At 39.7% G+C, this 72,089-nt stretch overlaps 1 long non-coding RNA gene across 2 annotated transcripts; it reads left to right on the top strand.

The window, feature by feature from the left end:
- The first annotated feature begins 31,645 nt into the window (after window positions 1–31,645).
- LOC125483549 lies at window positions 31,646–49,018 on the top strand. Of its 2 annotated transcripts, XR_007262493.1 has the most exons (5): window positions 31,646–31,979; window positions 32,261–32,430; window positions 47,462–47,544; window positions 47,903–48,220; window positions 48,329–49,018. It is a non-coding gene; the product is annotated as an uncharacterized LOC125483549 (long non-coding RNA). The 2 variants fall into 2 exon arrangements; XR_007262492.1 differs by lacking the exons at window positions 31,646–31,979; window positions 32,261–32,430 and adding an exon at window positions 32,714–33,016.
- The last annotated feature ends 23,071 nt before the right edge of the window (window positions 49,019–72,089 follow it).

The following is a 72,089-nucleotide window of genomic DNA, read 5'->3' as shown; positions in this document are numbered from 1 at the left end:
AGACAGAGACCGATAGATCTATGGATTTTCAAAATACCCAGGGAAATGCAGATAGTGTGGGGAAATAGCCTTGAAGTAGATCACCCATGATCCTATCGAATGGCAAAGCTGGTTTCAGAGACTGAACAGTCAACTCCTGTTCCCCATGTTATATCCAAGGTGTCTAAGAGAATGTGGACAAACAGCAAACTGGCCGAGAGCATCAAACTGAGAGTCTACCAATCCTACATCCTCAGCACATTTCTCCACAGTCATGACACCTGAATGTACGAGACAAGGCTGAACTCTTTTCACTTTCACTGTCTCAGATATATCCTCAATAGATCTTTCCAGGACCAATGTCAAAGATCCTAGAATGTGCTAATTCCATCAGCATACACCTCCTGCTAAGCCTAAGATGCCTGCACTGGCTCAGCCATATCCATTAGATGGATGACAACTGTTTACCTAAAGACCATTTATCTGGAGACTTGGCCACTAGGTCATGGCCTCCTGGACATCATATCTATGGCACAGGGACACCCAAAGATGACACAAGATGGCAGCTACAGATACTGAGAACTGCCAAACAAATTGCCAATAACCCTGATCTCTCATGGCTGATTGGCAAGGAACCAGAAAAAGCAAACAGAAACAAAAAGGTTGGCTAGATGAGTAGAAGGCCCAGAGAAAAAGCAGGCAAATACATTGTGCACTTTCTCAGACTACAGTATCCTCTACAGCATTTGTAGCAGAAATTGCTGTACTAGAGTGGAGTAACTGAGTGATGGATAGGCCCCACCCCAAACAGTAACCACATGCTAGGGTAAAACATAGAAAGGACGAAATAATGAGAGTTTGTCAGAAAGGCACAATGATAATCATGGAAAATTTTATTCAACTGGAAATGTGAGTTGGTCGAAAGGTAACCTAGATGAGTTGATGAAATGTTTTCATGATAGCTTCTTGGAACAACATGTTCTGGACCAGACAGCAAACTATACTTGACCTAGTATTGTACAAGTGATAAGATTAATTAGCGATTTCATGGTGAACGTGTCCTTAGGTTTAAGCAACCATAACATGATTGAATGTTACATCCAGTTTGAGGCAGAGAGGAGGATTTCTGAGACTCCTTTTTAGAGCTAAAAAGGGGAATTATGGAGGTATATGAAAACAGAGCTGGACAAAATGAATTGGAAAATTAAATTAAATACTAAATTAATAGAAATTCAATGACTGACATTTCAGGGGATATTTCAGAATACGTAGAATAGATACATTCCATCAAGCAAAAGAACTTCCAAGGGAAAGATTTACTTTCAATGGTTATCCACACACATTAAAGATGTATAAACAAAAAGAAAAGGCATTTAATTTTGTGCAGACTGGTGGAAGGTCAGAATATAACTAGCAAATAATGACCAAAAAAGTCAAGAGGGAAAAATTAGAGTAGAGAGAAATCTAGCCAGAAATATCAAAACAGATAAGAGCTTCTATAAATACTTTCTTTAAAAAAAGCTAATAAAGCCATTATTAGAGTCATACAGTACTGAAACAGACCCTTTGGTCCAACCTGTCCATGCTGAACAAGTTTCCCAAAGTAAACTAGTCCCATATCCCTCTGACCCTTTATTATTCACGTGTTTGTCCAGGTGTCTTTTAAATGTTGTAACCATACCTGCATCTATCACTTCGTCTAGCAGTTCATTCCACACACAAAATCACCCATGTGAAAAAGTTGGCCCTCGGGTCCTTTTAAAATCATTCTCCTCTCATCTTAAAAATATGTCGTCTAGTATTAAAATCTCCTACCCGAACAAAAAGACCTTTGCTATTCACCTTCTCTATGCCCCTCATGATTTTATGAGCCTCTATAAAGTCCCATCACAACCTCCTACACTCGAATGAAAAAAGTTCCAGCCTTACCAGCTTCTCCTTACAACTCAAACCCTTCAGCCCTGGTAACATCCTGAAATTTTTTCTGCACCCTCTCCAATTTAATAATATCCCTCCTATAGCAGGGTGACCAGAATTGTACACAGTGCTCCAAAAGTGGTCTCACCAACATCCTGTGTAACCTCAACATGACGTCCCAATCCCCTATGCTCAATAGTCTGAGCAATGAAGGAAAGTGTGTCAAATGCCTTATTTACCACCCTGTCTAGCTGTGACACAACTTTCAAAGAACTGTGTACCTGAACTCCTAGGTCTCTCTGTTCAACAACATTCCCCTGGACCCTACCATTAACTGTACAAGTCCTGCCTTGGTATGCCTTACCAAAATGCAACACCTCGCATTTATCCAAATTAAGTTCCATCTACCATTCTGCATCCTGGCAGGGAGATTTACTAATGCTACTCAGAAGCCTTTAAACTAGTATGGAGGGGGAAACGGGTGGATCCTAAGCAGTAGTTAGAATAGAAAGACAGATGAAGATAGCTCGTAAGTTAGAGAGCAAGTTAATTAGACAACGCAGGCAAAAGCATATCAGAGAATGCCGTAACTCTGAAGAATTAAACTGCATTTATTTCAATACAAGGGGTCTGAAAGGTAAGGCAGATGACCTCAGGGATTCTATGGGAACATGGGAATGGGATATCATAGCTACTACAGAAACATGGCTGAGGGAGGGACAGGACTAGCAGCTCAATGTTCCAGGCTTTCGATGCTTTAGGAAAGATAAAAAGGGAGGCAAGAGAAGAGGGGGAGTGCCGTTTATGATTAGGGAAAACATTATTGCTGTACTTCAGGAAGATATTCCTGAGGGATCATCCAATGAAGCTATGTGGGTAGAACTCAGAAATAAAAAGGGGATGATCACCTTGATGGAATTGCCTTAACAGCTCCCAACAGTCATAAGAAACTGAGGAGCAAATATGTAGAGAGATCTCAGATGTGTGTAAGAATAACAGGGTTTTATTAGTAGGGGATTTTAGTTTTCTAAACACAGACTGGGATTGTCATAGTTTTAAGGGCTTTGATGGGGAGGAATTTGTTAAAGAAAATTCATCTACATATTATTAATATGTAGATGTAACTACTAGTGAAGGAGCAAAACTTAACCTTCTCTTGGTGAAACAAGGCAGGGCAAGTGACTGAAAGTGTTTGCGGGGTGGGGTGGGGTGGGGTGAGGCGGGGGGGGCGCGGTGGTGGTGGTGGAGAAAGAGAGGTGGAGCACTACGGGACCAGTAATCATGATTCTACTTGTTTTAAAATAGCTGTGGAAAAGTATAGGCCTCATATAAAAGTTCAGTTCTAAACTGCAGCAAGGCCAACTTTGATGGTATGAGACAGGAACTTTCAAAAGTTGTTTGGGCTAGACTGTTTGCAGGTAAAGGGACGAATGGCAAGTGGGATGCTTTCAAAAGTGTGAAAACGAATTCAAAGGCAGTATATTTCTTTTACAGTAAAGCTAAGGCTGGTAGGAGTAGGGAACAATGGATGAATAAAGACTTTGAGGCTCTGACTGAGAATAAGGAGGAGCCATGTCAGTTATAGACAACTGGGATCAACTCAATCTCTTGAAGAGTTCAAGGGAGTTGGGGCATTCATAACAGGGAAATCAGGAGGACAAAGAGGTGGTCTGAGACAGCCTTGGCAGAGAAGGTTAATGGAAATCCAAAGAGATTCTACAGTAAATTAAGAGCAACAGAGCAACTAGGAAGAGAAGAGGGCCCTTTAAGATCAACGTGTGTGGAACCAAAGGAAATAGGAGGTAAAATAGACAAATATCTTGCATCAGTATTTACTGCAGAGAAAGACATGGAGGCTTGAGAACTCCGGGAATTAAATATTGATGTCTTTTAAACAGAGATTTGCTGGCCAACAAGTAGTAAAGAGTAGTCATAAGTGGATTTTAATCTGGACAGCAAGATGTAATAGTGTGCCACAGGAATCAGTGCTAGGTCCTCAATGGTTTACAATTATATAAATGACTTGGACGAATGGATAGAATATTTGGCAGCTAAACTTGCAGATGACAAAGATGGGTAGGAAACTAAGTTGTGAAGAGGACTCAAGAAGGCTACAAAAATAAAGAAAGGTTGGTTCAATGAATGGGCAATGATCTGACAAATGGGAGTAGAATGAGGCAAAACATGAAATTTTAGAAAGAAAGAAAAGCGTATTATCTAAGTGGTAAGAGATTACACAGAGAGATGATTGTCCCGTTGCAAAATATCAAAAGACTAGCATGCTGTTACAGCAAGTAATTAGGACAGCAAAAATAATACTATAATTTTTTTGTGAGGGGAATTGAATATAAAAGTAGGGAGGTTGTGCTTCACCTATGCTAGACACTGGTGAGTCCACATCCGGAGTACTGAACATAGCACTATTTAGTAAAGGTTGTACACACATTGCAAACAGTTCAGACGAGGTTTATTTTCAGTGGATTCTCAAGGAAACGTTGGACAGGTTGGTCTTATATCCATTGAAGTTTAGAAGGCCAAGAGGTGATTTAATTGAATCATACAAGATCCTGATCCATGTGGAGAGATGTTTCTTTGTGGAAGAATCTCGGGCTCACCAATCTAATGAGGCAAAAATTCTGTTTTTAGAACGCTTCCTGAAAAGTAGTGGCAGCAAAGTCCTTGAACTTTTTTGAAGGCAGAGGTAGATAGATTCTTACCAAGCAAAGGAGTGCAGGTTATCAAGGGTACATGGAAAATCAGATTTCAGGTTACAATTGCATCAGCTATGATCTTAATGGAATGGTGGAGCAAACTTGAAGGGTTGGACGGCTCACTCCTGCTCCAATTTCATATCTTTCTATATCCCAATTCACATCAGGGGGATGTTCGACACAGCTGATCACTTCCATGGAAACTGTCACCTTACAAGGTGGAAGGCTGTCACATTTCTGCATTGAAAGGAAGTCTAAAATAGCAAAGGAGAAAAAAAATGTACAGTATAAGTATTATACAGAGTGATGGGATAATCTTGGATACTCATAGCCAGCCTTCGACTTCCTTCAGTTGGTTACAGACAAATGGAGCAGAAGACTGCCCCAGTATGAAAGATTAATGCCAGGATAACATGCTTTGTATGATGCACTTCTTCTAGGTGCCCACAAGCTGCATATGGAGGGTATGGAATTGGCTTTAGTTGATGAACATTTTGAGGTTTGTAAGGCAATATGTGCTTGCATCAACAGTTGCACCATTGGAAAGTCTGCAATCTGCAGAAAATCTTACGTGCTTGCTCTGCCTGTTTGTCTTGAGCAAGAAACAGTGACACTTCTTCATACATCAGAACACTGTGTATATCTCTTGAAGTAGCCTGAAAAGTCAGACACACAGTTAAGGGTCGCAGTTATTTGACAATCACAGACAATGTGGTTATTGCCCTGCTTTGTGGCTGAAGTAATAACCAATTTTGCTCAAGTTCTCTAGTTGAGTAAAAACAGCTCATGCACTGATTAACACCATTTCAGTGACAAACTACTTACTCCCTGAACATGCAAAGATCCAATTGGCTGCACGGTGGGTTTGTGATGCAGAGTGATACCAATAGCGTGGGTTCAATTCATGCACTGGCTGAAGTTACTATGAAGGACTCTCCTTCTCAGCTTCTCCCCTCACCTGATGAATGTTGACTCCCCCAGGTTAAACCACCAGTCATCGTCTCTCAGTAATGAGACAGCAGCCCATGATTTGCTGGGACTATGGCGACTTAGTCACGCAGCACCTACAAAAGAAAGGAAACTCCACGTCCCAAAGTCAACACTCAACTTCTTTGCAGACTGAATACAGTTTATGATTCTCGGTCACAAACGTATTGAACTAGAGTGACCAATTCTCAGAGACATTTCTTGAAAGACAAGGATATAAACCAGACTGTTTACAACTTTGCCATCCTGTTAGATATCACACCAAATTTCCACCAACAGATCCTATCAAAAAGCTACTTAATTTCACTTCAGTAACATCAATTTCCTGCCTCAGCCCATCTGCTGTCAAACCCTTCATCCATGCACTTGTCAGCTCCGAGATTCACTGTTTCAATGGTCCTCTGCCTGGTTGCAAATCCTCTGAAAACTTCCACAACTCAATGCAGTTTAGATTACAAACAAAGTTACCCATATCCTTTTATCTCTATACACACTGATCTATATCCCTGGTATCTCAGTCTCAAATTTACATTATTCACCCTCATACAACAGAACTTTTTAATCTCCTCAGGATTTTTATAGTGCTTTTTTTTTTTACAATCCCAAAGCCATCCAAGAATTCTGTGTGTCTTTAATTCTGCCCTTTTGTTCACGATAGACGGCCTTCACTCTGCCAGTAGCCATAATTTCTGCCTTCAAGGCCAAAGCTTGGTATTTCGTCTCTAATCCCTTCTACTTATAAAACTAATGTTTTGTATCAAAATGACTTTATTAGCCTGAAACCAAAAACTGAACGGCACTTTATATATAATAAAAACTTAAGCAGCAGCTATGGTGGCTGAATATTTGCTTGATTGTATCCTATAAAATTCAAAAGCCAGTGGAAACATTGTCAAGTTTTCTCAAAGAACTCTAGAGACAGAGTCAGAGACAGAGACAATCATCTTAGGGGAATGTGCGTGACTCCATCTCCTGACCCATTCACAAAACATCCAGACAAGTGAATGGGGAGCAAGCCATAGACGTAATAAATTTGGACAACAGAATCTGGCTAAGAAGATCACTCTTCCAGTCATGCTTTAATCACGTCTCAACATTGACCTGGAACCTACTTGCTATAACCACTTTTAGATAATTCTTAATTGGTGAGACAGCATCACATAATGAACCAACTAACCCTCTGTGTTTAAGAAATTGTTTTTCTCCAGGCTAAAGGAGATGATGAAGAAATAATGGAGAAGGTGGGCCCACATCATGCCCTGTCAATCCACCCTGCAAGCTCGAGCACGGTTTGTTGTTTGACCATCAAAACACCACAGGCGATATCCATTAACCTACCCTGCAGCTGCTGGTCCCAGGAAACCAGGTAGAAATTTCCTGGCAACATTGTTAATTTGTCCTATTGCAGAAATCATAAGGACCCTCGAGTCTAGTATGAAATCATCCAAAGGCACCAAACTACTAAGTCAGTACCTAACTGACTTTGCTTGGATTTTGCAAACGCTTACATATTCTCTCACTTCTGTCATCACATAACGTGCACACCTGCACATGTACATGTGAGAGTTAGTTTTATTACTATTTAGATCAGTTGTTAAAGTCCAATGTATATTTTCTTTTAAGTTACAACAAAGCTTGTCTGCATGCCTGTCACAGTCACAGCACTAAAACATTCACTGAATCAGCAAGTGTATTTTAAAAGTCACTGTTGTGCTCAGTCAAGGCATTGAGAAAGAGGGGAGCAATTCTACCACTTCACAGCTGATCATAACATCACAAGCGTGCATTAATTTCACACTGTTCCCTTAAAACATAACTCTTGATCAAATTTTAAGCCCACCACCCAATTCTACTGCAACTCCTCCCCTGAATATCTCATTCTTTAGCTCAATGTCAATTTTCGCTTGAGCAGGTTTCTGAGAAACACCTTGTGGTATTTTAGTGTGTTAAAAGGATCTATATAAATCCAAGTCATTGTTGGTTGTTTAAAAATCAGTCCCTTCCACAAAAATATCAGGTTTTATGTACAATAAGAGGTGCAAACCAGCATTCTGATTCATAACATATGTCGAAGAATATCATTGAAATGGTAAAATTCTAACGATAGACAATGTTTAAAATATCATTGTAACACGGTCACTTTTGCTTTTAGGAGAAAAGCAAAGGCTGGATATTCTTTTGAACTATTTTATGCACCTTTACATCAAGTTCCCATCTATGCTATATTGCTTGCATCAAACAATGAGTTTGTTAAAATACCATACACAGGAGATTAGAACAATGCGTGAACTACAGCACTGAAACTAGCACTCACACAAATTAATTTCAAAATAATTTTCTTTCCAAATACAAAGAGAGTAAAATATCCATCTCAACACAGAATGAAAAGTATTAATTTTGAAATCATACTTTTAATATCTCAAACAATACACAGTACAAGAGCCTGAGTTTAGTTCAATCAGCTTACCTACTGAATCATTTTCATGCTAAGTTTCTCTCTGTTCTACCATGATGCAGTCATCTCCTGCTGGCCCAGGTCTGTTTTTGTAATGGAGCCAAACACAATCCAGTGATGGTGCCAATATGCCAGAAGGAAGGAATGTTCACTTGTCAATTATGTTTTGCATACTTCTGCTTTCAATCTTCTCTGATATGAATATTGTTTATTGCATAAAATTCATGTATTCATATTGTTCTAAAGAATATGCGCATATTCCCCAATATATTGTAGGCATGTAACATACCAGACAGACAAACTTTATATATTCTTTAGTAAGCAATCTACTTACTGGTAAGCTCTTCAGTGTTGCACCATATTTTTTATTCTGAGGCATTTCTGAGAAAGACACTTGAAAAAAAAAGTTCCTTTCCTTAATTCGTGGAAAATAAAACCTCATCTCCTGCATCTGTTCTCCCCCAAAAGTACAGTACAAAAATGTGCAGGCTTTTCCTCTACACCCAGAATGTGGCCTCCTACTGCTCAACAGTTTTATCTCCCAACCTCAAAACAAGGTACATAAAGTGGCAACCTAGATGAAGAATTTCACTAAAACGTTTTACAAACAAAATCAGTTATCTTCAATACATTTATACATGTACAGAGGCATATCTAAGCTAAAAAAAAAAATCAGATAGCAGCATTTCCTGTGTGATTCCAAACCAAGTAACTGAATTTCACTTGGAATAAATGATCCAGGTTAATTTTGTTTAATGCTGTATAATGCATTCAAAGAAAAAAATGAATTCAGGAACAAACTATTTACAGTAGACAATGGCCCCAACGTTACAGACACACACCAGGAAAGCGTCAATAGCTCTTCACCTGATCTCTAAACAGTCAGGTAGCTGAATCAGTCACACAGTAACGAGTGGAAGTATGGCTTCTATTCAGAAGTGACAGTTAATGGATCTCCAAGCCAATTTTCCATAACCACACAAGTAAATTAGCCTTTTTATTCAGACTCAAAGGACATCTTTCTCACTATGTGGCTTTTCAAATTCAGAAATGCTGTCCAGTACACCTCCATATCTAGCAGCAGTATGCCTGGCCAATTCCCCTTCTTACTTCTCCAGAGACTTCTACCTGCCACATTCACAGCCTGGTTTTTTTTTTAAATCATGCTACAGACAATTATTCCAGGGCTCTTGCTTCTCCTCCCTGCTGCTGTTCTTTCTCCTCCAGCAAATTCTCCATCCTAATTGCATTGGATGTGAGCAACTTAAATTCTAGCGTGCAGACAATTTGTGCTTGCAACGCCCAGCTACTTCTTCCACCAGCGGAACTCCATGCCAGGACCTCAGCCTTCAAGTCGATTCCTGTTCTTCCTGCACAGCCACCCCAGCCGTCCACCTCTACCCCAACACTAATCTTTGCGTGCGCACACACATACACCCCATGCCCCCCTTCCCCCTCCCCACCTTTTGGCTCCATCTCTACCCCCTAAACAGCAGGTTGGGGACAATGACTAATTCAGTTGGCTGGCATTCTCTTGGGCCAACAAGGTAAGCTGACAGGGACTCAGTGCCTCACAGGGAAGGTCTTATAGTGAATGGGGCCTGCTGGACCCTGCAATCGGGCCCCATACGGATGTCGGATATTGGGGTGCTGAGGTCCGCTACAATTCTTGAGTGTACCATTGTCATTCATTGGCTAAGAAGCTCCCAATCTGGATTTATTAAACATGTAAATATAAAATGTTTAAAAAATCCATATAACATTGGAGTTACATAATGCATTGGCAGAATACAGTGTTACCTTCCATAAAACTACAATATCCCTATAGCTTCCAGCTCATGTGAAACGTATTGCAAATTTTAAAGCATCTAGTGACACTGATGGGAAAGGTACAGGTATCCAGCATGAGGGGTATTCCATCACGTTGTCTGGATTGAAGTCCCAGAAACCATTCAAGGAAAAATGAATCAAAACTCCATGATCAGTTTTAAAGAATAATTGGTTTAACAGATGAAATCCAAATGACACTAGAGGCAAGGGAGGTTTGATTTTCAGGCATTTTGTGTCTACTTCTCTAGGCTGTAAAATTTTTAAAAAATTAAAATTTTCTATTAATTACTGCTTTTGGAGGGTACCTTTCAAGTAAACCAAAATGAAGGCTGCTTGAAGATTAACTCTCGTGACCTAAATCGCTTCATTTGGCCTCAAAGCGCTGCAACATCTCATCATTGGTTAACATTCAGAATCACCTTTTTGATCACTTTTCAGTTTCTACAATTGATACAAAGACACCAGGAAAGAGAAATTAATAGTGTCTCAGAATCATTACTTTGAGAGATCTACATCAACTAGAAATCTTGCAGAGACAATAAAAAAGAAAACTACAGATGCTGGAATCCAAGACAGACAAACAAGAGGCTGGAAGAACACAGCAGGCCAGGCAGCATTTGGAGAAAAGGAGCAGTCAACGTTTCAAGTATTACCCTTCTTCAGGACTTCAGTTCTTCCAGAAATCTTTCAGATTTGTCTCAAGAATGCATTTGGGAGAACCCGAATCTTGTGGACCTGTCTTTAGTTTGTTCACATTTTCTAAGTGTATGTGCTATCAGCTCCTTGTTTTCTTTTGTTGTAATGTAATTATGGGCTGAACCTTCCCACATTTTGGCTAAGTTTAATATTCATCAAGTTTCAGGAAAGGTTTCTCTCCACAAGGCCACGAGGGTTTTCTCATGTGTTGATTATCCCAAACTCTAATTATCCACCATACCTTTCCTGTCTAATGCTCACTCAATTCTTTTATTTGCAGAGGTTGCTTGGCCTTCTACCAGTATCCTGCCTGCACCCCCGCCCCTCCCCAAAGCCCTTGGACTTTTAGCAGGCAGACCACGGCCCAAACTGTTGAGCAATTTGGCTGGATAGCCCCGATCAAGGAGTGATCGGACCCCTGACTGATATCTATACAGCTCCCTGAACACGTACACACCACTCCCCACACACGTTGTGCTGGACCCATAGAGCTGTCCATAATACACTCCCCAGACTGCAGAGATACAGACCCTCTGACCTTGACCATCACAACCATACCCAAACCCCTGGTCTGATAACTGATGATGCCCTTGTCTTACTGTGCTGGGACTTGATAACTCAAGGGTGTCTCCCTGAACTTGATAGAGAACTACTCTCTTTAGACTTTGAGACACGGCCACTCGTGTGATGCATACCCGTGTTTGGCATGACACTAATGTAGCAGTGTGCTGTACTGCAAAGTTTCACTCCCTTGCCAGTGGACAAGCATGACAAGATGCTTAGTTTTGCGTCTACATTAAACAGCGAGGTAAGACAGAACAATTGTGAGCCTTTAAAAAAGGTGCAGCTGAGAGGGCAAAGCACTAAAACACAAAATAAAGCAGAGATGCCGAATGCATTCACATAGATGTGAAGTGAGTGATCATGAAGAATGAGCAGGCAGCTCAGTATGTAAGCTGGGTGCCTGTCCCTGCACACATCAGCATTCCAGTGAAAGATGCCAGTACGCTCCAAATTGCAACATTAAAGCACAGGAACATTTTAGGAATGGAGTCAGTTATTCCAGTTGGCTGAATGGCTGGTTTGTAATGTCGAGTGAGGCCAGCTGGCATGGTAGGTACTGCTTGCGCTCTTCAGAACCCATCCACTCCAGGCTGGTGGCATCCTTTTCTCAATGTACTTTTCATCGTTACTTGCTTTTGGCAGGGCAGCAGCTGCAGCTTCAGCAATGGATCGAGACTCCTGGCAGTAGTGGCGGTGCCTGAGCCTGGATGCTTTGCAGCAGTGGCAGTGGTGCCCGGAGCAGGGACTCCTGGACACTGTAGGCCTGCACATCTTTCAATGTGGGTTGGCAGCAGAGCCAGGGTCTCCTGGGGCACGGTTGCTGCTGTTCCTGGAGCAGGGACTCCTTGAGCCCGGAACAGTTTGCAGAAATCTTGCACAAGACCTGGAGCCATGGTGGAGACCCAATTTGAACAGAAGATGAACTCTTATTTAAGTAATTTGCTTTCTTTTTGTAGCTCAAAATGGCACCAGACTGTGGCAACAAAACACTTTTCACTGTATCTTCAAGATATATGTGACAATGAAATTTTTATTTCATTCAACAGCACGGGCTCAATTCCTGTACCAGATGTGGTTACCATGAAGGTCCCACCTTCCAACCTCTGCCATACCCGAGGCATGGTGACCCTCAGGTTAAACCTACCATGATCTCTCTCTAATCAGAGCACAATCCTATGGTCCTCAGAGATTATGGTGACTTTAGATTTATCCCTTCTAAAAAAAAAGAGTTGACTGAAGACCTGCCATGATGTGGCGATGTCAGATTTCCATGGAGTGGGAATTGATGCCATAGTTAAATTATATCCTGTAGAGGTGATAATGAAGGGAACCCTGTCTGGTGACAGTACTGTAAAGGGTGTTTCTGAGATTAACGTGATTGTATTTTTACTGTATGTTTCAAAATTTTGAAACATGCGTTTTGTAAATAGTTTATGTAGTGATTTTTAACGAGGTTGGCCAGATGGATCTCATTGAGTGCAAGATCCCTGATTGGGGTTGTGCATCTGGGCCAATCAGGGAATCTTGGCTGACAGATATAAACAGGAGTCTCAAGGATTCTCCTCACCTTAGGGACTGGTTATGAGCTACCTAGTCAGAGTCCATGTACTGTGCCAGTGTGAATCAAGGTGACTTGGTAACAGGATTACTGGCTTCCATGGAGTTGTTTCAGTTTGGTTTATTTTGTTCTTATTTCTTTTGCATTATAAACTTGTATTTTTTGTTAAACCTGAGCGTGCCATAGCGAATGCTTATGTTTCAGTGACAGACATCTCATAAATCTATGACGTATCAAGCCTGGTTTCAGTCTAGGATCTGACTTGCCCAGTAATAACATAAACTGGGATCAAAACAATGGCTTAAGACTTAAGTGAGACAGTTTAAAGCATGTAAAGTGAAAAACAGAAGAATGTCTTGGAATGGGGAATAGTGCAGCCCTAATAACCCAATCCAGAGAAAGGTCCACATGGTTTGATTGTCATGGGGAACGAGGTCCAGGCTGGAACCTATTCAAAATCATGCGCCAGTTTATTTTACACTTGATAAGAGAGGTGTGGTTTATCTTTCTGGAAATGGAATTAGAGCTTCCCCCTCCAGATCTCTCTAAAACAGATGTGTAAAGCAAAGAGAAAGACTGTTTTATGTAAGCCTCTGAAGTGGGATTGAGAAGAATTGATTTTTCTTTTCAAGGAAACGTGACTTGACAATTTACAGACGAAGGCGATGCTGGAGAGAGTTGTGTGACTGCAAAGGTACGGAGGAAGGACTTTCAGAAAGGACATTCCAAGTCTCATCCTAGGTGCTTGTGACAGTAGATGGGAGTACATTGGAAACCTAGGAGGAATGGGGAACTTAATCTACAAGAATTTATATTTGTGAAGAGTATGGCTATTTCTAAACAGATCATAATGCAATTGTGGTTGAGTTAATGAGTTATTTTCTAGAGTTGGTATAAGTTATTCATGAAATAATGTTTTGTCAACATTGATTTGTTTCTTAAAATTTAAATTCTGTCCATTAAATACGTCTTTTTAAAAATAGTTATTGGTTTCATTGGGCACGTCAAGCTCAGCAACTATTTCATAACAGAGTTTTTTGAAATGATAGGAAATACAAGATGGCTTGTGTACTTTATTACAAATAAGGAGTCAAAGGAAACAGGTTTGAAAATAGGTCAACATTCTCATGGTACATGCATTTTCTTTAAATACATCCTTCGTTTTAATCAAACAGGCTTTGCAATTAGAAATTCAGCGCAGATCTCCACATGTCTCAATGTTGGAATAATTGTTTGATACCTCTGCATTTCACTTCCTGTAAATTCAGACACTTGTTAAATGTTATGACATTATGACATCAAATTCACACCTACACAACTATCATGAATCACTGGCAACAAAGTATTAATTCCTTTAAATATTTGGGAGCAGTTAAAACCTGTTCAGTAACTATAATTTGTGAGACTGCTTATAAAGATAAATTACTGGCAAGATGCAGAATGCATTATTGAGTGTGGTTACGGAATCAAAAGGTGATGGCTCAAATTGATTTCAAACCATTGAATTCTTTTGCATGCTTATCTCTACGTGAGTCATTACATCTAATCTCAAATTCCTCTTCATCCCATTCCCTTACTTCTAATACAATTCTGTGTGCATTTATTTACCTCCTTGAATGTCCCAAAGCACTTCACAGAAGTGTTAAATCAAAAAAAAAATGTACAGGAGACACAGGAGATATTGAGAAGAGCAAACAAACATGGAGGATGCACATGAGGCCAGGTATGGAGGACCCTGCTTTTCAGAGGGGCTCAATTAGATACTGAGAAAGGAAAAGGTGAGACCATTCAGGAATTTGGCAATTCTATTTCTTATCCTTGGTGTTAAAGCATTGTTTACCAAAAGTAGATGAAGATCAGCAAACATAGCATTGATGGGTGAATGAGAATTATTCCAAATTAGGATGAAGGGAGTAGAGTTTTGGATAAACCCACAATTACGGAATTATTAAATGTGAAACTGATGCTCAGTTACTTACATTAGGTACATGCTAAAGATTCAAGACAGTATTCAAAGTAAAAATAACACTTGCCTCTACAGTGTCTTTCAGGACATCGCCAAAGCACTTTGTACTTAATAAAGTACTTCTAAAACACTGTCCCTGTCATAACATGTAAATGATTAGCAAGATCTCACCATCATACTGCTATTTATGATCAAATTGTCTGTTTTAGCAATACTGATTAAGGGATTATTAATGGTCCACTCAGCAGTAATAATTCCTCTCCTCTTTAAAGGGGTGTCCTGGGACCTTTTATGTTCACCTGAATCTATGGATGAGACCTAGGTTTAACACCTCATCTGAAAAAAAAAAGGAGCAACCGTGCAGCACTCAGTGTACTGCACTGGGGCGTCAGCATGGATATGTGGGCCCAGGTTTTGTCAGAGACATGAGTAGTACTAACATGGCATCAGCATGGTGTTCCTTCACCAGCACTGCCAACATTCACTCTACAACATTTTGGTCATTTAGTAATTTTGGTACTTGTGGGATATTGTTGCTTTTCTACAAAACAGCAACTACTGAACAACTTGAGAGGCATCATAAGGAAACAATATTATGTAAAAATGCAATTTCCTTTCTCTTACTTATTTCTTTTGATCACCATGTGATCTGAAGTATTTCTTATATGACTAGGTACAAGGATGTGCACATCACTATCACATCCCCTTAGTAAAATCAGGAAACATGTCGAGGCCTATCCAGAAAATCTCTCTCACCATAAAATACTCAGCTTTGTCTTTCAAGTATCAGGGGAAATTGTGGTCTGTATGATGGAATACAACCAATTTAACTGTGCATCATTGTGTTTTTTTTGTGCTATAAGGACATGTCTCCATAGCAATCTCTTCCATCCTAATATCAGTTTGTTCCTCGAGTCATAGATATTAGCCCTTGTGCAAAATTTAGATTTTCACGTTAGTACAACTTGCATTGGAATTCTTTCACCTCACCCAGCCACATGCAGGTTGACAAGTAAAATTAAGTTATCCCTTGCTAATAGGACAAAGTTTAAAAGGCTTTTTAAATGGTGAAGGATAAATAGAGATAGATCTAAGGAACAAAGAAAGAAAACCAACAGTTTTTTTTTGCAAAAATTGCATAATGCTTTCCACTTCTGGAATTGGAATGTTAAATTCAAATCTGAATAGAATTAAAACTCTCTTTCACCTTCTGCCCAGGACTTAGATATCTCGTGGTATTGAACTGGACTCAACAAGTACTTGTGCATGTATTATCACGTACAAAAACTTGGTGATTTAATTCAGATTATTTTTAAAATAAGACAGGAAATAGAAAAATCTGACTGGTTGCAAGTCACAAAATGCATTCTCTTTTTGCTCGTTCATAATTGTCTCTGGAGACCCCAAGGTTCTCACATTTACCTTCTCCTATTCTTTATTTACGTGACTGTGGCAGACATCACTTGGCATAAATACACTGAAGGCACTCAGTTCTATGCCACCACCACCTCTTTCAACTCTTCACACCCTGATTTGTCATTGAGCTTGTCCAGTAGCATATGTGGATTGAACTCCATTCATGTTTCAAACCTATCAGGAACTGCATTCCAGAATCATCAATGCTATCTCCTTCCTAGCCACTGTCTCAGGCTGGACTAGACTAATAACAATCTCAGTAGCCGATTTAACAGAGCTGAGCTTCTAATTACAATCAACTCCATGACCAAGACTGCCAATTACCACCCCCATAGAATATAGAACAGTACAGGCCCTTCGGCCCACGATGTTGTGCCGACCTATTATCCTACTCTAAGATCAAACTACCCTGCATACCCTACATTTTTCTATCACCCATCTGATCACCTACACCCATCTCAGCCCATCTGCTAGTGAAAGTCCCAGTGTTTTTGTTACCTCCAGGCTCCATTTTAGGCGGTAGCTTTCATTAATTTCAGCTCATCCAACTTCAGGTCCCCTGTATCATGAGGTGCACAAAGACCCACCAATCCAAACAACTCACTGGCCCACACTTAGCAATATCACAAATTTTAAGATCCTGTTTCTGAGTTCAAATCCCTCCCTGGCCTTAACCAAGCCTGCCTACTTTACCTCCACCACATCGCAAACCTCTCAAAAGCGTCAACGTCTTTAATTCTGGACTCCTGTAAGGTCCAAGGTTTTCTTTGCCCTTTCAAATGCGGCGATGTCTTCAACAGTTCTGGTCACCACCTCTGGAAGATACTCAAACTTCTCTATATTTCTTTAAAAAGGTATTGCTTATAACTCTATTCATTTTGACCTTTTTATCCACCCTGAAGTTTCCTGCTGTCCAGTTCTTGTAAAATATTGTCTACTAATGCTTCTACAAATGAAGTTGGAGCATTGTAATATGTTAAAAGGTGTTACTTAAATGCACAATGTTTGGCCATCTGTTAAAACACTTTTTTTTAAAAAAGTTGAATTACTACACTAGCTTCTTACATTATTTTACCAAGAAGAAATTTTAAAATCCATTAGCCAACAAAGCATATGGAAATACATAGAAAACTTTTATTCGAACGTTAGAAATTCCCTAAAACATTATTTTGACATATACTTCTAAGGTCAATGAACAGAGTACCCCGAGAGTTGAAGTTAATCACCAGTCTGCATAGTAAATCAAGAATAACCAAAAATAGATACAAGCACATAAACATACTACGGATGCTGGAGATCTAAAATAAAAACAGAAAATTCAAATTTTCTAGAGGCAACCAGGATTGTTGATGACAGTGATGCATTTGATGTGGTCTATGTGGACTTTAGTAATGGTATTGATGGGGTCCTTTATGGCAGACTGGTCATGACAGCAAGAGCTCATGGGATCCAAGGCGAAGTGGCACATTGGATTCAAAATTAGCTGAGAGGCAGGAAGCAGAGGGCAATTGGTGGAGGGATGTTTCAGTCACTGAAAGTCAACTTCCAGTGGGGTTCCGCAGGGCTTGGTGCTGATGCCCTTGCTGTTTTTTGTGTCCATTAAATGATTTGGATTTAAGTGTAGGGAATATGACCAAGAACTTCACAGGTGACACCAAAAATCGGTCAGGTGGTTATTAATGGGCAGCATAGCAATAATCTGCAGGAGGATATCAATGAACTGGTCAGCTGGACACAGCAGTGGCAAACAGAATTCAATCTGGAAAAGTGAGAGGCAATGAAGTTCAGAAGGGATAACAAGATAAGAGATTACACTATGAATTGTAGACTGCTAGACTACTGAAGATCAGAGGGACCTTGGTGTGCACAGACCATTGAAAGTAGCAGAACAGGTAGATAAAGTGGTTAAGGTGCCATATGGGATTATTGCCTTTGACTGCCAAATCATAAAATGCAAGAGAAGGGAGATTATACTGGAACTGCACAAAATGCTGGTTAGGCCACAAGTGGAGGTATGGTCACCACACTGTAGAAATGGAAGCGTGCAGAGATTTACCAGGATGCTGCCTGAGCTGGAGAGTTTTAGTTGTGAAGAGAGATTGGATATCCTGGGGTTGTTTTCCTTGAAAGAGTGAAGCTCAAGAGGGGGCCTCATAGAGGTGTACAAGATTATGAGGGACATTAATAAGCTGGAAAGGAAGGTGCTTTTTCCATTAGTACATTGTCAATAACCAAGGGGCATACACGGAGGGTAGGAGGTAGAAAGCTAAGAGAAGATTTGAGGGAATTTGTTTCATTCAAACGGTGGGGAGAATCTGGAACTCACTGCTTGAAGTTAGAAATTCTCATAACATCTAAGCAGCTTTGAGATTTTTTCTTGTATTTCCATAGGCTCCAGGGCTGTGGGCCAAAAGCTGGAAAATGGGATTAGCGCAGTCAGATCTTTGTTGACTGGTGTGGACATAATGGGCCGAACGGCCTCCTCTGTGCTGTAAACATCTATTAGTCTGAGTTTGTAAGAATGTGCCTGAAAATCTCAGTGGCTCTTGCAGCATCTGTGTAGAGAGAGAGTTAACATTTTGACAAATCAGATCAATTCTCCATACATAGATACAAGCAGTTTAGATTCTGCTCCTGGCTGATTACAGTGGGTTACTGGTAAAAAGGAGCATTGCTGAAGAACAGTCATATTCAACTAAAAAAAAGGTTAACTTTATTTCTCCCTCCCAAAAAAAAATGCCGAGCATTTCAAGCATTGCACCTCTTTTACTCTTCAAATTTCCAGTACCTGCAGCATTTTGCTCATATACTTCTGATGAAAGTAGATTCGGTTACCATCCATTGAGATCATTTTCCTCTTACAGTAACTGGAAGGTTAAAATATGCAAATAATCTTTCTGACAGTTTTGGCACTTTGTATTTTTATCTGCAACTGACATCTAAAGGTTCAAGAGACAATGGGGAGCCAAGTGGAAAGATGATAAAATACGGTCATTTTGCGTACCTGAACTCTTAAAAGCAGGTAGCATCTGCTTGATGATAGAGCTCAAATTGTGTCAGAGGAGAGATTTATTGGAAAAACAAACATTAAAATCTATATCCCATGAAGAATCAAAAGAGATCAGGCAATCCAGCCGTTCCAATGTAATTATCACAGTTGTCACTTCAGCAGCTAGCCAACGTAGCCAGCATTAGCAGCAAGGAGGTAGGAAGCAGGAAAACAGGGAACAGCAGCATTATGTGGCAATAATCAATAAAACTGCAGAATTCAAATGTCAAAGAAAAATCACTCAAATTGGCATCTAACAGTTGCTAGAAAGTGAGACTAACTGGTAAATTTGACAAAATTGTAACTTGGTTTACCAGTCTCAACCTAGGGAGTCACAGATCAATATATTTTTTAAAACATATTTCTTGTTGTTCTTATAAAGCCTGTGACAGTGCAAATCAAATTTCAAATTAAAAATAACAGGACATACGTTCAGCAAGAAAACATAATTTTCTGTATTCACTTCCTTCATTCCTACTATGCTGAATGCAAGACCTTAACAGCGTAATGCCCTCAAATTTTCTTTCCTGGCACCTCCATTCATTGTTCTTTCAGCTGTTCATTCAGCAAACTGTAGTTTTTAGTGGTTATTAACTAAACTTCAGGAGTTACATCACCAACTGTTTCCCAAATGGCCTAATCTTTTCTTTTTAACTGTGCAGATTTTTTCCTCAAATTTGAAACTAAAAGGGGACATTTAAACTATTTTGCTACGCGAGCAACAATTTACTTCTGAATGCACATTTTTGCAACAATGTGACAACGAGAAAACGTAAATATGAATGGCTTGCACGTTCTAACTGTTTAACATAGCATAATAGTGACAATGTAACTACAATAAAAACAAAAGCTTGACATTTAAATGGGTTTGAGATTTGGCATATTTTTAGGATTCACATCAGCTGAATTACAACTCCTCCCAAGTGACTGTGAGTTTAAAAAGTACTGTACTTATTAAACCTCAAACTCTTGGGCGATTCATAAAGTTGGCACTAATTCTTATATGAAAACCAGACTGCTTGATGCATAACATGAAAACAAAGTCTCAGGAAAACAAATTGCTGTAAATGTATACAGTCGATTCCTAGCAGGGAATCCAATGGTCCAATGAAGTTATATTATGCATTGCACAGTGACTAATTATAAACCAACGATATTATTGACGCAAGTTTCAGTTCAGCCAGAGATAAGTGATTCAAGCCCTAGTCCTGGAACATCAGCAGACTAATGAAGTACTAATGGAGTGCTGCCTAGTCAAAAGGTACATCTTTCAGATGAAATTGTATACAGACATTGAAAGCAAATTGGGAGAAGGATACAGAGAACTTACAAAGTGATATAGTTAAACGAGTGGCCAAATCATTTGGCAGATGGAGTATAAATGTCAGAAAACGAGAACTTGTCCACTTTGACAAAGAACAGAAAAACAGATTTAAATAGACAAAGACTGCAGAACGCCGTGGTATGGAGTGATCTGGGTGCCCCTTTACAAGAATCACAAGATCAGCATGAAGGTGTGAGTGGAAGGTGAATGAAATGCTGGTTTTTATTGCAAGAGGGTAGGGAATACAAAACCACAAAAACAGAAATTGCTGGAAAAACACAGCAGGGCTAGCAACATCTGTGGAGGGAGAGCAGGGACTCCGGGGTAATCCTCAAGGGTTGGCAATGCATTCCTAGATTTTAAAAACCTACAAAATTATCTAGAAACTTCAAATTGTTGAGTGGAATGTTTAAAAAACACATGTTTCAAACATTTGTCCTTTTTGTAGTCATCTTAAAGAAGTGTTGATTAAATATTACTTAAATTAACTACCTTTTGGTGGACATTAAAACGTGTTATAGAAAGTGACGAACTACACAAAAGTAAAGAGAATTTTAAAAAAGTGGATTTTTTTTTTTACATTTGCAAATTAAGTATACCCCAGATGGCAAACAGATCTGCTTTAGTCTTTATAGTATCAATATACTGACAATGTTCGTGATCACTAACAAGCATTACATCAAAAAGAAATTATGACAATTGCAGATCTAAATCAAATTGCAAAGACCTGCCAGGAAGATTGTCTAAGGTCAGAACAGTAAGATTACTTTCAAAATCACCCGATTCATTATGGAAAGATGCAGAGAATGGTGTTCAGGCCATTTCATTTCATGTTCCCAGAAGTGCCAGTTTCCTTGTGATTTTGGCATCAAATAAACCTTTTTGCCCCCCTCAAGTGAGATTCTAGTCCTTAGCTAGAAAACTGTGTTTATATTCTAGGCTAAATATATTAATTATGGGGGTTGATGACAAAAATGTGACAATCACCTATGGTTCAATAATAAATTAAAAATCTAACCGATAGAATAAGATTGCTAGGAATGCTTGTCAAAATTGGGAAAAGTTGAACATAGCCAAATGTTGAATTAATCTGGAGCTATATCAAATTGTTTTCTCTCAATGTTACCACACAAATATACTTAAAAATCCTTTGATCCATTTCACATAAAGCATTTCGTTTCCTCCTCAACCATACAATTAAATACATACAACATCTGTACAAGGAAAATATAAACATATTTAACGTTTTCTCTATCTAAGTTACATTGGATTTTAGAACATTTTGAGGTAAGCATTCACCAGTGCTTCTGTTTTGAGAACATCTGAAAGGTACACCAGTGTACATTTCACCTACTGGTGAAAGTAACTTGTCATAACATTTGCTCGATACTGCAAGAACCAACATTAGTTTCCTCATTCTCAATTCAAATAGTATCCAAGGCTATAAAGTTGCAGCAGGAATATTTATTTATTTGTTATTTGTTGCAAAATCATGAGTAAACAAAGAACAAATATATGATTTTGACTTTAAAATTATAAACTAGTTTTAATTATTTACAAGAATAGAGGAAATAGGATCAGGTGACAACCTTGTGGCCCCTCATGTCTGCTCACAAATTCAACATGATCGCGGCTGATGTCTCTTAACTATGCTTTCTTGTCTGCTTCCCATATTCCTGAATTCTACAGCGATCAAAAATCTCAGTCTTGAATACACTCAACAATGGAGCATCAAAATCCCTCAAACAGATCATTCTGAAGTTTCAAAACCAGCATTGCCAACTGTGGTTAAATCTATTTGCAGAAGCTTCATCACATGACTTGCCCCAGGCGCCAGCCATTAGTTGACCAAGACATTCATCCTTGTGATGCACTGCCTTCCTACGTCAACTGGAAAGCAAAAAGGACTCATTAACCAACTGGATGATGCTTGCTGTCAGCCAAACAACCCTTCCAATACTTTTGGATCAGGGAAAGACCAGTGTTTAAAGAAATGACAAAAAAACTATTTAAATTTCCTCACGATGGTTCTCCAGGTAACTACTATTGCACTTAACGGTAACCTGGAGATTGATCTTCAATCCCTTAACACTCCAGGGTAATCCTCAAGAGTTGGCAACAGAGTCATAAAGTGGGTCAATGGTTTAGGTCAAACTCCATAACTGGTTTCAGTTTCTCCAATGTGATGGGTTCACCCTATGCTCAAATAATATTTGGAAGTTCTCTCTGGCCAAAAAATGTAATTCCAAATTTGACAACATAGCCTTAATTATTCTGAAGCTAAACTTTTACCTTGACTGCTTTCTTGAACTAAGCATACACTGTAAACAATAGTACAACTCTCTTCAAAATTAAAAGGAACAAAATTATGTAACTTGCCTTGATCCCTTCTCTTCAATGGGCTTTCTTGTGACTAATTAAAAACTGAAGAGATGAATTCTCACAAGGAGACCTTTAATATACTGGACTCCAATTAAAAAAAAAAGATTAAAGAGCACTACATCATCTCAATCCTTCAATCAATTTGTATTTCACCGTACCATTCTTCTTTTAGATGGAAGGTTTGTAAAAAACACAAAATCCATATGACTGAAATAGAGACAGATTTTGTGAAAGCTTTTCATCCTGTATTCACCAAAGGCAATTCACAGGGAAAACCTCTAGCAATTAGAGCCCACTGTCAACCAGTCTCCTCTCAGGAAAAAAAAACAGGAAAACTGTCAAGTAAGACATACTAGTCCAACACATTTTGTTGACTTCAATGTGGAGGTCCAGTAGGACCATTATTACTTTGCAACCAAACCGACCAGCTCGGCAAGCACGTCTACCACCTCACTTTGTTAATGTTTCTCCCCCCTCTAGAAGTTCTCATGCCATATACATTTAGATTTTCCCTTGGAGTTAGTATTTGTGTCCTGATGAGTGCAAGGCAAAAAACTTCAACAATGTGTATCTGTTTTGCTAATACCCAAGTTCTGTACTACCAAATAAATATCGATAAAATCATATCACTAATTACTTCACACAGATCTGCAGCTTAACTTACATGTTATCTAATTGACAAAAGTATATCCAACAGTCACATCCACACTTTCATATCTCTATGTACCCCAGAAAAATGAACTCCTGCAGTAAATTGTGGCCTCAAAAGTGCAAAATGTATCTCCAGACTGAGCTACAGGCAGCATAAAAACTAAGTTTAAACTTTAATCCAGTTTTAAACCTCAACCATAATACAAATATTTTAGGTGATGTTTAGAAACCAAAAATAAATTTAAAATGACACGCAAGACTACACCTTAAAGGTTAACGTTTAGATCCGTGATTTACAGATACTCATGGAACAGAAAGATTTATACCCAACACAATACACCATCAAAACTCCTCAAACTCAATCAAGTTTCTCTATTTTGCCTTTAACACAGCATCTTAATCTTACTCTTTGCTTTCTGAATTATTTTCTTCCACAAAAAATATTTAAAACAAAGACACTGTGGAAACATTGCTTGGAATCTTAAATCTACTACAACATTCATGTCACACAGATGCCAAACAATTACCATCTCCAATAACAGACAATCTACCCGACCACTTGACATTCAATCGTGTTACCATCACTGAATGCTCCCCACCATCAACATTGTGGGGGTTACCACTGACCCAAAAAGCAACTGGACTCACCACTTAAATACAGTGGCTACAACAACAGATCAGAGGCTAGGGATACTGTGGCGAGTAACTCACCTCCTGACTCCCCAAAGCCAGTCCATCATTTCCAAGGCACAAGTCAGGAGTGTGATGGACTACTCTTCACATGCCTAATGAGTGCAGTCCCTACAACACTCAAGAAGCTTTACACCATCCATGACAAAGCAGCTCACTTGATTGGCATCACATCCACAAACATCGACTCCCACCACCACTGACAGTCAGTATACAGTGCTGCTATTATGTACAAGGTCATTAGACAGTACCTTCCTAACACATGACCACTTCCATCTCGAAGGACAAAGACAGCAGATACATGGAAACACCACCACCTGCAAGTTCTCCTCCAAAGCACCCACCATCTGGACTTGGGAAATATACTGCAGTTCCTCCACAATCGTCAAAATCCTGAAATTTCCTCACTAATAGTACCATGCATCAGCCTACAGCACATGGCATGCAGCAGTTCAAGGCGGCAGTTCACCACCACCTTCAAGGTCAATTAGGGACAGGCAATATATGCTGGCTAGCCAGCAACACCCGCATCCCACGTGAATAAAAAAAGATACACTCCAACCAGAACAACAACTGAAATATGCATGATATTTCCTACTTGCACTCAAAATTGTTTCCACAATCCCAATTAGATTTTTCAGTTGCATTCAATGCTTGAGAAAATCCTATATTAAAAGGAGTCATAAATGTCATTCAACCTTTGAATAAATTGACACATGCTGCAAGATTTAATCTTGAAGCACCTGATTCAAGATTTTGGTCACAAATCTAACTTGGCAAGTTCTCTGATCTAAGTCTCACAATTATTTCAAACACCTCAAGACTGTGATCAATATTGCAATTGTTTTATTTCTGACTGGAGACACAGTTAGACAAAAGGGAGAGGATCTCAATGGTAAAGTAACTCAAACAAAATTAAAACTTATTTCCTTGTGGCAAGAAAGTCAGTACTTCAAAAGATTCCCTGTGGCCATGACAGTTTATACCTTTTTAATTACCTCAAGACTCAATCCATACAATATTCTACAAAAACTCCAACCTAATTTGTTTCCTGCACTTTGCTGCTCACCCATCAGTACTATCCTTACTGACCTTCACCAGGCTCCTTGTTCTCCAATGCAATTAATTTAAAAATCCCATGTTTGGCAGGTGGAACTTGAACCAATATCTTCTGACCCAGAGATAGGGTTTGTACACTGCATCACCTGAGCCCTTCTTCTCACTTCAACTATATGCTAATTACCTTTCCCACTTTTACAGCCACAGTGACACTTCCAGAGCAGTTCAATTGATTTAGCACACACAAAGTGCAAAAGCAGACAAAATTAAAGCAAGCTAGAAAATAGGATTCAACTGAAATACAAAAACTTCCTAGTTCTTTGAAGCAGAATACCAAAATAGGAAAGTTTAAAAGGTTACCAAAAAAATGGACAACTTAAAATATTGAGTTGAAGTAAGTAATTAAAAATACAAATGCTTAAAGAATTACAACAGGCAGCTCTACAGAATAAGGAAACAATGCAAATAAAACCTGAAAATTAAAACTTATTTACAAAGGAAAGGACTTTTTAGTATATAATTTCATTATGCTCCAACATAAATTTCTTTGCATCTAGAAACTTTAATCTAGAATTTGTACCATCACGACTTTGCAATATTCCCAAACTCTTTTTTTTCCACAAAAGCATTACTGCAAAATAAAGAAGGCAATTGTTATTAATGAAGATGATCAAAATCATCAGAATGTACCTTACACATCAGAGGGATGTTGACTGTCAGAAGAGTGACAGCTGGAATCCTAAACTGTCAATTATAAAAAGGAGACAATTGAAGTCGCTTTTTGAGGATGAAGCTGAACCTGTGTCCTAGATAATATTAAATGATAACGCTATGCCAGTCATTTGGAATTTGATGTTTAAGCATTGAAAATAAATTTCAGTATGTTTAGTGCTTAAATGGTTCATATTTAAATTATTATAGCCCAAGTTCAGTTCACAATGAAAAATGCACTGTTAAAACTGCTCAAAAACCTAGTGCAAGTTTAATATTGTCATACGTAGCACATTAACCTACAATGGCATTTAGAGCTCGTACTTAACATAGACATACCGCCAAGTAGGAAATAAAGGGTAAAAAGCATTGATGAAAACAACTTTTCTTTTTTGCATTCCAGTTTTAGAACAGTTTCCTGATTACATGAAACAAGCTTCAAAATCTCCCCTCCCCCAACCGCATCCCAAAACCAGCCCAGCTTGTCCCCACCTCCCTAACCTGTCCTTCCTCCCACCTATCCCCTCCTCCCACCTCAAGCCCCACCCCCATCTCCTACCTACTAGCCTCATCCCGCCCCCTTGACCAGTCCGTCCTCCCTGGACTGACCTATCCCCTCCCTAACTCCCCACCTACACTCACCTTTACTGGCTCCACCCCCGCCTCTTTGACCTGTCTGTCTCCTCTCCACCTATCTTCTCCTTTATCCATCTTCTATCCGCCTCCCCCTCTCTCCCTATTTATTTCTGAACCCCCATTTCCCCATTTCTGAAGACAGGCCTAGGCCTGAAACGTCAGCTTTCCTGCCCTTCTGATGCATCTCATGGTGAGACCAGTTCTGCAACTTCCCTAAAAGTATGGCTGTGAGACGAGGTTTACAACTATGCAGAAGACATGCAATAGTGAGAACTGTATGCTTGAAACTGATAAAGAAAACAAAGATGTAGTACTTTGAACATTTTACACCGTAAACATAACTAAATACTGAGACTCACTGCATTGCCTTTTTGATTTAGAAACCTGAACAAAGAAGTGGCTGACAGTGCAGGTTGCTACCAAGACTGCAGCATATTGGAACAAGAGGAAGATGAATAAATGAAGAAGTAGATCACAAAAAGTTAAAAGAACTGAAAAATAAAATATAACTTCTACTCATCAGTTGGCTGGTAACCATAAATGTGACATATGACAGATCACAACACAAAAAAAAATAAAGAAAAGTATATCTGGAATTTTATGTTTCCTACTTAAAATATAAACAACATGTTTTAGCTTAATAAGGGCAGGGCTATATTTTCATAATCCTTCATTCATAAAATTTTAATCACAGCAGTGTTATAACGATAGGTCATAGGCATCACAGAACATTGCAGCAGAATGGTGCTTTATCACCGAGTACAAGGGCCTGCATTTATGCTCACTATATCCTCAATATGAGTTATCAATTTCAGTCGTATCATCATGATAATGCCCTAATTTGGGGATTAAGCAATTCCTCACAGGCAGAAATATCATTTGGGTCATTCACATATCCACTGGTGTTCTAATGTCAAATGAAACAAGAAGAAAACAGCAAGAAATTGCAACTCTTTTTGTATTAGTTCTGTTCACAAGAATATATTGCACACAATATTGGCTTCAATTTGCTGCTTATACCTAATCTATTTTCTGAAAATGTCATTGTGCCTTGTACAGTTACATATACATTCACAACATTCAAGCAAGTGTATAAAGCCAAGTTAGTGTAATAAAATGTTCCAAGGCACTTTACAGAAGCATTATTATATAAAATGAGAACCACATATTTGAATGTATTAACTTCTGTTTGTGGCATCTTGCTTTATTCTGACAAATAATTAAAATCTCAGTGTGGGATCTGAGCTTTCCAAGACTGAAAAAAACAAAATGTGCAGGTACAGATACGGTAGCCAAAGTACGTCAGCATCATTATCTCATGATGCTAAACTGAATCCACTTGAAAAGTACATGTTCCATTTTCTCTCCTCCGGAGTCTTGTGTTTAGTTTATAATCACAATGTTTAGACATTTGAAAAAGAAAAATGATACAAAAGCATACATGTTTCAGTAGGAGCTCTCAGCTGAATCTTTGATGTTATTCAAATCACTGAAGAGCTAGCAATGATACTAGTTTTGAATAGTTAATGCAGTACAACATTGAAGTTTTACATTATCCTGTTACACAGGTCTTGAAAGGCCTGCAATTATGCAACAAGAAACGTTTGTCAGGATTTTGGGTCATACTGACATGGGGAGCGTACTTTTTTTTTGAAAAAAAAGGACTACGCTTTGGTTGGATTTTTTCTTCATGCACAAAGTCAGATGGAACAGGATTCAAAATACTTTGCCTCTGAATAATTGGATGAGAAGAGGAGGCTGATTTTTATCACCACCCCCCGCCTCCACCACCCTCTTGACTGATCCAATATGGTTCCAAACACATTAGGAGCACCTGCCCAAATATCACGTCTAAGGCTACCCAACCAGTGAGCATCATAGCCAAACTTGCCTTGATTTCAACTCATGCCCAAGTGCATTTTCCAGTCAGGGCCACTGAATCCCATCATATTTTCATCATTTTTACGACAGTGGTTTTAAAATCCATGATCTTTGTCTTAACTGTTACCCTGACTAAGTTCAAATAACTCAGCACTGACAGAATAGAACAATATTAATCTTTATTGCTGATGTATTCCCTGTCTTATTCAGCTGAATATCAGGGAAAATCAATGTTAGTTTAAGAATTTTTTTATGCGTTGTTTGATAAAATAGACATGACTTTCTAATAACATTTTAAAGAACCAAAAAGTTAATTTTATCCAAGAATAGGGTTTTTTGGAAATGATGTAATACTCAAATTTTAAAAACATACTTATATAGTTTGACTGCAGGTGGATATTACCAAGTGACTACATTTTTCCTGTAAAAAAATCACAATACCTCTGCCTCAATCTTATTTCACAGATTATCCAGTCATTTCTTCCTCGTTTTATTTTTTAAATTGGAAAATGCAAAGTAAAATGAAGAATACTGGATCAAAGCAAGTCTCAGAATCTGAATTTGTTAATATTTCACTTCATGGGGCTTTCAATGCAAAACCTTAAATGATCTTTTCTTGTTTCATATTTTCCCTGCAAGTTTAATTTCAGTTCCATGGACAGGCCTGTTAATAATAAGTATGAATTACAGACAAGTGGTTTTTTGAATGGGTGCAATTAATATTGCGGCCTTTCATATATCTGTGCATGATCTTCAAGAACTGTACATTCACAATACTAAGACTGCAGTATTAACATCCCTTCATTTCTATATAGGCCAAAAAAATAAAAAGCCATGTCACAAAATATTAATGAAAGCCATGAGATCAAAACAATTCTCCAGTATATGAGCCTTCTAGCTACTGAGAACCACTCAGCCGACAATTTAAATGCCTGTGGCTAAAAAGCTATTAAACAAAAAAGATTACACTTCTCATAAATCAGACAAGTCTCTACTGCACTTCTTTTTTAAAATACAACATAAAAGAACATCTATTTCTTAATGTTCTAATTTGAGTGGTAGGATGGAAACAACCAAGTTTAGAAGTGAAATCGATTGCAAAACACCATTTTATAATGCAAAGTAGACAGATCATCTCAAGGACTGCTGATAAATTGAAAGGAACACTGAAAAGCAAGAGCTCCAGTACCTGTGATGAACTTTATGGATGGCAGGATTTTTGCATAGTAAATGAGATCTGAGCAATGCAAAACTCTGGACAACTGAGTGGCAAACTCAGTTTCATCTGACCAACATGAGATTTCTATTATGAATCTTAATTTAAAAAAAGATTATCAGCGCCACAAAATAAGAAAAACATGAATGTTCTGTCTAATCTGTAAACCAAATTGATGCAGACTCAGATTTTATGCTTCCAATCTCAACTTTTAAAACAGTTAAACAGCCTATCTTGACATAATGCTCATCATCTTGATAATTACTTATTGGATATTAAAAAGTTCCCATTAATCTGAAAGGCATTACAACATCAGAAATCCGTCTATGTTAGGCAGTAAGTTGATAAATTTCCATTTGTTTACGTTGGTGAGTCCCAATAGAACAGGTTTGAACACGTTCTGGGAGTTAATCTGGATTTCGCTTTTAAAACTGATGTTTAAGTTGTGAAACAGTGCAATCAAATGTATATATTGTACAAACACACACACTGGGATAAATATAGTAAATTCAGACGTTAATCATCATCTGGACGGGGTTGCCAAGGCACCTATAGTTCCGACTGCTCTAAACTGAATTGATTCAATACAGTTGAATTGGAAACAACGTAAGGTCTGTTTCCGTGCTGTATGACTCTATAACTGTTTGCAACATTGAAACGCAAACTTTAATCGCTTAGGACTGGAACAACTTACTAATATTTGCTGATTTACGCATTCCAGCTACAAATGATCAAATCCGGGAACCAAGGAATGGGGGTCAATGTCAAACTTATAAAGTCGAGACCTACGTGTGTATTGCTGCGATAGAAAAATCCAATTGTCTACAAAAGGTTCATAAACTATCTTCGCACCCAGTTGTCTATTTCACTGGTTTTCAAGACTTCAGCACTGGAGGAAAGCAAAATACCTAGGTTGGTTTTATAACTGTCGCTCCATCAGCTTCCTTTAAAGCTAAGGTAATACTGTTGCACAATGTGCAACTTTTCGGTCGCGTTCAGAAGAGCTCGCACAAGTTGTCACATATGTAACTGTGTACTTGCAAAAGGAGCACGTACGCTCGAGGTTTCCGCATCCCTGAACGCGTTGACTTAAACAACGAAATCGACACACTGAGAAGTAAAGATCCAAGAGGCTTATGTACGAATAGGAGGTTGTGGGGCCGGAGGGGACACTAAATAAGAAGGGGGGGGGGGGTGGTTGGAGGTTGGAGGAGAAAGAATGAGGGAGGAAATCCCATTGCAGACTTTGACAGGGGGAAGTGAATTTACCTCCCAGTGCAGCCAGCGCCAGCGCTATCCATCCATTCGTCCAGTTCCTTCAGCACAGTCCCCAGTGACAGGGGCGAGGTGCAGGCGATAGCTTTGCAAAGCACGCCAGCCTTTTCCCCTCGCCTCACCCCCCCTCACTCCCTCAGAAGCCCAAACATACAGCACTGCACCTTCCCAGGGCCAAGCGACTCACACCCAGCAAACAATAACAACAACAACAAAGTCTGCCTTTACAAAAACAAAACATTTCCACCAGCCGCGCTGTTCCATTCTCTTCCCCCCACCCTTCTAATTCTTATTCACTCACCTCAGAACCTCTTCCCTCTTTCTTCTCCTCCTCCCCTAGCTCCAGTGGCAGTTCTTCTCTCCGGAATAAACTGCGAGTTATTTTACTTTGTGTTTTTTTTGAAGAGCCGACAGTCAGAGCGTTGACCGGGTCAGTGCAAAAAAAAATTCTCAATCCTTTCCACTTTTATTTTTTAAGGAAAGAAAACGTGCCCTAAGAGTCTGTCTTTTGCTTGCAGGACAGGAGTTTCTGATGACTGTGTCGGGTGCGCGCCCAGTCCAAGCCGGTGCTGGTGCTGGTGCTGGCGCTCGCGCTTCCCCTCAGCGCGGGTTGGGGCGGCTCACGCGCGCGACCGAGCACGAGCCTAAAGCTCGCTCTTGCCGGAACCAGGGCACGCTGTGTATATGCAGGCAGGAGTCAGAAGCAATGAAGCCACTTCACTGAAACATGCAGGCTCTGTTCTGCAATGGAAATGCACGCTGGCAATGATAGTCCTGTAATCTTGAAGGGTTTTATTTTAAAAGAAAGGAATTCCTTCAACACTCCCCAAACACAGGACAAAATTTAAGACCTGCATTGACAGAGGGCCTTTTCAGAATCTCAGGACGTCCCAATTCACCTCAGCCAATGATACATGTAGTCATTCATTGTACTGGAGGCGACACGGTAGTAATATACAGAGAGTAAAATCGCACACATGAACCTGAGCAACAAGCAGTCATTAGGAAACCGACACCAGATTTGTTGTGAGTATACTGGCAAGTAACATGTTTTCAGGCAGACCAGGAGGTTTGGGTATCAGGCTGTAATTTAATGCGATGATCCGATAGGTTTTATACCAATGTTTGGTGGTGTTCACCCGCTCTCTTTTTCCACCGGGACATTGTTCCACGTGCCGTGAACTGCGGCTGATCACTTTCAGAATTTTTTTTATGTTCGTTGAAGAATCACTCATCGCGGGCAGTGGAAAGCATTGGTGAATTTATCGCAAGCAGGGCATATAATTGTATTGCGTTTCCCCTGTCAGAACCGAAATAAACAGGAGCACGCGTGGAGCGGGGACCTCTAAAGACTTGGACAATACAGAGAGAGCGAGACAATCTACATGTCGTGATGTTCCGAGCTTTCATGTAGAGAAGGGGGAGGGACTGCACAACCTTGCTAGTTTAGACCTAATGAATTAAATGCCAGAAACACGTGAGTTGTTCGAAATCCTCATCATTCTTCATCTTACAATGCAACGGTCACTCGCGAATCCCTAGCTTCGCTCCTGGTGAAATAGCATTGTCCAATGTTGCGATAGAACCGACTAAATCGCTTCCCATCACAGACATGCAAAGTAAACACCAGAATTGTCTTGGTTGCTATGACTTCATCCGAATGTAAACACGGTATATTTTGGGATATGACGCCAGTTGCCATGAGTACAATCCTTTATATTTTCCAGAGAGTAGTAATGTAGCTGCAGGGGCCAGGAAAGTTTAGAAATGCCGTAAGCATGAGTTTCATAAGCTGCTTTCTCTGCAAAATAAAAAAAAGAACGGCGCCCACACATAATCAATCACATTTCATTTGATTTCCGAGTTCGAGGGAAGCGATGCTGCATTCAAACACTCTCGAATTCCGATTAAAGTGACAGAACACATTCGGGCTGCAATCAAAAATAGGTTGCTGGGAACTTCACGAATTTGCGGACTGGTTGCATTCACCTATTGACCGAGAAAGCCTCAGCGCTGCAACCTCACGGATAAGGATAACAACCGATCGAGATATTAATTGTTAGGTAACTAATATTCGCGGTTGCGAAATATTTCAGACTAGATGTTTCAAAGTTATAGGTACTGGGCTGAAGCGTTTCAGATATGAATAGAAATTGGACTGGGATTGCTTTACTTAGAGTAGAGGGGACATGATTGACATGCATAAAATTACATTGATAGGGTAGACCAGAAGAGATTCTCCCCCCTGCTCGAGAGATCAATGACCGGGGGCGTAGATTTAAGGGGCAGAAGGTTTAGAGGGGATGTGAGGAAAAACCTTTTTATTCAGAGGGTATTAAGGATATGAAACTCACTGCCTGTAAGGATGATAGATGCAAAACCATCTCTGCACTTGCAATGTCAAGACACACAAGGCTGTGGGCCACGTGCGGAAAATGAGATTTGAATAGTTGGATGATTGCTATTGACTGGCATGTACGCAATGGGCCAAAGGGCCTTTTACTGTGCCATAGATCTCTATGACTATAAACACACATAGTCAGTTGAATCCTGCTAAACTCTGCCATTGTTTATCTGTTGTTTCTCTATAAAGTAAATTGTCTTTGAATGAATCTGTCACAAACCTATCTTAACACTGAAACTTGCAGGGCTCAGAAAATATTTACAATACCTGTAGTTGGTTTGAAGGCTTTTCTTTCTCCACAGGGAGGATTCTGAATGAGGTAATGTATAAAATGGCTGAAAATCACTTTCTTAATACTCTACATAACTATTTAGATTGTAGCCTCTCCACTGGTCAACAAAATAGCCATTTTGCTGTTATGAAGTTTTCTTCCTGTTGTTTTACATGCCATTCTATTATATAACTCTTAAATGTGGCTGTTGCATTTACCTCCCAGAGGAATACCAACAGCCTCCCTCACAATTCATTATTCAATAGTGTTTCTGTAAATCCCTAATCACACAGTAAACTTTATGAACTGCAGTTAGTTCCGAGGACATGTTCCTCTGTCTTGATCTCTTGGTGACCAAACCAATTCATGGATAATTCTAAAAAGACAATGTCTTGTTGCTCTAAAACTCATCGGCTTTGCAAATGCCTCAAAAATATAATTTAATTTAAACAGTACAAAAACATTCATTCCAGAGTTAGCTTTAACTCATTTGGTGCCACCAACACCTGACTAATTTCAAACTGAGAGCTAACAGAACTAAAGGAGTGCTGCATTATCTGAGGTGCAGCCTGTCAGAGATTCAGACAATGGTGGTATAATGAGAATGCACGTGTTGGTATTATAATAAAGTATAAAGTGACCTGATACTGACATCAACAGTCACATGCTATTGATCTGCTAAGTGAGGATAGAATAATCTGTTTTAAAGTCATATTAGTAAAATGAGGATTCAATACATTAAATAAAGAGTAGCTGGAGTTTGTGAGAGTCAAGGCAATAGTCACTTTTAAGTGAGGCAGAGCCCCAGTGCAACACATTAAGAATGGAAATGTACAGACAAGTGATTAGTGTCTCAGTAGTGCAACGTTAAACCCCAAGTCCTAAACCTCATGGGAGCCTAGCTCATGAGGGGTGATGAGCTATTAGTTGTTTCAGTGAAGAAAAAACAAACCAACTGCCCAGAAAGCATAACATTTTCCACTGTAATTTCCTGATGTCCCAGGTGAATAATCCCTCTCACAATTAAATCCAACAAACACAGATCATTCATCTCACTTGTGCAAATAGGTGTGAAACTGCAGGCTAAGCATTAACTGCATATCACAATGTAATTGATTGACTGTAAAATGTTATAGAACTTTTTATGAGATGGAAAAAAACATTTTAATTACTCATTTCCAACATATTCAAATGTTGATATTCAGTTCATGTAGCATGGATATAATGGTTTGAACTCTGCTGTGTTGCCAGGAAATTTAGGAATAGGTGGGAGTGGGGTAGCTCTGTTACATTAGTGTGAGTTCAGAAATCCCACGACACCAGGTTATAGTCCAACAGGTTTATTTGAACACACAAGCTTTCGGAGCATAGCCCCTTCACCTGATGAAGGGGGTATACTCCAAAAGCTTGTATTTTCAAATAAATCTGTTGGAATATAACCTGGTGTCGTGTGACTTCTGACCTTGTCCACCCCAGTCAACATGTTAGTATGAGAGAGTACCTTAATAAAGAAGATCAAGATATAGAATCAGTATTGGTAAAGAGAAGAAAGGGTAAGAAATTATCACAGAAAGAGAGGGAGTGAATTGAATTATTTTACTCTTCTCCTCTTCTGCTTATTATACAGGTGATTTTAAAATTTTCTTTTCCTTTTTCCCAAACCCTAGTTGTGAAGTCCAATTTTAACATGCCCTACAGCAAATTCTTTAGGGTTAAAATTAGGTAGGGTTTATTTACACATTCAAACCCCAGGAGAAGTGTTTATCACGGCATGCACTAGCACACACATAAGCATGCAAAGAAGAAAGAAAGCAAAAAAAAGGAAAATAAGATGTCACAATAATAAGTCGCTTAAATAAGATGTCACAATAATGAGTCGCTTAAATATCAAAGGTATTGGCTTTAATTCACATTGCCTTGCTGGACTTTAATCTATTCTATGTCCAGTCAGTTCTTTCAGATGGTCAGGCAGAATTCCTATTTTGAAGGAGCTCTGATGCAGCTGGAAGAGTGGCAACACAATTATTGAAGATAAGGAATTAGTTCACTTTTCCAGAAAAATGCAAAATTCTTCCTGAAAGCAGTGTTTTCAGGGAGGAACAGACACCAGACAGGCTTTTAGATTAACCTGGACCTGCTTTGCTGTTTTCTGTCCTAATGATAAAAGCAGGTTCATTTCAAAGTTTATGAGCTGTAGAGCATTAAGGCTTTTCAAAGACCATAAGTTTCAGTCATGTGGCTGTAGATTCTGGATGAGTCACTTTGTTACTGTGATGGCTTTGATGCATCTGGTCGTCACCATCATGTGTTGTAGGAGATAAATCATGGAGCTATAAGTGCCATCTCAGACTTAAGGTTTTGGTGTTTTCTTTCAACCAAACCTAAATGGAGAGATGCATGCTGTCTGTGGGTTTGGCTCAAAAGTCTACAAAATGCAAGGATATGACATTTCATGTGGCCTTTTTTCCATTGAACTTTTGAGACACATTCTGAGGTTGCTGGTACCTATGATAAATACAACATATGCCCACTTAAAGAAAAGCAAGGGCATTTAGATTCATTTATTTAATAAAAAGGATTTCTCTTCATGCTTTGTGGGCATGGCAGAGTCACTTAGGAAAGTAGTTTAAAAGCCTCCTGACAGCTTTACTGTGGGATGGAAAATACAGGAAGAAATAATAGGAGCTCGTAAGAAGAGTACTGCAAGAATGATGGGTGGTTTTTACCTTCATATAGATTAGACAAATCAGATTGATAAATACAGCCTGGAAGCTGAGTTCATAGAGAATATTTGGGAAAATTTCTTAGAGCATAGATTCGAGTGCCAACCAGAAAATAGACTACTTTAGACCTGGCAATGTTCAATGAAAGAGAATTAATTAATAACCTTATAATAAAGGAGCCTCTAGGCATTAGTGATTGTAACATGATAGAATTTCACATTCACTTTGCAGTTGAGAAGTGTGGGCTTAAGACTGTTATCATAAACACGATTGCAAGCAATTACCATGGTATTAACACAGAATTAGAGAAATGAAGTTGCAAAAAGGATTAAAATGTAGGACAGTAGAGAATCAATGGCAGACATGTACAGTGATCTCTCATAATTCTCAGCAAAGAAAAATTTCTTTGATTTAAAAAATGCTCGGGAGAATGTTGTATTACCTGGTAGGTCAGAAATTTGAACAAATTTCAGAAATCGGCAAAGAATGATGAAAACATAATAAAGATGAATAAATGAGAGTATGAGGGAAAGCTAGCTAAAAATATAACAAATAGATTTTATAAAGGAAAGAGTAATTGTAGTGAGTGTTAGCCCATTAAAGGGTGAGAATAGGAAATCATGGAAATGGTGGAAATGATAAACAGGTATTTTGTGCCTGTTTTCACTAAGACACACACAAAAAACAACTCTTGAAAATCATGTGGTAAAAGACAGGGAGAAACTTAAACCACAAGGATAATGATATTGGGAAAAGTAATAACTACAGGTTAGCAAGTCCTCTGGACCTGGTGGCTTTCATTTTAGACTCTTAAAATAAGCAGAGATAACATGCATTTGTTGTGATCTTTCAAAACTCCGTAGATTCTGAAATGGTCCCAGCAGATTGGAAAGTTGTTAATTTAACACTTCTGTTCAAGTACAGAGTGAGATAGAAAGCAGGAAGCTATAGTCTAATGCCTGTCATGGGAAAGTACAATTAATAAGGAGACTATAGCAGGACATTTAAAAATCATTTTACAATCAAGATTCAATATGGTTTTGAAAAAAACATTGTTTACTTTACTTCGTCAGAGAACTCTAATAATATTCAAGGAGAACCTACTGATGTGGTCGATTTGGGTTTCTAGCAAGCATTCAACTAGATACCATAGCAGTGGTTACTACACAAGATAAGAGCTATTGGTGTTGAATTAACATGTTACCGTGGACAGGACATTGCTTAGGTAACAGGAGTAGCATAAATGGATCCTTTTTGGGTTGGTAATCTGTAACTAGTGGAATGCAACAGGAGATCTCTGCTGGGGCCTTAATTATTTATAATCCATTTCAATTTCTTGGGGCCAAATGTATGATAGCTAAATTTGCTGATAACACAAAAACATGAAGGAAAATAGATTGTCAGCCGGACATAGAGTCTATAGAGGGATTTGGATAAATTGTGAGCGGACAAAAATAGGTAGATGGATTATGATATGGGAAAATCAGGAGCCTGTCATTTTGGGCAAGACAAATAGGAAAGCAGTATGTTATTTGAACTGAGAGCGATTACTGAAAACTCTACATTACAGTGACATCTAAATGTCCTAGGTCGTGAATCACAAAAGGTTAGCGTTGAGTTCCAGAAAGAATCAGGAGGATGAAGCTTTAAATATAAGACCTTTATTATGGAGATACTTACTCTCCATGCAGCAAGATTAGACTAAACTGTTTCTTGCCTAAAAGGGCTGATCAGTCTCTTAAAGTGACAATCTGCCATATTTACACAAACATACAACAGTTAGGGTGCAGGTGCAGCAAGTGATTAGGAAGGCAAATAGAATCTTGGCATTCATTGTGAGGGGAATTGAATATAAAAGTACGGCAAACTTTGTTTTAACTGGCACCTTATGAATTGGCACCCTCAATAAACCAGCAAAAGCTATATACCTCAAATATGGGAAGTTTACTCCATTATTGCAATCTCCAAGTAGTCAGTTTAGTGTGTGCATGAGTAAGCTCTCTGCCGTTTAAGTTTTACTTAAGGCAAAGTTGGATTATTACTTAAGTGATTTACGCTGTAAATAAAATATAACAGTGATGTGTACATCTCCAGCATTATGTCTCTATTACTTAGTGTGTGTTTTTACATTGATTATGTGGACCTTTTGATCAACTGGCACACTCCTGATCCCATTGGTGCAAGTTCATAAAACATTTCTTGTTGAGATGCTGCTGCAGCTGCAGTGGACTGTGGTTCAGCTGCATTTGGAATACTGTGTGTTAATTTTGGTGTCTTTGCCTAGGAAAGGATATAATTGCATTTGATGCAGTACAGATAATGTTCAGTCATCTGATTCCATGAAAGGTTTATCTAATCAGAGAAGATTGAGCAGATTGGGCATCTACCCATTGAGGTTCAGAAACATACCCATTGAGGTTCAGAAACTGTGATCTTATCGGAACACACAAGATCCTGAGAGGAAGTGACAAGGTGGATGCTAAGAGGATGTTATTCCTTGTTAAGAACACTAGGAAGTAACTTTAAAAGTTAGTGGTTTCCCGTTTAAGACTGTGAGGAGAATTTTCCGAAAGGGTTGTTAGTCTGTAGAAATCTCTTCCCCGCAGAGCAGTGGAAGCAAGAGAGTCAAGGGTTATAGGGGGCACACCTAAAAAGTGAAGTTGAGACCACAATCAAATCAGCCATTAGCTTATCGCAGAGCAGAGCAGACTCAAGGGGCTGAATGGCCTACTCCTGTTCCTTGTTCTTCTGTGTGTCACCGTTTGTTTCTTCAGGAAGGTGCACAGCAAGAGTCAGGAAATCTGCTCGAAGGGACATAACTCAGAGCTACTTATATACATGTGCAAGCTGTTCTGTCAAGCTGTAAAGAGCTTTTACAAATGTATGAAAAAGGAAGTGTGTAGCTAAAATAAACATTAGTCCCTTAGAATAGAGATCAGAGAAATTATGGGAAATGAGGAAATGACAGAGACTTTGAACAATTAGCTTGTGCCTATCTTCAAAACAGAAGAGACAAGTTACATACCAGAAATAGAGGATGAGCAAGGGGCTAAAAAGAATGACAAACTTAAAGTAATTAATTCTGGAAAAGAGAAAATAGTAGAAAATTTAATAAACAAAACTATGGGCAGAAGTTGGCCAAACTAGGCTTGTACCTGCTGGTGTTTAGAAGAGTAAGAGGTGACTTGATTGTAACATACAAGTTATTGAGGAGCCTTGAAAGGGTGGACGTAGGAAAGATGTTTCCTCTTGTTGGGGAATCTGGAACTAGGGAGTTACTGTTTAATTATAAGGGGTGGCCTATTTAAGACAGAAATGAGAATATTATCTTTGGATGTTTTTAAGGCAGATTGAGGTAGATTCTTGATAACCTTTCTCTCCCTTATTTATCAGGGTATGCTACTTCTACTCCTAAATTAAATGTATATTTCACCTGATAAAACCCTCAGATGTATGCTAAAAGAGGTAGTTGCAGATATAGCTGTACTGGTTATGCATTTCCTAGATTCTGGAGTGTTCCCAGTAGATAAGAAGTAAGCAGATGTGATGTTGCTGTTAGGAATTCTTAACAATGCACTGAGAAAATCATTATATAATCAAGCAGAGTCAATGTGATTTTATGGAAGGGAAATCATAAATGGCTAACATGCTGCGGGACTTTCAGGATTTAACTGTTAGGGTAGATAAAGAGGAGCCAATGGTCATGGTATACTTGAAAGTTCATTCAATAATGTGCCACATAAAATATTAATAAGCAAAATAAGGCCTTGTGGAGTTGGGGTTGCATATAAGCACAGGTAGAGGATTAATTCACGGACAGGAGGCATAAAAACAGTGGGCATAAAAGGGCATTTTCAAACTAGCAAGCTGTGACCAATGGGTTGCCACAAGGATCAGTGCAGGGACATCAGCTATTTACGATCCACATTGATAACTGAGACAAGGAGATTGAGTGTAATGTATCAAAGATCATTGATACAAAACTAGATGGGAATGAAAGCTGTGAGGAGGACAGTCCGCAAATAGAAATAGAGAAGTTATGTGACTGGGTAATAAAGGGATTAGGGATTGTTGGAGTATAATTTAGTAAATGTGAGGCTATTCACTTTGGAAATAATGATAGAAAAGAAGCCTTTGGGTGAAAATGCACCTTGATTACAGTGTTGACCTTGGAAGTGACTTAACACAGGCTTACGAGGTCGCTGGGATGCATGGGATGCCCTTTGATGTGAGGCTCAGTAAACTGGGCCTTTATTGTCTGAAATTTAGAATGAAGAGAGGGAACATAATTGAAACAAGCAAGATTACGAGGGAACTTCGTAGAATGGCTGTCTAGAAGTTGTTTCCTCCGGCTAGAAAATCTAGAACACAGGGACAAAATCTCAGCATAAGGAGTTGATCATTTAGGACGCAGTTGAGAAATTTCTTTAAACAAAGCGTTCTGAATCTTTGGAATTCTCTAGGCCAGAGAATTGCAGAAATTGAAGTACTTTTCCATTTTTGCACACGTGTGTCGTGTCATATATATACTTGCAGATGAGCAAAGCGTCTGAGTTTCAGAGGTGTCCACAGTAGGTACAGCCTATCTACAAATTGGACCATATCTTCTGATGAGGATCAGATCTTACCTTCTGCAAAAGCAGAAATTGCTGGACAAACTCAGGAGTTCTGGCAGCATCTGTGGAGAGAAAGCAGAGATAATGTTTCAGGTCCAGTGACCCTTTGCCAGAACCTTAAGAGGAGTTGTCTATGTGAACGTCCAAACCAGGAGCCTTCCAATCCAGGATTCCATACAGTCATCAGTGAAGTGGATCACTATTGAAACCCTGGTCCTTTTCTCATGAGAGTTTCTATTGTATTCCAGGATTTAAAGGGCTTCAATTTACTTTCACAGATACTAAAAGAGGAAAAATGAGTAAGGTCAATGAGGGTTTAGGATGCCAGATGGTTTGGGGTGAAGGGTGCCTGGCCGGTGAAAGCATTGGGTTGCCAGACAGGTGAAACGTTAAGGCGCCAGTAGGACGGAGGTAGGCTGACAGGAATGTGAGGGGCTGGGGTGGCAGGTGGGCAAGGGCATCTTTCCAGGTCAGTGAGGGGTATAATGCATGAGAGGGTCAGGCAATGTCTTTACTGGGGAGTGCCCAGTCTTGCTACTGGAGAATAACAGGTCTGTCGGCTAAGGTAGGGTGGGTCAGGAAGTTCAGGTTGGGTTCTGCCAGGTGAGAGAGGCGCGGTGTTGGATTCCTTTGGGAAATTGAGTTATGTAAATCAGCCCGATAGTTACCCAAGCCTCAGCAGGTTTTAATTCCTCTAATGTTTCCTGGGTAACTACTAAGCTGAGATCTTCTGGAGTCTCCAACTCTCTAACTTGGTGTTGGGGAATTTTTCAGAGGGTCTCACACACCAGACAATTACCCATTTGATATTGCAATTTCCTGGGCATTTCAAAGGGAGCCAATTGAATTGGAACCCTGCCAACGCTACAGGAATGAATATCTTCCTATGGGAAGATCTGAGCCATTAAGGCTTACTGTGCTGTTTATTAGCTCAGAGGTCAAACTAATCCTACGGGGTGGCTTCTAAGCACACCATGAAGATGGCATAATTCTACGCCTTATACAATGGCTTCTGATGAAGGTTAATTGCCTTGAAATGTCAAATCTGTTTGTCTCTTGACAGGTACTACCTGACCTGCTGAGTATTTCCACCATCTTCTGTTTTTATCTCAGATTATCATCGTCTCTGATAATTTGATTTTGAAATATTGAACACTGTTACAGTCTAGAGTCAAAATATCACCAGCAAACTACGTTGAGGCATCAGTGAATTTCTCAGATCACAGAATTATTTCAGTTTGGGGTTCACTACTGGCATTTACATGCAACATTGACATTTCATGGGAGCTAGAATTCAAATATAGCAAGAATATTATTCTGGAAAATGTACATCATAAATTAATGTCACTGATGATAGTTATTCAATGGCCACTTTTGGTTGCAACTTAATGAACAAAGTTCAGATTCTTACTCTCATAAATATATTTCTACTTGAGCAAGGCAATGAAAGTGGCTAGTATCTATGAAACAATGAAAACAAATAACTGGATACTGGAAAACTGAAACGAAAGCAGAGTGTGCTGGAGAAGCACAGCAGGTCAGCAACATCTGTTGAGAGAGAAACAGAGATAATGTTTCAAGTCCTGTCATCAGAACCATTCTGACGAAGGGTTACTGGACCCAAACAGTTAACTCTGTCTTTCTCTCAACAGATTTGCTGTGTTTCTCCAGCTCTCTCTGCTTTCGTCTCTGAAACTATGTCCGACTTTACATTATGCTTGGGGCTTTGAGGAATTGAGATGATATTACAAACAATAAAATATTTTAAAAATGTAAATGTAAGACTATTGCTATCTTATCTTAAAAAATAGGAAATATAGAGCTTGTATCTATGCTTTATATATGGAGGTTCATTCACAATGATATAAAATTCAAAGTGACTGTTGAAACCACTGTGTCAGACAATGATTTGCAAATGAGTTAGGACGTGCAACCAGCAGGCCTTAAAGGAAAATGAATTTTACAGTCGCTAACATCAAAACAAATAAAGTCGATTTAAAAAGAAATCTAGAAAGAACAGCAAACAGAAATTATCCATAACATCAATTACTGTCACTTACGGCAGGGGGTTTCTATGTGTGATTGATGAGGAAATTATCCAGTCTTCTCCATACAGGCTGCGAAAAGTCTGTGAAAAATGAGGTTGATTAAAAAAAACATCTTTTTCAGTTATCTACTTGCTTAATAAAACACCCTGATGTCTTATAAATTATATTGCATAAAGAAGAAAATAATACTTGTGCTACAAAGTATATGATAGGTTATGATATTTTTGTAAACTAGCATTTAGTCTGGTATTTTTAAAATGAATCGCAGGCTACATGTTAATTATTTATAGCATCATTATCACAGCTGCACACTTTTGATGGTTACTCAATGTCAAAACTTCTGAAACCTTGCATGCACAAATTATATAATTTCCTTAAAGGTTGCAACACATGCCAATGCTAATCCCTTTAATGTCCCAAATGTAATTGACAAATATAAGTGCATATTGTATACAATCATGCTTAGTTGCTTGAACTCAGTGTACTGAGATTCAAATAGATCACTGTGTAGTACACTGTAATTCAGAGAAAAGTCTGAAATGAACTTTACTTAGCAATGGCTGTATGATGGTTGCAAAATTGATGAGGTTCTTTCATATTCAATGTTCTTATGTAGCTGTGTCAAATCTTATGGTAAAAGATCAAAGCATAGTAACATAATACAGGAATAGAGTGGGGGAAAAATACAGTTTGTTTGTTTTAATAGTCTGCCCAATCCTCACTGCCTACTTCACTTCCTTAAAAATCCTTATGTTTTGATCATTCTAATTAAATGTGGTCAATTAAATCTGAAACATTAACTCTGTTTCTCTCCACAATGCTGCCTGGCATTGAGGTTTTCTCGTAATTTTGGTTCCCATTTCAGATTAACAGTCACTGTAGTATTTTGTTTTTGTGCTAGCCATTTAAGTTTTAATTTGTTCCCCTTTTTTTTGTAAATAAGTACAGATAAATCAGGGACATTGATTTTTGATAGCCAAGTTAACATTTGCTGTATTTACATCAGGGAAGTAATAAATATAATTTGAAAAAAAAGCACTAGAATGTAGTGTTGTAATACAGTATAGCAGTTGTCCATATAAGAATAGATTATGCTGCAGGCCATGGCAATGTGACATCAGAATGCCTTGAAATGTAAACAGAAACAATTTGCAACAAAGGAAATGGCTGCTCTGATGAGTTTCATTTAAAAAAATAACAACAGCAAGATAGGGGTAGTAAGAACTGTCGATGCTGGAGTCAGCGATAACAGTGTGGAGCTGGAGGAGCACAGCAGGGCAGGCAGCATCAGAGGAGCAGGATAGAACGGCGTCAAACCCACAGATAAGGGAGGCGCAGTAGTGGTATAGCGCACGGACCTTTACATAGCCAAGGCCAGGTGCCAACTTTCTGAGACCTCCTCCTACCGCCCCCTTGATCATGACCCCACCCTTGACCACCAGGCCATCATCTCCCAGCCCATCCATAACCTTATCACCTCAGGTGACCTGTTACCCGCAGCCTCCAACCTCATCGTTCCCCGACCCTGCACCGCCCGTTTCTATCTCCTTCCCAAAATCCACATACCTGACTGCCCCAGCCAACCCATTGTCTCTGCCTGCTCCTGCCCCACTGCATTTACCTCTGCTTGCCTTGAATCTGTTTTCACCCCACTGATCCAGGAACACCCCCATTTCTGAAGATGGGTCCTGACCCAAAACATCAATTTTCCTGCTCCTCTGATGCTGCCTGGCCTGCTGTGTTCCTCCAGCTCCACACTGTGTTATCTCTATTTATAATAGCAAGATAGGATTTTTTTTTTAAAATGATCATTTTAAAAAATAATTGAAACACTTCAATTCAAAAATATTTCCAGATTCAGAAAATAAAATAGTGTAGTATAATTAAACTTTTTGAATGATTAAACTCTTTGGAAAAAATCACAGCAATGTGGGTGTGCGTTATACGATGTGAAAGACAGCAGGGTATTTAACCAAAGGCTGCCCTACTCAGTTAGATATTATCTTAATTGTCTTCAAATGTAGTTAGAATCTGGTGAAATATTATGGAATATCATAGGTAAAATTCGAATCAGTAACAGATCTGAGCTTTACAATTTCACATCTGTGTAGTACATTCTTGTTTATTTCAAGTAACTGCAGTTTCTTATGTGATGTTGAGTTTTTCATATAGTAAGTAACATAAGTGACAAAAGTATAGTCACACCATTGTCTATATATAGCCTTTCTTTAAAGTTCCAAACCACTGGTATGACAATTGTGGAGATGTAGACTATACTGTTAGATGTCTGATCTCAAAAGCCTACTTTCTTAACCCATGATATGAGTGTGTCAAATATTATTAAAATAAGCAAGTGTAACATTAATATTTTGTGGCTTTACCCTCACCATTAGTCCTGGCTATAAAAAAATTTGGCCCTTTTAAGTTACATTGGTTATCATGCAAGGAGAAGCCACGATGGCTACATCAGATGACAATGCACAGTGCCAACATTAATTAAAAAAGGTGAAACTGGTGGGTGAATCTTCAGAGAACAGGGCTGTTACGCAATCTTATTGCCTTAGACCAAAGGCAAAACTGTAGCAATTCTCAGTGAAACCATTCTCCTTTACAGCACCACCTGCAGTAATCCTTCCAACTCTTTCAAATTGAAGAGAAACGTGGGCTACATATTGCTAACGTGCTGTTTAAGCATTCAAACAATTTAGCTTTTATAAAAAACTTCTCCTTTTCATGCTGAGCCATTGTTATTTTACTATGAGCTAAATCCTAGCACAATTCCTGTTGGTAAGATTTTCTTCATTAGTTTTTTCTTGGGCTGTGGGCATCATAGAGTCATAGAGTTGTAAAGCATAGAAACAGACCCTTTTGTCCAACTCGTCCATGCCAACCTTATAACCTAAATTAATCTAATACCATTTGCTAGCATTTGGCTGATATCCCTCTAAACACCTCCTATTCATATACCCATCCAGATGCCTTTTCAATGTTTCCACCACTTCCTCTGGCAGCTCATTCCATACACGCACCACCCTCTGTGTGAAAAAGTTGTCCTTAGGCCCCTTTTAAACTTTTCCCCTCTTACCTATGCCCTCTAATTTTGGACTCCCCTACCCCGGGGAAAAGACCCTGGCATAGCCAGCATTTGTCGACCATCCCTACTGTCCCTTGAGCTGAGTACCTTGCTAGGCCATTTTAGAGGGCAGTTAAGGGCACATTGCTGTGGGTCTGGAGTCACATATAGACCAGACCAAATAAGGATGGAAGAATTCCTTTCTTAATGGCACATCAGTGAACCTTTTGGTTTTTACAACTTTAGATGGTGGTTTAATAGTTACAATCACTGAGACAGGTTTTCAATTACATTCAAATTCCACCAGCTGCCTTGATGGGTTTTTAAACCATGTCCTCACAGCTTTAGCCTGGGCCTCTGGATTAATAGTCCAATAAAATTATCACTATATCTCCGTCTCCCATTATGACAATATTTATATCATGTAATTCATCCTCTTCCAAATCTGAGGCTGGACACGTATGTAAATTGCGCCAGAAATTACACGCTTAAAAGAATTGAGCTGAGCAGAGTAACAGAGACTTTTGGAGGGTTTTAAAACTGCATCTATTCAAGAAGTGCAAGTCAGGTTAAAAAACTTTTTCTTTAAAGGTGAAAGGGGTTCTCTGGATTGACTAGCAACAATTCAGCACTTTTATCTGGAAATAACTGCACACACCCTGATGCAAGGGGAGATTGTGTGGCACAGTGAGTAGCAGCCATACGTCCAAGCCAGAAGCTCCAGGTTCAAGTTGCACTTCAGAGCTTGATGACAAGGAAAGTTTTCCTCATAACATGGCCAAACAAGTTCAACATTAACTTGAAAATCCTCCAGCACATGCCAATGGTGGATGATGAGAGATTCTTGGACAACCATGTGGTGGAAAGAGCATTGGAGATTCTACCATCACGATCTGCAGCTCTAGACTACATTGTGCATGGAAAACTACATGTTGCGTCAGCAGCACAGACTCCCTTAGTAAACTGCAACACACCACTGGGCTATGTAATAGAAATGAGTTTTTATTTTAGTCAACATTTAGTTCTATCCAACCAGCTGTTTGCTCAGTTTCCTATGATTATTCAATGACTTTAAATAAGTGAACTAGTATGTTCACTGCAGATTGGTAATTGTATTGAGAAGATCTAATTGCATCACTGTTTAACACCAAACTGCAAACAATTTAGAAATATGACTCAAACTGGCAAAATTCGATGCTGCCTGCTAAGTTTCTTAACTTTACAAGCTTTTAGTCTTATATATTTCATTTTATAACATCAGCATTTGACTGTGTGGATATATTGTAAAGCAATGAATTGTATTGGCAATGATACTGAAAGGTTTACAACTGCTACATATTCATTTATTTAATATATTGTCACTTTGTACCTAGGTACAGTGAAAAGTGGATAATGTCACCATGTTCCGGTGCTATTTTTGATTACAGAATAAATTACTGAATAAACTGTATAAATGGTAAGATACTGAATAAATTAATATTAAGTTGGTATTACTGAAACTGAAACAGCTTCAAAAGTACATCTTTCCCTCTCCATAGACTTCATGCTCTTTGCTCCTCTAGTTGCTCCCATCCAATGTTATCCTCGGGGTCCTGCCAATGTGCTCCTTTCTTGCAACCACAGCCTTCTGTGGGGAAATGCCTGCAACATCTTCCGTCACTTACTGTCACTCACCACAAACCCAACATCATTAATCCCTGCATGCCTTCTCTGCCGCCTACTTACTGTTCAGGGCATCTCCCAGTCTGCGCCAATAAGAACAGTTACGCCACCCACTTTCATCTCCTTTAATACCTGCTTCTGTCTTCTTCCAGGAGGAAAAGAGCACGTAAGGGCAGGAAGAGTCAAAATGGATGATGGACTGCCTGATATTTGGCTCCTTACCACTTACGTGGAGAGCACCTTGACTTGGATCACCCTGACCAGCTGACTGATCATGTCCAAGCCTCTAGACTGGTATCGGAGGCTCCCTTAGCCTTACTGTGCCTGGAGCCTCTAACTGAAGGCTATCTTCCTAGACTTGACTGAAGACTGCCGAGAACCATAATAAGCAGCACTGTGATATCTTTGGCTGAAGGACAAGTTGTGAAAAGGCAAGGCAGTAATGCTGTAAGCAAACAACTAAGCTCAAAGTGAGTGAGTGAGTGAGTGCTAAGAATGCAAGTGTACAGGTTAGCCCCCTGTGAGGGCCCAAGAATTCTTTCAATAAAATTGACTTCTCTTTGTATCCTTCCTTACAGATTACCTGCTCGTGGATCTCACATGGAGATCCCATATGAAATCCTCATGGCCTTGGCACAACTCTGAAGGTAACTTGAAGAAGCCAACAATTACAACTTCAGCAGGAACAGCAATCTCCAATGATTGGCACACTAACCCCAAAGGGAGAAGGAGCAAGTGAGGACCCAGCAAGGAGGTGGAGGAGATTGATGAGACCCTGCTTAAAAGCTGGATGAACACTGTAAAGTGTCATATGTATTTCTTTCTTTTTATACACTGTTATCTTGTAAATAAAAATAGTAATTTAACAGTTTGAAAAAGAGATCCTGCAAATCACATGCTCTGGGTAGAATTTATTAAAATAAGTAAAACTGCCAGAAATCGGCAGAAATTCTCAGAACTGTGGAGGTGTTCCTTGCACAATACTGGCTACAGATGGTTTAATCTGTACAGAGACTATGTTTGCCTTTGCATGCCTCCTTCAGTCAGCTGCTGGTCTGTTTTACCGCTCTTGAACAGGATCGATTTTGCTTTGCATGTGAAATTAAACAAGGATTAGTTGGCTAAATTAAAGATGATTTATGATAACTTTAGATAAAGAAAACATTAATCTTTAGCGTAACTGGTTAAAAAGAAAAGTGAGTATCCAAGGCCATCCCATCTTCCCCCATGACTTTAGGGCAGAACCATATGCTTTACAGGGAAAACTGGTTGCGAATGCCACAAAACTGCATGTTTCTGAAGTTGCCAATCTTCAATGCTCAGCATGCTTAAATAACTTTTCTCTCTATCCCATTATACATATTTAAATAAATAATATTTGCTTTGGATCTGCTATTATTTGCAAAACAGCTGCTTTTTGGCAAGAAAAGTCTATAGTTCTTGAATTCCTGGAAAAAAGAACTTGTATATTTTAATAGAGTATTGGTGGAATAAAAAAACCAAGTTACCTATGGACTTGGTGATCAGTCACAGATCACAGATCTGCAAGCCATGTTTCAGTGACATATATCCAGCGCTTTCATTCCCTCTCACATGAGTGTGTAATCCTGGATTATTATGTAGATAAATGTTATGCTCAAGACATTTTCCTTGAGCATCTAAGGGGAGAGGGAGCTTCATTTTTACTCACAGGTAGTTTTTTTCTCGCCTATTCCAATTAGTTAGAAGTCATGACATGAATTAATTGGTTCGAAATACGGAATGGTTACAGTAATGCAAGAAATTTAGAATAATTGGATCAATTTTGTGCTTGCACTGAATCTCAGAAGTGACTTATATTTTCGTTAGTTATCTAAAGCACAGGACTTGTTCAATATAGAAGTGTCCAAAACAGACATTCTCATGAAGAGTGACACGTAATGCCAGAGGAAGTGTCTCTGACCAAGTTGCTGAGTACCACCCCAACTGCCAGAAAAGAAAGCATGTTGAATCTATTAACTAAATCTCCTGCTTTATTATAATCTCTAGGTGCAAATTTGTAGCTTTTCATTTTCTATTCATACTGCTAGAAAGTTTTCCAACCATGATGAAATGTGAAAATAATTTTAGCATAGCTTTCCTGTGCTCACTATGTTTAATGAAAGTTGTACAAGCATAATGGCAGTGCCATCAATTTATATTTCTGTTTTCTTTTAACTAAAAATAAGGGACACAGAATGGCTGTGATGTTTATAAACATTTATAGTCAGCTTTTGAAGATGGATTTTGTTTATTTTACAGTCAATTTTTCTTTGATAACATCCACGTCAACTTGGTGTATTTTGCATCTAAATTTCTCAAGCTGGGGGAACATTTGCACGGTGCATTAGTCAACAATTCACATGTTTCCAATTAACTTAATGTTGCATTAGGAAAGTTACTATGCCCAATTTCCCACCCCAACTCCCATTTATGTTGTCTTGTTCCACTAACCAGTTGGAACTGAACTCACTTAACCTGTAGCTCCCTGGTTCAGTGTGATGGAAGAATAGCAAGCAATAGGACACTTCACAGCGAACAGGGAGTAGATCCCAGGGACCGGTAAGGAAAGGCTGGCAGTGACCAGAAGATTCCTATGAGATTAAGAAGTGGCCTCCAGTCAGTCGTCTAAATATGGCTGGTTAAGCTTTGCAAGAAGAATGTTTCTGATCTCATTGGTTTCACCTATGAGTTGGTATTGCTACCTGAAGGAACTGGGATCCAAAATTCTGATCACACATTCTCTTCTCTGGGCAAGTACATCACTTCTACTTGGCAAATCTGTCAGCTGCCCAAGTTCATGCAGCAAACAAACTGTATATGGATTAATTCTGCATAATGGCATGTTAATCCAAGAACACTTAAACCTTCATGTGTTTCTGCAATTAAGCACTTCTTAGAGACAGGAACAAATATTCATATCTTGTGGTTGTTTGAACACATAGTTGTCCCACATTCATTAAGGGGCATGTTTTCATGTTCGCACAAAGGGAAAAAAAAATTGTTCTTTTGACGCCTCAGATAAAATACCATGAAATGTCAATGATTGCTGTGCTTTGCTGTGGCAGGAACAACCCAAAAGCATCTTGTGCAATCATAATTCTTAAACTCATCGTGTGTCGATTTCCATTTCATGCTGATATATCTGGTTAAGACCGAGGACACCCATATGCTGCCTGGTTCAATTTTTAGGCTTTTGCCAGGCTTTTAAATAGGGCACCAGCACTCTCACCAAAATGTGAAACTGTCTACATTTAAATGCTGGTCAGTCGTTGGAAACTGACTGCAACTTTCATTAAAAAAGTGATATAAACATACAAAATGTGTGCTGGCCCCAGGTCTTCCAGACAGCCTAACTGGTGATTCTAAAAGGTGGAGCTCATTTCTTAGCCTCACAACAATCTTCTGACCAATGTTCAACTTATATCACCCCTCCTGGGGCTTTACTCCCTTCTCCACCTATCTCCCCCATAGTATCATATAATCTATACAGTGCTGAAAGTGGCCGTTCGACCCATTGACTTCACACCAGCCCTCTGAAGAGCATCCGCCCAGACTCAGCCCCCTACACTATAACCCTACATTTACCATAGCTAGCCTACCTAGCCTGCACAACCCTGAATACTAAAGGGCAATTTAGCATGGCCAATCCACCTAACCTGCACATCTTCATTCTGTGGGAGGAAACCCACACAGACACGGGGAGAATATGCAAACTCCATGCAGACTGACACCTAAGGCTCGAATCGAACCTAGATCCCTGGCAGTATGAGGCAGCAGTGCTGACCACTGAGCCACCGTGCTGCTCAAATTGTGTTCACAATGTGTCAGTGCAATGTAAATGAGATCCAAATCTGTCGGGGGCCCTCAGATTGTTGTCATGGGTAGGCATGATGGCTGCTTACCAATATCATTCCCATTTTGGGTCTAACATGAAGATCTCCCCAAAATCTTATTGCTTTTCCATGCCTTTAAAAAAAAGTATTATATAACTGCTATGAGTACAAGACATTGGCTCAAATGGTTGGACATTCGGGTAGATTTCAAAGGATTACAAAGGTCATGTGATGAGAAGGCTATTCAACCCATCTTGAGCTCATCTATTTAAGAAAATACCTACATGCTATCATGGCATCCAACTGTTTCTTAGGTGATTCCAAGATATTGATGTCGGTGCCTTATCTGGAAGTCGGTTTAGGTGCTGAGGACTCTTTTGGGTGACTTGATTTAGTGCTGCAGTGTGAAATAGATGATAGTATATTGGCAGACCATTTACCTTGAGCATAATAAACAGGAGAAGGACTAGGACTTTGACCCCTTGGGCCTGCTCTGTCAATCAGTAAGATCAGGGTTGACCACATTGTGGCTTTTATCCAGCTTCTCCCCTATAACCTATGATTCCCTTGTCAATCAAATCCCTCTGTCGCAATTTTTTTTATCTCCACTGATTTCAATCTTTCAGACTCAATCCTGAAGATAAAGAAAAACATTCTGACGTAGATTGCAGCATCCACTTTAATAAAAGTCATGAAGCATAAATGATTGGATTTAACCTATAGGGTTTTATTTTCTAAAATTCTTTCCTTCATAGCTTACATGCTCAAAGTTTGGGATTGACTTTTCATTTATACCCCTCAAACCATCCTGAGCAACTCACCATGAAATTGGTCTTAATTAAGGATTTAATGGTCCTTCACAGGCAATGTTTATTTCTTAGTAATTTCTGTGAACAGATTTCGGAATGGAAATAAGGCTTAGTGGCAGCACAAATTGCAATAAAGTACATTCTGGTTTTCTATCAGTCTTATTCCCTTTGTGGGTACTTTTCCATAAAATCAATGCGTAGAGAAAATATGGCCCCCAGGAGTATCAGGTTCTTTCATTTTTTCCTCTATAAAACTTATAACATGTTTGCTATGGTTTGTTAGGTAAGCCGCAAGCAGATCTCTCTCCATTCACTTTATTTCCACTCAGGGCATTACTGACTTCCAATTAGAATTGAACAGCACGCGTTTTTCAAAGAAACTACACCTGATTCGTCAGACCAATAGTACTAGGGTATATGTATGATGATTGCAGTCCTTTTGAGGTAGAAATATGTCACAGTATGACCATTTCTCATCATAGGTCTGAGGCAAAGTAAGCCAATCCACACAGGCACTTATCCCACAGCTAAATTTATGGGCTTTTTAAAAATTTAGATGTCCCAGCCAAATACCTACAAAGCATGTTAGCCCCTCCCTCAAGTATGTAAGTTCGACGTCCAATACTCAAGGATTTACGGAGAAGTATATTAATAATAAATGGTCTGCACATCAGGCTTAATCTTGATTCTGTCGTGGCTGGCACAGCGCTCAACTGAAGGTTTCTTTTTCAAAAACAAAACTTGATGGAAATGAACAGTCATCCTCCGACTCCACAGAAGTTGTGGATTCCTCCTCCATCTTACAATGCCAACACCCAGCTTCCAACAGAGGTCACACCAGTAGCCCTCATTCTGGGACTAACCTGCAGGCTGCTGCCATTGAGGCTGGTGGTATGACATTAATCATTTAGCTTGAGTATGGAGACTCAATCAGCTTGTACCATGTATGCTGCCATGTGTGAAGACCAATCTGCCTCAGTGTTCTGGCCTTTCATTTCCAGTGATCATGCAGGGCTGTGTCTGAATGACCTGAAAACGTTGATTTCTAACTCTCGGTACGCAACAATGTTATGTAAAGACGGAACATTCCTTCTTGAAACTTCAGAAACAAATCTGTAAGGTATTCCTTTCAAGACAGAATAATTAAACCAGCTGCATGCACTTTTACTTCCCCCAGAATGTAATGAGTTCATGAATGGGATGTCGCAGAGTGGTTGCAGACAGTGCTACGGTGATTGTATGAGGCTGGCACAGGACAGATAGGTGGGGCACATCATAACATCAGATCTGCTTGAAAGGGTGGTTACAATTAGTAGCCGTGAGTAGAATAATATATCAGTACTTGTTGTGGTCTTGGAAACTCCTTGTAAATACGTTAGTAAATTATGCACTTTGCAACTATTACTCACAACGCATAATGACCAGTGTTAGTGATGACTTCACAAAAATAACCTGACATTGTTAGTTTTGATATAATCAAGTAATACTTACCACACAATAGCTGGCTCACCGATACTCATTTTGGATACTGCAGGAACTATTCCACTTCTGATCTCATTACAGTCCTGTTCCAAACATGAATGAGGGAACAGAATTCCAGAGGTGAGCTGAAAGTGACTGCCCTGGACAACAAAATGACATTTGACTGAGTGCAGCACCAAAGAACCCAATAAAATTGACGTCAATGGAAATCAGGGTGAAAACTCTTCACTAATTGGAGTCACACTTAACATAAATAGTTGTCAACATAACAGGCTATTCATGTCAGTATTAGGAGATTTCTGAAGAAGTTCCTCAAGGTAATGATCTAGACATAAATATCTTCAGGTTCTTTATCAATGACCTTCATTTTATCATAAGGTCAGAAGCGGGTCCCAAACCAATGACCTCTACGAGTTGGAAATACACTGGCAGCAAGTAATTGGGAACACCACAACCTCTAAGTTCCTATCCTTCACACAGCATCCTAACTTGGCAATGTATCGCTATTCCTTCATCATTGTTAGATCAAGGGCTTGGAACTCCCTCCCTGACAACATTGTGCAGAGTATCTTCACTTTACAGACTGCAGCAGTTCAAGAAAGCAGTTCAACATCTTCTCAAGGGTAATCAGGAGTGGACAATAACTGCTACCTTTGTCAATTATGTTGCATTCCATCAGTGAATAAAAATAATTACAACAGGTTTGGTGTTTCTGAACCCCAGCCTAATTCCTGCTGTACTGAGCACTCCCACTAAAGTTACAATCAAAGGACATTGAAATGGACGTGGAGTTTTGAGGTCAGCATTTTTAGTTGTGCAGAAATGTCTGTGTTTGAGCAGGGGCTGTTATTTCTGATGGTTGAGTACTATCTAGTGAATTAATTTAAGTTAGAATGTAATTAATGATTAGTTTTAATGGGCGTACACACACAGACAGACACTACCGAATTCCCATTCATAAATAAACGCATGACTTTTACAAAGCTTTTTGAACTCTAACAATACTTTTGATTACTGAGGTGTAAGCCATATAGCATAAACATGCACCCACATATCGCTACATTGTGATGTATATTCATGAAAATAAACTAATGTTTGAGGGCAAGCCCCTGGTAAGTATTTTTATAAACAAATGCAGGTACAGTACTCTCACATTATGAAGCAGCACTCAGTCACTGGGTTTATCAAGCTTTTTGATAAGGAAGCACTGCAAAAGATAGATGTGGCCCTTTAGTAACAAAAGCCATGCCTTTAAACACTTTGACAGTAATATTTTTTAATCTCAAACCTTCAGTACTCCTCAGTCTTTCTAATTCTCTGCTGTCATCCCAGGTTTGCCATCATTAGGTCAGTCTACAACTTCACTCTGTACTTCTCTTCAAATCATCTGAAGGGACCATCAAGTCACTTAATCTCCATTTCATTACAAGTAGCACCCTCCACTGCTTTCTCCCACTCTTGCCAACCTGCCCGTACAGCAACTCCCATTGGGGTCAATCTTGTCATTCACTGCCCCATCCAATTTATTCTTCTGCAAGTGAGATTGTGGATTCTACTAGCAGATCATATTTCACTGCCCTCTCCACATTTTCCTGCAAAATATTTCTTTCCTTTTTGACAAGACTCTTGTCATCTATGAAGGTATTGTGGCTGATTGTGTCAACACATGGCTTGGTTAGGAACCTGGCTGAGAGGTGATGATGCTCCTCTGTCTGATTTTATTCTCCACCAATTGCTCTGCAAGATAGTCACAGCAGTGGTGTGGTTCTTATTGCCAAATCATACTATTGTTTGCCCCCTTACTCCTCTGGCACTTACTTCTCCTTAGAGCAGCTCACCTTGTTTCACACTTTGAGGTTGTACTCAAAATCTTCATTCACTATCACTCACCCAAATACCATAACAATGTTCTTGTATCTTCACTTTCTTGTTCTGTCAGCTTCAACATTTAAAAACTTCTCATCCTCAGAGATTTCAGCCCCCAACACACCTCATTATTTCTCTCACAGCATTACCAAATGATGCTCCCTTATTCCCTCCTTCAATAGAAATTCTACAACCACATTCACAGCCACTTCCTGAACTTGCCATCAAACATGGTCTTGTTAGCTCCATCATATCAATCACACATAACTATTAATCACTTCCTTGTAATATCCTCCACTCAAATTCTCCTTCCTTGTCACAACTTTATTTTCTTCTGCCCCAGCCGCTGGAAAAACTTCTCCAACAAATCACATTTAAATGTCAGTTGCTTAACCTTCAACCCTTTGTTTACGACTAGATTTCTGCAGCTTAGTCAAATCTGCAGACCATCTGTAATGCCATAGTCCCCGGTAGAATCATTGCCCTTTCTTGTGCTGGCCTTTTCTTCCCAGTAAAGCTCTCATCTTTCCTTCCTTAAGTCCATGGAATAGATGAGATGTTTAGGCATCTATCATCAGAACTGGCTGGAATACAGAAAGCATTGTAGAACCTGCTCCCAACTAAAACTGTGGCATGATCATCCAGGAATTGCAAAGATAACTTCCAGTATCTTTGCTGTAAACGAGCTTTATAAATCCTTTTCTCCTTATCTCCTCAGCCCTCACCAACAACAAGACTGAAGTGCTCATGAATTTCTTTGTCACTAATATTGAAATTATACAATTAAATATCTTTGTTGCATCTCAGCTTTGCCCTAGCCCACTTGGCCAAACTTCCTCTGAAGATACTCCCTGTCCAAGTAATGATCTCAGTTTATTCTCAACTTTCTTTCCCACCTCCTCTCATGAGGTCATGCACACAACTCATTTCATTCTTCCTTGTTACCACTCTCACAACTGCTGCGCACACAACTTCCCTGGGTTGCTACAAAAACAGAAGTTGCTGGAAAAGCTCAGCAGATCTGGCAGCATCTATGAATTGAGTCCAGAGGGCTGCAGGATCTGCAGCTTGCTGAAGTGTTCCAGCGAAGCTCAGCGCAAGCTGGAAGGACAACACCTCATTGTCTACTTGCGGACCCTGCCACCCCCCGGACTCAATACCGAGTTCAATAATTTTATGGCCTAAACTCTCCCATGTCCTAGCCCACACACGAGGCCTTGTTATCATATAGCTTGCCATTACACACTACCTATTGTTAGTCCCTAACAGTCCCCATTAATAGCTATTCACCCTCCTAGCCAGATTGTTATCAACTCCTTTGTCTATCCAATTGCTCTTCTCTCTCTTTGGGCTCTATCCTTTATCCTATCGTTTACTCCCTACCCCATCCCTCTCCCTATCTTCTGCATGTAAACCAACATTTTCCCAGCTACCATCAGTTCTGAGGAAGGGTCACCGGACCCGAAACGTTAACTCTGATATTTTCATCACAAATGCCGCCAGACCTGCTGAGCTTTTCCAGCAACTTGTGTTTTTGTTCCTGATTTACAGCATCCGCAGTTCCTTTGGGCTTTTTTTCCCTTGGTTGCTCCCCTGTTAACTGATACTTTTAGTGGTTTTCTGAAATCATCTATAATGTCTTCTTTTCCCATTCTTGTACAATTAGGTCTTGTGCCAGTTCATTGAACATCTCTGCCTCTTTACCTTTCTTCCATCTTTTAATACACCACCCAAAACTATCCTCTTTGACCTAGTTTTTGATCTAAAATCTCCTTATGTGCCTCAGTGTCAAATTTTAAGTTCTAATTATTCCCGTGAAGCACTCTGAGCAATTTTATTGTGTTAAAGATGGTATATAAGTAAAATGTACTTTTTCAATTCTAGAGAGATCACAGAGGCAAATCATTGTCATGCAGATGGTGCTTCAACATTGATTGGAAAATCTGTGGAAACATTTAAGGGGGCATGTTTAGCCCTCATTGATGGCATTTAGGAGATTGGGGCACTCTTGAAGACGGCATCAAATTCTTTGCCATTGGCAACTCCCTGGCTCCTGTCCCAGGCCATTTCCCAGGTGACGAATGGGAATGAAGTGAGAGGGACACTCTTGGTAAATAAATAATTCAACAAATTAATAGTCTGTTAAAGCCTATTATCGGGTCAGGGCCAGCTAGAATTTTCCAGTCGGCTTTTGGAAACATCAGGGAAACTGTGTGGTGATATGGACATTGCATTCAGACTACTGACCCAGGGCAGGGGCAGCACTCAAGTCTGCCATGGAGGCTCCTGGCAGTGGCTGCAGTCACAGGCAGCTCTGTGGTGGTATATTTCTCTTCGCAATGTGTGCTTTGCTGCTGATCTTCAAGTTGCTGAGAGGGCACTTGTGGTTCGCTTCCTCTCACTTACTGCAAAGGCATCTTGCTACTGCCTCAGGCTAAATTCAACAGCAAGCCTGACTTCTGACCTCTAATTCGAGTCATGGAGTTATACGACACGGAAACAGATGCTTCAAATCCAACTCATCCATGCCGACCAGATATCTAAACTGATCTAGTCCCATTTGCCAGCATTTGGCCCATATCCCTCTAAACCCTTTCTGTTCATGTACCCATCCAGATGCTTTTTAAACGCTGTAATTGTACCAGCTTCCACCACTTCCTCTGGCAACTCGTTCCATACACACACCACTTTTTGAGTGAAAAATTACCCCTCAGGTCCCTTTTAAATCTTTTCCCCTCTCACCTTAAACCTATGCCCTCTTGTTTTGGACTCCCCTATCCTGGGGAAAGGATCTTGGCTATTCAACTTACCCATGCCCCTCATGATTTTATAAATCTCTATGAGGTCACACAACAGTATCTGACACTCCATGGAAAAAAGCCCCAGCCTATTCAGCATTTCCATATAACTTAAACGCTCTGTTCCCAGGAGATGTAAATCTTTTCTGAACCCTTTCAAGTTTAACAATATCTTTCCTATAGCAGGGAGATCAGGATTGAACACAGTATTCTAAAAGTGGCTTCTCTAATGTCCTGTACAGCTGCAATATGACATCCCAACTCCTATACTCAATGCTCTGACCAATGAAGGCAAGTTTGTCATATGGCTTCTTTAACAACTAGAAACTGCATCACTTGAAATTATCCAGGATGGCCGTGCAAAAGACATGGAGGTACTGAGCAAATAACCACTAGATCAACTCATGTTAAGAAATCCAAACTACGTTTAACATTGGAAACCTGTACATTATATATGATGAGAACAAGAGGACACCCACCATCATTAAAACTGCCTGTCACTGACCACTTCAAAGCTGCACAGAAATGAATGAATGACAGCTCTGAAAGTTTGCAGAGGGATATAAATAGTTTAAGTGAGTGGGCGAAGGTCTAGCAGACGGAATTCAATGTTAATAAATGTGAACTCATCCAATTTGGTAGGAATAACAGTAAAAAAGACAATTACTTGAACGTTAAAAAATTGCAGCATGCTGCTGTGCAGAGGGACCTAGGTGTCCTTGTGCATGAATTGCAAAAGGTTGGTTTGCAGGCACAACAGGGAAATAAGAAGGCAAATGGAATTTTGTCCTTCGTTACTGGAGAGATTGAGGTTATGTTGCAGCTGTATAGAATGCTGGTGAGGCCATACCTGGAATATAGTGTACAGTTTTGGTCTCCTTACCTGAGAAAGGATGTACTGGCACTGGAGGGCGTGCAGAGGAGATTCACTAGGTTGATTCCAGAGTTGAGAGGGTTCGCTTATGAGGAGAGGCTGAATAGACTGGGATTATATTCATTGGAATTTAGAAGAATGAGGGGGTATCTTAGAGAAGCATATGAAATTATGAAGGGTGGGTGAAACTAGAACAAGAGTCCATAGCCTCAAAACTAAGGGGTCCAAATTTAAGACTGAATTGAAGAGGAATGTCTTCACCCAAAGGGTTGTGAATCTGTGGAATTCCCTGCCCAGTGAAGTATTTGAGACTTCCTCATTGAATGTTTTTAAAGCTAAAATAGATAACTTTTTGAATATTAAAGGAATTAAGAGTTATGGTGAGAGGGTGGGCAAGTGGAACTGAGGCCATGAAAAGATCAGCCATGATCTTACTGAACGGCGGAGCAGGCTTGAAGGGCCAGATGGCCTACTCCTGCTCCTAGTTCATATGTTCTTATGTTCCCCACATCGCAGGGCTTCTGAATCCCAACTTAACTTTACTGTGGGGTCCTCTCATGGTGAAATCCTACTCTCGATGTCTCAATCAAATTGTATGCGTGTTACAATAGATGGGATTTGCCTCATTTGCTATTGTGAACATCCAGCAATATCTACCCAAGTTAATTATTTCTTCAACCAGACTATTCAATGGATTATCTCAACTGCTTTGGCAGGTTCTAATAACTCTCGGTCAGTTTGTTCAAGGTAGGTTTTCATTCTTTGGTTGTACTAAGAACAGAGACAATGGTGTGAGACCATAAGAAATGCCAGGAATGAAGTAAGGCAATTTGATCAAACAAAGCTAACCTCACAAATTCAAAAGCATAGCTAATCCTGTTATTCTGCTTTATTTTCAATTAAGCCAATTTTTCTGCCTCCATCATCCTGCCTTTCAGATTATTTTAAACATTTACTTCCTTGTAAGTAGAATGCTTTTCTTAATAGGTGCATTTATCTGTTGACTAATTTTAATCAACTTCCACATTAGTTCTCTGAATCGATTTTGTTCAATGTAACAATCTGCGTTTACTTTATCTTAAGATTTTAAAGGTGAATTTCATCTTACTCAGTGAAGCAAAGTGGACTCTTAGCAAACTGGCAGCTCAGTTTACATGCTGCACGCATGAATGAGTCAATGGAAAATCCAGGCTGTTGATTTGCTGTCAACCTATTCCGTGCTGGCAATGAAGACAAATTTAATCCATTTTCAGTGCTGTGCCTTTTGTCTTATAAGGCTCAAGCTTTTCGAACTACTCTTTACAACTCACTCCTTAGTTGTGGAGTCAAGAGTTAACTATAGCAATACTCTGACAATGGCTACTGAGCAACTACATAAGTAGCCACCTCGTGATAATTTCAGATCATATGTGTCTGAGACCTGACAAAGGAAGGCACTAATGAATTCCTGCTCTATCGTGCTTATCTATATCATTTACAGGCAATACTGCTAACAATTTGCACTAGTGTAGTTTTTGCCTTGGTATGTCCAGAGACCCACATGATGTTCATACATGCTGGCAAGCAATGACCAGGCCCAGAAAAATGGCAATAAGTTGCAAAGAAAAGCCTGAAGAGAAACCCAACAGCTACCAGAGCAACAGGAGAAAGAATTCAAGGTCAGCCTGGTAATTGAATTGCAGAGCAGAGAGTGGTATGCATTACTTAAAAAGAATGGGGAAGCAAAACATCCTTTGACTGTCAGAACACCACAAGGAAGATGACAGCAACACCTGATGATGGACAAAGCAATATCCTTTCCCATGCCACTAAACCATGAGGGAAGACTTGAGGAAGTCTCCCTTTGGATTGCCTGGCATCACTGCTTCAGCTGCTACTGTACTGCCTTTAGTGGTGTAGTGATTGGGAGAAACACCTTTAATGTCTCACAGTTTTTACTCACATTAGGCTGTGTGGCTGGGTGTTGGTGCACCCATGTTGGAAGGAATCCTTCCACAGGGTAATCAAAATTCTCACCATGCCAATTGTGGTCAGCTCATGCGCAGATCGATTTGATGTCAGAGGCAAACACCATTCCTATGTCACTGACTGTAAAATCCAGACAATTACAAAATGCTTATAAATAAACCTGGTTTGTTACTCATTGCCAAATTGAATATGTCATGCCCCCTTTGTTGTCCTTAAGTCATTTGCTGCAGAAATTACCCTGAACACATTCTGCCTTAGAAGTTTCTAAATCAAGCTTACAGGAATTTTTAAGACTCGGCAGATGTTTGTTGACATGGTTGAGATGAGTTTGATTGATGTTGTTCATGTTTGTTGATACATAGGTAGGTAATTGTCATTAATGTCAGCCAAATCTCACTCAGAGATGAACAAAGTCCAAATCCATGTCATCAAATCCAACATTATGGACCAATTTTATATTCCAGTATCTAGTGAAGCTAACATTGAGATTAGGCTGTACACGAATCCCACACAGGTTAAAGTAATTTATGTAGTGAATGAAATTTGAGCCAATCTAACCTCCTGTAAATGTTGCAAACCATTACTTCAGCTTTGCATATCTTACACACCTGTCTGTACCACTCCTTGAATATTGGTAATACCATTGTGAGGCCATGGACAGTTCTCCAAATCATGTTGCTCAGATGATTATGTGATATTATATATCCAATGGCTCAAATACTTCAGTGTCAGGATATCAATATACCAATCACCTATGAGAGCTGAGTTTTAATGTTAGTGGTGGAAAAAACTGTGTGGTATTGGATTGGCAGTGAGGGATATGGCTGGAAGTGGACTGGAGATGAGGGATAATGAATGATATTGGATTAGTTCTAGAGGAAACAGGAGATATTAGATTTTCACTTCCAATCCCATGCCCTATCGTCTTTCCTTGACATTCAATGAAAAGGAAAATTAAACAGGTAAACAAAAACCTGAAGGAACAGTGGATGCTGGAAATCAGAAACAAAAAAGAAATTGCTGGAAAAACGCAGCAGGTCTGGCAGCATCTGTGGAGGGAAAACAGAGTTAACGTTTCGGGTCCAGTGACCCTTCTTCAGAACTGAAGGTAGCTAGGAAAAGGTTGGTACGTATTCAGAAGATGGGGTGGGGGAGGTAGATGAGTAGACAATAGGTGGAGATAGAGCCCAAAGAGAAAGAACAATAGTTGGACAGACAAAGGAGTGGATAAAGGTCAGCCTGGGAGAGTAAATAGCTGCTAATGGAGACTATTAGTAGCTGACAATGGGTTGTATGGAGTAGCAGGCCATGTGATGACAAGGCCTGGTGTGTGGGGGTTGGGGTGAGGAAATGGAAGAAGTTGCTCAAGCCCTAAAATTGTTGGAACTCGATATTGCATCCAGAAGGCTGCAGAGTTCCCAAATGGAAAATGAAGTGCTGTTCTTCCAGCTTGTGCTGAACTTTGCTGGAGCACTGCAGCAAGCCTGAGACAGAGATGTTGGCAGTGAACAGGGTGGTGTGTTGAAGTGGCAGGCACCTGGAAGCTCAGGGTCATTGTCACAGTCAGAAAGTAGATGTTCTGCAAAGCGGTCACCCAGTCTACGCTTCATTTCCCCAATGAAGAGGAGAAATTAAACAGATGCCCTTTCACGATCATGAATAACTTTAAAGACAGTTCTCCGTTCTTTGAAATTTGTATTGAAGAACTGGGGAATATTTTGTCCAATCATTACTTAGCCTTTCAATTCCATTAATTCCAGAAATCAGATAGATTCCAGACAATCTGTCCTGTCCATATCCACCTAAGTGACCAAGTCCATTGCTATATTTTGACATAGAACACTTAAACAACAATACATTTTCCATTTTGCTCTCTCACTGTAACTGCACTGCTATCACAAACCAACTCATCATCTTAAACTGTAGATGATGATCATTATGAGCAGAAAATTGGCCATAAATAGTACACACCTCTTCAGGTCACTATCAATTCCATTGAGCATTCCTAATTCAAATAGGCTTAACAGTGAATAGAAAAAAATGCTGTTTCAATAAAAAGCATATGTAATATATTCACAATCCCAAGTGCATACATTTTTGGTGTCGCTATTACTTCATAAAAAAGACTGCTCTCTGTTTTATAACAACTGATATTTAGAAAATACTCATGTATAGAAAGCTACCTCAGAGTGCTCTATAATAGAATAAAATGGGTACAGTAGTTATCAGTCTCAAATCTTCAGAACCATCAAATCTTGGAATAAAGCAGGAAATATTGTAAAATAGAGATACGGTTTCAATACTGATCTACGGTATTAATGGCTGCATAGAATCCTGTGTTGTGTTGATGGCTTCAGCTGAGAAGGGACCTGGTCTGGAATTTCCTGAGGAGACCACTGCTATAGGTAAGCATTTTTTTTATTCTGATATGGATTAGACATGTTTCTCATTCTGATCGGAGGATCTGAACCTCTATCCTCACGCAAAAAAAAATCAAGAAGCTCCTCATTTTGTATTTAAGTTAAAATGATAATTTATTGCGGATATTAGAAATTTCAGTTACTGAGGGGAAATGTAGCTGAAAGTATTTGGAAATTGTTTCTGATAAATTTGATGAACATGCTTGGCTGCCTTTCTAACTTGAGTAAATCCAAATGAACACAATTATATGTCATCTAATTAACTGGAAGAAGTTAGAGTGAGATTAACTAAATTTGTGTGCCACCTAACCTTCCACAAGACATTGGTAACATAAATTTATACATGAGTACATTTGATTCTGATTACGTGACACTGAAACAATACTTAAGATAAGCAATAACATGAGCTACGTAAAATATGTATGTTTTTATTGCTGTTTTCCAGTGCTGTACTATGGAGGTATGGTAACACTGATTACTTGATAACATGACCCAATTTTGTTCTAAGTCAGTTAACTTTCCTTTCATCAGGAAAACCAACATATGTTTGGAAAATGCACTTACAATTATTTATTTAAACAAAAACAAATCACTGCTTAGGTGATATATGATGATTATAAATGCATTTGGCACAGTATTTTCATGTCAAAGATTCAGATTACAAACGTAACCAGCTTACACTTTAAAGTACTTGACACAACGCACCCAGTGGATCTGAGTTGATTAAACCCTTATCCTCCGTAAGTCCATGTGGTACTAGCTGAAAAGTTCAAATGCAGTCATTATGGAGGTGCTATCACTGAATACCATTTGAATAGCTTTCAATTGGGGAGGCTGTTGTGGTGCAGTGGTAGTGTCCTTACCTCTGAGACAGGAGACTCAGACTAAAGTCTCACCTGCTCCAGAGATATGTACTAACATCTCTGTGCAGATTGATTAGAAAATATCTAGTCTTTGTTTAGAAGGGCTTATGTGGTGTGATGGTAGTGTCTCTACCTCTGAGCTAGGTGGTCTAGGTTCAAGTCCCACCTGCTGCAGAGGTATGCCATAATATTTTTTAACAGGTTGATTAAAAATGTTTAGTCTTAATTTGGACTGAGCCAGGAGACTCCGGCTCAAATCTCAACTGCATTGGAGGTTTGTGATAACATCTCTGAACAGGCCGATTAGAAAATATCGAGTCTTCGATTGGGACGGGCTCTTGTGGCGCAGTGATAGTGTTACTACATCTAATCCAGGATGCCCAGGTTCAAGTCTGACCTGCTCCAGAGGAGTGTAATAACATCTCAGAAGAGTTTGCTTAGAAAAATACCTATTGTCAATAGATGAAAATAATTTGGAAAGGATAATTTTTGAGTGAACCCATTGGGGCTTCAAATGGCATCATTCTCTGCATCATCCCTTACAAACTTGAGCAGTTATGTGTGAAATCTGAACCGGTGTGATTTGGAAAAGGTGAGCAAATAGTCAAAAGTATAGCAGATGCAGCATAATCTAGATAAATTCTAGGTTATCCTCTTTGGTAGCAAAAGCAGGAAAGCAGATTATTATCTCAATGGCGATAAACTGCGAGCAGAGAGCAGACTGATTCCTGGGATGGCTGGACTCACATATGAGGAGAGGGTGAATTGGTTGGGATTATACATGCTGGAGTTCAGAAGAATGAGGGGATATAGAAACCTATAAAATTTGAGGGGACTAGACAGGGCAGATGCAGGTAGGATGTTCCTGATTGCGGAGATATCCAGAACAAGAGGTCACAATCTAAGGATATAGGACTGAGATGATCAATTTCTTCACCGAGAGAATGGGGTCCCTTTGGAATTTGTTAACACAGAAAGTTGCATGATTTCAAGAAGGAGTTGGATGTTGCACTTAGGAAAAATGGGATCAAAGGATATGGGGAAGAGGTGGGACTATTGATCAGCCATGATCATTATGAATGGCAGAGCAGGCTAAAAGGGTTGGGTGCCATATTTCTGTACCTATTTTCTATGTTTCTTTGAGATTACGAAACCTTTTAAAAACGCTGAAACGTTTTGGTGAATCACCTTATTGAATTCAACTATCCATGTGGTGTAGGTGCACCCACCGTTCTGTTAGGGAGGGAGCCCATGTTTTTGACCCTGTATTAGGGTTTCCGAGTCAGGATGATGATTAGCATGGCAGGAAAATTGCAAGTGTTCATGTTCCCTTAGACTAAATGTAATGTGCAAGGCAGTGGCTTCAAAAGGCAAACTGGAAAGCTTGGTGGTGATGGGGCGGGGGGTGGGGGCTGGGGTGTTACAAGCATTCCTCAACTGTTTCCTGGAGATTGGACCTGTTCATCTCTTTAAGGGCAGAGATTCTGTCTTCAGAGAATGATCAGCCAGACAGCAATCCATCACGTTTTTACTTCTAGCAGCACCAGTGCGAGCAAAGACAATGCTGGGACTGCATTCAGTGGGGCAGTGACATCATCTTCGGCCTGGAACCTAGCTGAGTGGCGTCAGGGTCACTGCAGGCTGTCAGACAGGCCCTTAGGCTGGGGTTGAGTTTGGGTGTGTAAATGATGAAGGCAACAGGAGGGGAGAGGACATTCTACAAGGCAGCAGCACTAGTTGCTTGGGATGGCCTTCGTGGGCCTCCAAAATGTAGGGCCCCACCCTCACCTAGAGCCCACAGGGAGTGCACCAGGTTTTACTAAATCAGGATAAGCACCCCCTCCCACTTCTAGCGATAGTGGGAAGAAGCCCATAATGGGTAACTGAAGAGATTCAACTGACCTCTGGGCAAGGAAGTAGTCCTCAACCTTCCCGGCACTGAAATAATTGCATGTTGTTATGTTTTGCCCTGTTCATTCTACAGCTTCCTTCCTCTCCTCTTCACAGTCCCCAGACTTCCAGCTCACTTTTATAGGCTAAGGTAACACTTCGCCAGTGCTCTTGTGTGGCAGCAATGTTATTTCAAATAAGAGGAGTATTTGGACTTGAAACGCAAACTCTATTTCTCTTTCCACAGATGTTGCTGGACCTGTTGAGTTTCTCCAGCATTCTGTTTTTATAATTAAACAAAACTTTCTTTCATTTGCCCTCTATGCCACTATTTGAAAAGCCCAGGATCTCTTACCACCAGTACTCTCTGCTGCTACAACCTGTTTTTGAATTGTACCCTTTATTTTAGTGTAGACTTTCTTTCAAATTCTCCAACAATTTTTGATTCAGATTTACAGCATCTGCAGTTCTTTGTTTTATTTTATGCAAAATTCCCCAAATTTCTTGTCTTTTAGGCTCAGGTAGATAAAAGCATGGATCAGCATTCTGTACTTCACAATAGTTACCATTTATTACATGAATCCCTTTATACATCTCTGCATTTAATTTCATCTGTCACTTTTTACACATCCATTCGAACTCTATCTTAATCCTCCTCATAATGCTTCCTGGTTTTGTGTCAAACATAAACTTTGAAATTGTGCCTCTTGTGCTCAGATATAAATCATTAATATATTTCATGAAAAGTAGGTAACCAATTCTCATCCCTGTGAAATTGACAATAGACTTCCTTCAGTCCAAAAGAAACATTATTTTACTTTAATAAATCCATGCTGTTTTTTTTAATCGATCCACATTATCAGCTTGATACCTGCCATACGCAACTTTATTACTGCTTCAGTTTACTCTCTATCTCTTCCATCATTCAGTGAGCTCTCAGTTTGTTTGAACTGTCTTGCCCTCTCATGGGAATATACCTCTGTTGTATCTGAACTACCTCCTCTTCAAGGGCAACCTTTTACATGTTACACTACTATTATGCCAGCCAATCTTTACTTCCAATGTACCTGGTTCTGTTATTACCCTGTTGAAGTTAGCCATTCCTCAATTATTTTTTACCTCAGATTAATTCTTATCCTTTTCCATAAACTTTATGATGCTATATGATCACTGTTCCCTAAATGTTCCTCAACTGACACTTCATTCACTTGGCTCACCTCATTCCCCAGAACCAGATGAAGGAACAGCACTCCGAAAGCTTGTGAGTTCAAATAAACCTGTTGGACTATAACCTGGTGTTGTGTGACTTCTGACTTGTAGCAGTGTAATGGAACCTCAATTGTTTCTTACCTCAAAAAAAATTCTTCCCTTGACTCCTTTCAACCATATTCACTTCCCAGAATTGAAATATTCTCCTTAATCAATATTGTGTCACACTTCACTGGTGTAGTGCGTTGGAAATTAAGCCCTGATGTTTCCAGAATCATCACAGAAGTTGTAAGGATTTTGTAAGTGTGCAAAAACTGAACTGTCCTGAAGAAGGATCACTGGACCTCAAATGTTGACTGCTTTTTCTCCACAGATAGTCCCAGACCAACTGAGTTTCTCTAGCAAATTCTATTTTTGATTCAGATTTCCAACATCTGCAGGTCTTTGTTTTATTTTATGCAAAATCCCCCAAATCATTTATCTTTTAGACCCTGGTTGATGAAAGCATGGGCCAGTGTTCTGTACTTAACAAGTTACTATTTATTGCAGATAAATAGACTTTTGCTACAGGTAAACAATTATGAACTATTGACATGTAAGTCTACAAGTTAAAACCTTCACCCCCTTATAAAATTTCCCCTACACACAAATACAGACAAGACAAAAAAATCATCATTACTGCTATGGGTGGAGGGAAGAACAGGGAATGTGGTTCAATGTTCCCTGTTCCGAGAGTTCACTGAGATGATCCTTTTGGCTTGTCAGAACTTACTGCTGCTCTGTTTCACTTCTCCAGATTCTTTCACTAACTCACAGGAGTCACAATGCAAAATGATTCACAACTTATAAAGTCTCTGTCTTATTGTTAAAAAGTCACAACTTACAGTAAGTTGTGAGGAATAATAAGTTGGCTTTCTTCAGTCTTTCGGTACTTTTTTAATGCAGAGAAAAGGCAACACCTCCTTTTCCAGATGTCAGTCCAAAGACATCTGGTTATCTTGACCACATCCACAAGCTGTTCTGCTACCTGGGAACCGATGACATAGCTGTTGGCAGGCTGATGGCCTTTGTCATCAACAACTGGTCTCCATTCTACAGATCAATCAACCGATTATTGTCAGACAAATCTCCCTTTGTATATACTCTGAGGCTTCAGCTCATAGGGTCGTAGAGTCATACAGCATGGAAACAGACCCTTCGGTCCAACCAGCCCATGTTGAACATAATTCCAAACTAAACTAGTCCCACCTGTACGCTCCTGGCCCATATCCCTCCAACCTTTCCTATTCATGTACTTATCCACACGTTTTTTAAACGTTCGAATTGTACCTGTATCCATCACTTCCTCAGGAAGTTCATTTCACATGCGAACCACCCTCCGTTTAAAAAATTTGCATCTTATGTCTTTTCTACATGTCTCTCCTCTCACCTTAAAATTATCTACAACAACCTCCCACCGCTACTTGAATAAATACCAGTGTAAACATCACTTACATTGGGTGGTAGTAATCTGCTTTTTAAAGTGCAGCGATTCTTTCCACAACCACAAAAACATGTCAAAAACAGTTCAGTTCCCATCAGGGCACAATCCAAAGTACAGAAAACTAAAAGGATACATTCTTTACATTAGAGATAGTAGGAACTGCCAATGCTGGAGAATGTGAGATAACAGGGTGTAGAGCTGGATGAACACAGCAGGCCAAGCAGCATTAGAGGAGCAGGAAGGCTGACGTTTCAGGTCTGGACCCTTCTTCAGAAATGGGGGAGGGGAAGGGGATTCTGAAATAAATAGAGAGAGAGGGGGAGGCGGATGGAAGATGGATAAAGGAGCAGATAAGTGGAGAGGAGACGGACAGGTCAAGGAGGTGGGGATGGAGCCAGTTAAGGTGGGTGTAGGTGGGGAGTTAGGGTGGGGATGACTGCACCTCCCAGTCGCGAACCACTTCAACTCCCCCTCCCACTCCTTGGACGATGTGTCCATCCTGGGCCTCCTCCAGTGCCACAACAATGCCACTCGAAGGTTGCAGGAACTACACCTCATGTTTCGCTTGGGAACCCTGCAGCCCAATAGTATCAATGTGGACTTCACAAGCTTCAAAATCTCCCCTCCCCCGAACGCATCCCAAAACCAGCCCAGCTCGCCCCCGCCTCCCTAACCTGTCCTTCCTCCCACCTATCCCCTCCTCCCACCTCAAGCCCCACCCCCACCTCCTACCTACCAGCCTCATCCCCGCTTCCTTGACCTATCCGTCTTCCCTGGACTGACCAATTCCCACCCTCACTCCCCACCTACACTCATCTTTACTGGCTCCATCCCTGCCTCCCTAACCTGTCCGTCTCCTTTCAACCTATCTGCTCCTTTATCCATCTTCCATCCGCCTCCCCCTCTCTCTCTATTTATTTCAGAATCCCCTTCCCCTCCCCCATTTCTGAAGAAGGGTCCAGACCCGAAACGTCAGCTTTCCTGCTCCTCTGATGCTGTTTGGCCTGCTGTGTTCCTCCAGCTCCACACCTTGTTATCTCACATTCTTTACATTGCGTTTTTTGATATAACAGTGGAGGGATGACCATTGCTGAAGCAGCTGAAGATACTCTCCAGAAGAATGCTTGCAGTGATGTCAGTGGGCTGAGATGGTTCCTCTCCCACAACCTCATACTTTGTGCTTGGTATGCCACACTCAGACAAATGCTGCCTTGATGTCAAGGGTAGTCAGTCTAACCTCACCTCTGGAATTCTGCTGTTTTGGCTATGTTTGAACCAAGGCTATAATTAAGTCTGGAGTTGAGAACCCTGTTTGAGCATTGGTAAGAAGGTTATTTTCGAATATCACTTACTAGCACTAGTGATAACACCTTAATCACTTTGATGCTTGGGAACAGGCTGATGGGATGGTAATCCAGGATACATTAGATTTTCCCTCTTCTTTGTGGACAGCATACATTCAAGCAATGTAAAAAAAAACTGCTGGATCTAGAGGGAGACTGGATTGCATGATAAATTAACCGGCATTTCAGTGATGGGCGTACATAATAAATTACATTAGCATTCTAGATGCATGTAACAAACTGACAGACATCTTGTCTTGTAAAAAAAAGACCTTGAAATGAAGGTTTGAGTTATAAAGAAAGGCTGAATAGGCTAGAACATTTTCACTGGTGTGCAGGAAGTTGAGAGGTGACATTATAGAAATTTATAAAACCATGAGGGGTACAGATAGGGTTAATGGTAGTTGTCTTTTCCTAGGATGGAGAATTTCAAGACTAGGGTACACATTTTTAAGATGAGAGGAGAGAGATTTGAAAAAGATATAAGGGGAATTTTTTTTTGCACAGAAGTTGATATGCGTGTGGAACAAACATTCCTGAGGAAGTGGTGGATGTGGGCACAATTACAATATTTAAAAGACATTTGGATAAGTACATGAATAGGAAAGGTTTGAAGGGATATGGGCCAGGAGCAGGCAGGTGGGACTGTTTAGTTTGGGATTATATTCAGCATGGATTGGTTGTACCGAAGGGTCTGTTTCCGTGCTGTATGACTCTATGACTGTGACTATGGCTGATTCTACAGCATTGCCATCTATGATTAAGTGCATTTGTGGAGTTTTCATCACATGACTCGCATCAGGCTCCAGCCGTTAGTTCACAAAAACATTCATCACTGTGACGCATCACTTTCCTATGTCAATTGGAAAGCAAGATGACTCGTTAACCAATTGGATGGTACTTGGATGTCAGCCAAAGATTGTTACCCATCCCCATTTTCAATGTTTTTTTCTGATGGAGAAAAAGAGAAATGTTCAAAAAATGTCAAATAAATAATTGTTCTTAACGTCCTATGATTTGTCAACAATATTGCATGCAGCAGTGTCTGAGAGATTTAGCTTCAGTTTCTGGAGACTCTAGGGAAATCCTGAAGGGTTGGTGACTCTACTGTTTTGGCTGAGGTGCATTGAGGACCTACCTGTTTGCTCCAGCCATGGGGAGATCATAGTATGGTGGATTTCAGTTGCCTTTGAGCAGGGAGCTGCAGAATTATTTTGCTATAATTATTATCTTCTTAACAATCAGGGATGATGAACAGAAAATGACTAGAAATATCTTAATGAAGACGTTTCAGAGAAATAAAATTTTGCTTCAAGCAGAAATGATCCACACAATTGTATTGTACAATTATAGACACATTTTACGTTCAGGATAATAAAACACTGACTTTACAATTGTCAGAGGACACTGTGGGTGTGTACTTTCTCTCATAGTCAAACTAAAACCAAAACAAACCACCCACAGCTGAGAAATTATTTTT

This window comes from Rhincodon typus, chromosome 7 (genome assembly GCF_021869965.1).
Source record: "Rhincodon typus isolate 14 chromosome 7, sRhiTyp1.1, whole genome shotgun sequence".
In the NCBI taxonomy this organism is placed as follows: domain Eukaryota; kingdom Metazoa; phylum Chordata; class Chondrichthyes; order Orectolobiformes; family Rhincodontidae; genus Rhincodon; species Rhincodon typus.
This window is presented reverse-complemented; position numbering and strand designations above follow the sequence as displayed.